This window comes from Lissotriton vulgaris, unplaced genomic scaffold (genome assembly GCF_964263255.1).
Source record: "Lissotriton vulgaris unplaced genomic scaffold, aLisVul1.2 SCAFFOLD_462, whole genome shotgun sequence".
In the NCBI taxonomy this organism is placed as follows: Eukaryota; Metazoa; Chordata; class Amphibia; order Caudata; family Salamandridae; genus Lissotriton; species Lissotriton vulgaris.
Window position 1 is genome coordinate 1,083,152 of NW_028255543.1, and position 72,089 is coordinate 1,155,240.

The following is a 72,089-nucleotide window of genomic DNA, read 5'->3' on the forward strand; positions in this document are numbered from 1 at the left end:
AAATACTGTATTAATGTTCATAGAATATTCCTCGCACACACAATACATTTAGAATAATGTATGCACCAGTCTTAGTGTCAAGTAGCCTTCGCCCTGATAACTTTTGGATTCTATCAACATGTTCTCCAAACACCAGATACTAGATATGCTTTAGGTACATGTCGCCCTGACTCCGCAGACTTTAGTCTCCTCTTCTAGTGCAGAAGTCATAGCCCCCAGTTCTCCCTGGTAACACGTCATTGCCCGTTTGCGCGCACCACTAGGTCAGAGGTCCCAGCTCCTTAGGTAGCCCCCTCCATGTTTCCGCCCCATTCATGACACTTCTGTGACGTTCATACCACATGTCTATGTACACGCCTCTTGTTACACCCACTTTATGCCTTATCTTTCGCGACTGCTACAAGACACGCCCACTGTTACGCCTCCTGTATTGAATGAAATGTAATTGTTTTAGTATATATACTAATGCACTGTTAATTTGATGTTAGCACTATTCTCCTGCCCCCGGCAGCTGCCATCCTATTCCCATGCAGGCTGTCCTGTTCCTGTCCTTTATGCCTGATTAAAGCCTGTTAACTCTAGCTACCTCGAATCTTGACTCTTATTTATTGAGCTATCTGTTTATATTGTATCCAGTCAAAAATAGAACCGGTATTTAATTATTTATTTACCACATAATGGCGCCCGAACAGGGACTTGCCCTTTCCCCACGCGCCGGAGAAGCCACGCGAGCCCTCTGACCCTCTGCAGCCGTGACGGAACCATACCGTGCACGTGCAGATATTTCTGCTTCAAGTATCCCTCAGGCCCACGGAGGAGACGGAGGTTGCGGTCCAGCATCCAGACGAGGCGGTGGAGGAACGCGGCGAGTCCCGACCAGAGCCCAAGCCGAGAGTACAAGGTCCGAGGTATCCGGAGGCCCACCCGTAACTGAAGTCCGAAGTTCGTAGTCCGTCGTCGTAGCAGTCCAGTCCAGTCCGAGGCCTTCCATTCTTGCTGCCCGGTGAGTACCGTTGCTGGGGTAGTATCCAGACAGGGTCAATTAATTTGTCTCTGGTCCGTGGGTTTGGGTACACAGATCCAACACGAAGTGTCCACCTAGGTGGATGCGGGTCCTGACGTGTCTCTTTATGGGACCGGTATGTTTCGTACTGTTTCAGCAGTGCATCTAGTAACTCTAGTAAGTTCCGTTCTCGAGAAATTCATGTGTTCTGTTCTCAGTATTCCAGGTAATATTCTGTCCGAACTGTTATTTTAAATGTTTATTAATGTGTTTTCAATGTCGTGGTATGAATGATTTGTTTTCTCCAGTTATTATTGTGTTTATCGTGTATTGTATTGTGTTCAGATTCTAGCATAAAAGAATGCCTCTGTTCTCTAAATTACGTCAGTTAAAAACCAGAAAAGGGCTGCTCGAGGAAGCAGTCCCTGTCCCTCCTACGGACAGTCCAGGACATTTTATGTATCACAAGCATGGCTTAAGTGCCATAATATATCTAGACTTATGGTCTGATTATACCAGACATCTCGAAGAGAAATATAGATGGCCTGTATCAGGCACATGGGATGCCGAGTGCATCATGCGAGTAGAAGAAGCATTATGGAAAAAGAAATCCAGACAGTCCCAGAAAGATGCTATCGAGTTATGGCGCAAAGAATCTCATAAAAGAACCGAAAAAGAATTCAGAAAAACAGAATTAAGTAGAGAATGCTCAGAGAAAGCCCAAGAAAGGGAATTAATCGAAATAGGTGAACGAGTCAAAGCAGAACAGTCAGACAGACAGAGAAATGCCCTTGTTAAGGGTATGTACCCTCTTCTTGCCGAGGGCTTGCCAAAAGCAACCCCGGAAGCATCCAGTAATTTTCCGCCATCACTAGTTCCGACTAAGCTACGTCATAAACCGACCGCAGCTGATATTTTTCTCTCGTCCTATTTGGACGACACAGTCCCAGAATATGCAAATCCTGTCCCGCCAGCTCTTGTAAATAATGTAATTCCTGTTCCTCCAGCCACTGGTCCTGTGGGTCCAGTTAATGTTACAGCACCCCCGGTCCAGCCTACAGTACATGTACCCGTTCTACCAGTCACTCTGCCAGCACTTACAGTGCACACCGACGATTCCAGTTTAGGAGCCGCGGGGGGAGGTTCTCCTCATACCCCGCCTCAACACAGACGTATGACGCTACATGAACTAGCGTTACAGCGTACGCCAAAAGTTCATACCGTCACAGATATCAAGCGAGCACTTACTGAATGTCGTTATGATCCAGTTTCAGGCGATGGCCACATGGTCATATATTCATTACGTTTAAGAAGGGTGACCGACTATTTGGACACCCTGCCCAATATGAAAGAATATCTAGACAGAATATATCGTTTTATCCGTACAGGAAGAGATCCAGAAAGTATTCGCGAAGCCATGGTTCAGAGAAAAGTCGAGACTCAGCTCATGCTTTTAAAGTTCTTAATTAACTGTTTAATAAGAGAACAAGATTATCCAGGAAAAGATCCAGAAGAAATGAAAGTCCTGACTAGGTGGAGTGACCATATAGCCGAGGGAAGACACAAGACACAGAACTTTATAGAGAGTATGTACAAGAAAATCCGTAAAGAAATAATAAAGTTACACGAGAAACGAGAAGCAATACAAGCAACCGAGAAAGAAAATGACTCTTCTACGGAAGAGGTAGACAACGAGAATCCTTCCAGAATAGCGTATGTAGGTAGAACTAGACTTTCCGACAGACATTCACGTCCAGACTACAAGAAAACTGTTCCCACTCCAGTACCAGAACAATGTTCCCTAGAACAAGTATTCCAAGCTACCGATCACATTCTGAAATCACGAATAGGTTATGGTGAACTTAGTACTATGCGTGAACAAGAACTAGCCCGATCAGCAGTCCGGTGGACTACTGATTCTACCACTTTTGCAGACGAAATAGTGGCACAAATGTTTCTGAAACTGCCCCCAGCCGAGCAGCGACTGGTGGGTATGTATATGACCCAGCACCTCATCACACTGTATGAGGATCAGCATTCCGATCCAGGTCCGCTACATGATGTATTAAACGAGTTACTACAGTACAGATGGAAAGGTCTAGGTACCGATTTAATTAGTGTCATTCTAGAACAGCGCCACAAATACCGAACGTTCCTGAACCCGCATTTTGTTCATGTCTCACCCCCAGAAAGTAAATCATTCTACATAGACAGACAGAATCCGTTACGAGAAGTACATCCAGTCAAGAAAGAGGGTGGTGGTCTAGAACGAGTGTTTGTTTACACCCCCATCACAAAGATGGAACTCTTAGAAATGAAAAAGTTAATTCCCTGTCATGATAAAGATCCAGCAGGGTTCCATCGAGAATTAAAGGACATGCTCCGTATGGGAGAATACACGTATCCTGATATCATTAAAATGTTAAAGGTCCTGTTGCCTGCGGGCATATATGAGAAACTCAAAGAAAAAGAATGGGAGGTGGGAGAGAAAAAGATAGATTGGACAGCCCTAGAAGCTGAAGATAATACACGAGTACCAGGTACCGGTCTTGGGGATAAATGTAAAGAATTGCCCGAACTGTTAATACAAGTTTTGCCAAGATTACTAGCCACGAAAAAGGAAGACTGGGATGCTATCTCAGCCTGCAAACAGAAACAAGACGAAGAAACTAGTGATTTTTATTCTAGATTCGAGAAATGTTTTATTATTAATAGTGGTTTGAAGACAAGTAGCGAGTCATACCCTCATCTTTTTGTCACTAAACTAGTCGAGAATTCAAGCCCACAAGTTAAAAATCGAGTTTTAAAAGTCGAAAGTACATGGCAAGCTAATACTCCGTCACAGATGCTACAGATGCTCCAGTATCACCAGAACAGAATCAGGGAGGAACAAGAACACGAAAGGAGACGTATGAAAGACACGAAAATGAAAGTATTAGTTGCACAATCTGTTCCCCAAGACAGTCAGAAGAGGGGTACGAATCAAGCCAGTCATCCTGCAGCTCCCGTTAAAGGGACCTGCAATTGTTGTAAACAGCCAGGTCATTTTATAAACGAGTGTGCAGTTCTGAAACACAATATAGCTACTGGTAAGACTAAAGAGAGACCACGTCCGCCTAGACAAGAACAAGTTTCACAGACTTCCCAGTTACCACAGAATGCACAACAGACAGTTACAATACCGCAGCCTATCGCTGCAACACAGCATGTTACACAGCAGATGTACCAGTATGCACAGTCCGAGTATCCAGAATACCAGCAGTATTCATGAAACAGCCTAGAGAGGGAGGTAGGCTTGCCTCTCATCGAGATACCTGTAGATCAAGAGGGTCCCTATGTACACAGTCAAGTATTAGGGAAAGACAGAAAGTTTCTGATTGATACAGGGGCAAGTAGGACTACCATCAGTCATGACGAGGTTCCAGGGGCTCCACTCTCAGGCTCTAGAAATGTTTCCCTTGGATTTTCAGGAAAGCCCATTGTAAATGAAATTTCAAAACCAGTTACTCTAGAAGTAGGTCCATTGTCCCGAACTACTGATTTGTTACTTACAAAGTCATGTCCAGAAAATGTATTAGGCATCAAGACATTAAAAGAATTAGGTGCAATTATATGCTGCTCCCCAGAGGGAGTCCGCCTGTTCCTCCGCGACTTTAAAGGTCACTATGTACTACGTGATTTTGATCCAAGAATATTGAATGTTCCACAGCATCTATGGGCACAAGGTCCAACTGATGTTGGTTGTATGCACATCACACCCCATCGTGTGACTCTGAAACAAGGTATAGTTTTGCCACGAATCAGACAGTACAGATTGCCACCTGAGGCTGTAGCAGCCTTATCCAAAATTATTGACGAGCTTATTGTTCAAGGAGTGGTTGTAGAAACTGACTCCAATGTATGTAATTCTCCTATCATTCCAGTCATGAAACGTACTGATCCAAATGCACCTCCAGTATATCGATTAGTGATTGACCTTCGAGAACTTAATAAATGTATCATTCCTCAGTACCCAGTAGTCCCAGATATTTCTTCCCTATTGACAGCCATTGATTCTGAAGCTACGTTCTTCACAGTTATCGACCTCAAGAATGCATTTTTCAGTGTTCCCATTCATCCAGACAGTCAGTTCCTTTTCGGTTTCTGTTTAAATGGAAGGAGCTATAAATTCACACGAGCTCCTCAAGGTTTCACAGAAAGCCCTAGTATTTACAGTCAAGCACTCAAGAGACAACTATACAATATTCACATGCCAACTGACACTGCCCTGCTCCAGTATGTCGATGATCTACTGATCACAGCCCGTTCTGAACGTGATTGCGAGCGTGCGTCACTTACAGTTCTGTATTTCTTAGCCGAGATGGGGCACAAGGTGTCCCCTTCGAAGCTTCAATTCTGTGTCCAGCAAGTGGTCTACTTAGGACACTTACTGTCCAAGAGGGGTAGGCAGTTGACACCTGACCGTATCCAGTTAATAGCATGTCTTCCGCAGCCCAAGACCCAGAAGGAGGTACGAGCTTTTATCGGCCTCACTTCTTACTGTTGACAATGGATTCCTCAGTACGCATATCTAGCCAAACCACTGATACAGTTAACGACACAGGAGACAGCTGTATCGACTGTTCTCCCTTGGACATCCGAACATACACTTGCTTTTAATGAGTTAAAGAAAGCTTTATGCCAAGCTCCTGTTCTAGCTACACCGAACTACAGTAAGCCTTTTACACTTTTTGTCACAGAACGTGAAGGTACTGCATTATCTGTTCTCACACAAGATCAAGCAGGACAGTACAAGCCCTGTGCTTATTTTTCTAGCACATTAGATCCAGTAGCCCAGGCTCTGCCTGCGTGCCTCAAATCAGTTGCAGCCACGGCACTAGCTATCAGACAAAGTGATTCCATAGTGTTAGGACACTCCCTGACAGTACAAGTTCCACACTCTGTGGAAGTTCTTTTAAACCGAACACAGACCCAGCACTTGACAATTGCACGTTTAACAGGTTATGAACTGACACTGTTCCAGCCACACATAGAAATCAGACGCTGCAACGTTTTAAATCCAGCTACACTATTACCGTCAGTTAATTCAAATCCTGCCACACATGATTGTGTGGAAGTTGTTAACACTATGACAAAGCCAAGACAAGACCTGACAGATATTGCATTACCCGATCCCGACCTGACACTTTATGTGGATGGTTCATGTATGAGAACAAGTACAGGAGAACTAGTAGCCGCGTATGCAGTGACTACTGAAACTGAAGTTATAGAGACACACCGTATTGACACCCTGTCTGCTCAAGCAGCAGAGCTAGTCGCTCTGACCCAAGCCTGCATACGTGCCAAGAACCTGAAAGTAAACATATATACAGATTCACGTTATGCATTCGGAGTCGTACACGACTTCGGAGTACTCTGGCAGGAGAGAGGTTTCATGACTTCTCATGGAACCAAGATTCAGCATGGTCTCCTCATTCAAGCTCTGTTAGATGCAATACATTTACCGACAGCTATCGCTATCATGAAGTGCAAAGCACATACGAAAGTTACTGACATTATTTCTCAAGGTAATGATCTAGCAGATCGAACAGCCAAGCTTACAGCTCAGACTCCAGACATTCCAGTTAACACAACACAGACACCCATTCCAGAACAGACTACTTGTATGACAGTTAAGGACCCTACACAAGATGTTATAGACATACAGTTACATGCTACTCCCGATGAAATCAAGAAATGGTCCGAACAAGGAGGGGTCCAGACAGATCAAGGATGGTTGACGAAGGGAAAAGCCACATGGTTTCTCCCCGACTCAATGGTTCAAGTCATTATTAATACCGCACATAGTCCTGCACATTTAGGAGAAAAAGCCATGTTAGACAGAATCCAGAACATTTGGTTTAACAAACATTTACGAGCTGCAGCCAAGCAGAAAGTCCGTACCTGTATGAAATGTTGTCAGTTCAATCCAGGTAAAAGTGTCCCGGTGGAACAAGGTGGATTTCAACCTCCTGACCACCCTTTTGAAGTCCTCCAGATGGATTATATTCAGATGGAGCGATGTCGAGGTTTCAAGTATGTCCTCGTAGTTGTATGCGTTTTGTCCAGGTGGACAGAAGCATATCCAGTTCCAGATTACACAGCTGCGACCACTGCCAAGCAGTTGGTTCGTGAGTTCTTTCCCCGCTATGGACTCCCTAGGGTCGTGTATTCAGATAACGGCCAGCCATTCTCATCTGAGTTAATGAAGCATGTTTCCCTTCTGTTAGGGTACCAGTGGAAGTTCCATTGTGTGCGCCATCCTGAAGCAGCCGGTCTCGTAGAGAGACATAATCAGACTCTGAAAATCCGCATTGCCAAAGTTTGTAAAGAGAAAGGTGTAGATTGGCTAGTTGCCCTGCCAGTTGCTTTATTCTACATGAGGATGGTTGCACATTCCAGATCAGGTCTGTCCCCGTATGAGGTCGTATTCGGCCGCCCCCCAAATATGTGGGGTACACCTAGACCCGCAGTATTACAGACGTTTCCAGTAATATGCTGACAGATTACCTAGCTTCCTTGATGTCTGCCCTACACTCTTGTCGTTCACAGGTTGCCGCCGCATTTCCAGACAACACCGAGGTGAAACCGCATGAAATCGTTCCAGGAAACCTCGTATTGGTCCGGAATTTTGATCGTTCAAGTCCACTGGAGCCCCGTTGGAAGGAGCCTCGTATGGTCTTGCTCACAACCAGGACTGCGGCCAAACTGGAGGGAAGAAAAGGATGGGTCCATCTGTCCCACATCAAGAAGTTTCATGGACTCCGACAAAAGACATTTGCTAAGGACTGTCCAATTTCTAAAGACTGCCTAAAAACAGACTCTGAACTCAAAGTTCCCCAGTCAGAGGAAACTCCGCAACAGGAGTATAAAAAGAAACTCCGGTCTAGTAAAATAAGTCAGCCAGTTTAATTGTCTAAGTCCCTCTCGGGTGAAACGGTTAGACAGGTTTCTGACATGTATGAGATAGACCCCCATAGTGAAGGAGTTAGTCAACACTCTAAGAGAATCCGTTATCGGAAAAATGTATGCAGTAGATGCATCGTTACTTTGTTATTTCTTATGTTTTTGAGTCTTATGGTTTCCTGCACAAGTTATGCTTTTCATTTATGTTTTCCAATGTCACATGTACATATGTTTTCTAATACTACAGTAGAGCACACATTTAGTGATCTGCCTCCTCATGAGCTATCCTATCGTCTTGCTATGCGAAATAATACCTTTATCAGAATGTTACATTATTCACACCAGACCAGCAATGCCACTAATTGTTGGGTGTGTGGTCGACTCCCCCCTTTCCAGACACCGAAGGGAGTTCTGCCACTCTTTCCTTATCCGTTTTCACATAATGGTTCGTGTGGAGCATGGTCCACGTTAACGTCATCCTCAACTGATATGTCCCTTCTGAATAGAACATGTTTCCCAGATAACCAAGGTCTTCCCCATAGAACAGGGTTGGATCTAGAAAATGAAGTATATGATTTAGGTAATTATTCCTCGAATTTCATGGTCCTGAATGTTCAATCCGATACCACTCCAGATTTGCCTGCTATTTCAGTATTACCAGTCAAAGGCGAATTATGTGTCAGAAAGAATGGTTCCGCACATGTAGGACATAGTGATTGTATTATTATTGTCAAGTATAGTGACAGTGGGAAATCTATTTTCAAGGCCTCACGTCATTCTTATTTTGTTTGTGGTCAGACCGCATATGTTCGTCTGCCCCTCGATTGGGATGGAACATGTTACATTGCCTTCCTACTGCCACCAGTTTTTCTAGCCCCATCTGATTATCATAGAAACACACATCTAGTACACCTTAGACATAGAAGGGAGATTGAGTCCCCGATTGTCGATCAAACTGAAACTACTCTAGAACAGTATCAAGACTTCAATAAAGGTTTCTTCTTCTTTATAGGCCCTGTCCAGAATAGTAAGCTAATACGTAGGTTAACCAGAACCCTTGAAGCAGTAGTGAATGAGACTACTTCTGCTCTAGGTAACTTAACCGAAGAGCAATCTGCTATGAGATTTGTCGTGCTCCAAAATCGTCTCGTTCTTGACGTCATACTGGCCGATAGAGGAGGAGCATGTAGAGTCATCGGATCTAGTTGCTGCATTTTCATTCCTAATAACGCGCAGTCTGTTTATTCAGCTATAACCAGACTTCATAAAATTGCCCATCAGTTACACCAGAATCCAGGCACCTGGACATGGTCCGGTTGGCTCTGGAGTATAATTTCTGTCTGGGGATGGAAAGTATTGTCATTCCTAGGTATAGCAGTAATGATCATATTCAGTTGCTGCCTCTGTTTACAATGTGGCCCTGCGATTTGCGGCATTTGTGCTACATCCTGTATTCCTACTCCTAAGTCCCCTTCCAAGACAATTCGAGACGAGCAAATGATGCTATATGAAATGATAGATGGTATCATGAATATTGATGTTTCCTGATGGAAACGTAGGGCACAAGGAGGGAATGTGGAAAAGTAAATTTTGCCATGTTCTGTGTCCCTACGTGTTCCACATCCTAAGTTATATGTGCATGATTAATATGCATATGTACTCCTTATGATCGATTAAAGACGCAATCCTAGTTGTGTCCAACTCTAGTATGCCAGTTTCTAGTTCCCGTGAAAGCAACGAATATTAGGCCTATGTAAACCTACGTTGCCACATTTTACAGTGTGCACGATAATTCAGTAAAAGGCCCCGTTTCTAGGCCTCAAAAGGGCCCGGACATCAGATTCAGCTCCTGTCTCCTGAACCCTCTCCGAGGAGCGATACAGCCCCCACCTGCATCCCTGACCCTTCACTTACATCCTGCCTCACAGTGCCCGGCCCGGCCTGGCTCTGCCTCCCAGTCTGCCAAGAGTATGTTATGCTTCTAGTTATCAGTCCAGCCCTCCTTCTCTGCATTCCTAAGCTACTGAATCGCATCAATAATTTCCGTCATGGTCTAGCCTTTCTGTCTCCATGTAAGAGAAATACTGTATTAATGTTCATAGAATATTCCTCGCACACACAATACATTTAGAATAATGTATGCACCAGTCTTAGTGTCAAGTAGCCTTCGCCCTGATAACTTTTGGATTCTATCAACATGTTCTCCAAACACCAGATACTAGATATGCTTTAGGTACATGTCGCCCTGACTCCGCAGACTTTAGTCTCCTCTTCTAGTGCAGAAGTCATAGCCCCCAGTTCTCCCTGGTAACACGTCATTGCCCGTTTGCGCGCACCACTAGGTCAGAGGTCCCAGCTCCTTAGGTAGCCCCCTCCATGTTTCCGCCCCATTCATGACACTTCTGTGACGTTCATACCACATGTCTATGTACACGCCTCTTGTTACACCCACTTTATGCCTTATCTTTCGCGACTGCTACAAGACACGCCCACTGTTACGCCTCCTGTATTGAATGAAATGTAATTGTTTTAGTATATATACTAATGCACTGTTAATTTGATGTTAGCACTATTCTCCTGCCCCCGGCAGCTGCCATCCTATTCCCATGCAGGCTGTCCTGTTCCTGTCCTTTATGCCTGATTAAAGCCTGTTAACTCTAGCTACCTCGAATCTTGACTCTTATTTATTGAGCTATCTGTTTATATTGTATCCAGTCAAAAATAGAACCGGTATTTAATTATTTATTTACCACACCTAACATAAGTAGAAGACAGTTGCGAAGTCAACTACCTGATTATCAAGAGAGAGATTCACTGAATAGTTTAGCTCGGAAATGGGTCATGGACACTGCAAAGTATGATTTACAGTCTGTCATGGAAGTCTTTCATCAATGGGAAGCAGCGACACAGAGATATGTGTTCGAACAGATGTGTGTTTTTCTTTGCGAGGATTTAGAAGACAATGATCAGGATTGCCTCCCACAAGAGATGTGTCGTATAAGGTTTAAGTTTGGACAGGGTATGATTGTAGGTCCCGATGTGGAAAAAGCAGTTGAAATGCTATTATCATATCGAAGTAAGGGAAGCAGTTCTGGGTCACCATCGGAATCTAGTACATCTAGTAGGAAAAAGGCACGACAATACCCTATGAGAGAAGTTCCCCCACAGTGGAGAGAGGGTGACGCGACAGCTGTCCCACCTATTCTGCCACACTTTCACCGCGTATGGGTACACGTCCCATGGAAGGGAGCTGAAGTTTTAGCACTCAAACAAACGCTACCAGATCCGCGTAAAAATCCTGCAGGGTACTATAAAGAATTGTCGCAAACTGCTGGGTCATGTATAATGAATTTGGCTGATATCGATATGTTATTCGGGAACGTTGTTCCACAGCCGTTATGGGGAAAAATTCGTCATGTAGATCATGACCAAGAATTAGGTGACACGTGGGCTAATATTACTGCTACGGATGCTCGACAAGTCGGTGGTGCCAAGCCTGAGCCTCTGATAGCGGAACTACCTGGTAGAATAATAGATTACATGAAAACGATAATGCCTGCAATACGCGTAAATTGGGATAAGTTATCTGCATGCAAGCAGAAGAAAGAAGAAACTGTTTCAGATTTCTTCACCAGATTTGAAGAAACATTCATTGACCACAGCGGTCAGGATATGACCACAGAAGGTGGTCAGAGATTGTTTGTCGATAAATTTGTGCACATCTGCTTCCAGATTTGTGTAGGAAATTAAAGGATTCGGAAAGTTCTTGGGCAGTCTCATCTTCAGCCCAGATACTAGCTACCGCACAGTACTACGAGAATAGAGACAAAGATGAGAAAGATAAAGTAGAGAAGAAAACTAGAGAACTCAAAACGAAGGTTTTGCTACAGCAAGCCTATCCGCCACGTGGTGGTGGTAATAAAAATAATAATGGTCCGAATCACTATCAGAACACTTTTCAGCAGCCTCCGAGGAACTTGCAGAGATTCGATTACAATCAAAACCGCGTAGGTCCTAATCAGTGTTTATACTGCAAACAAGAGGGTCATTACAAATATGACTGTCCTGCCCTACCACAACGCGCAAATGGATTTTCTGGCGTAAGAGGTCATGGTAGTCAGCAAGCGCCTAGAGGTAGAGGGCGTGGAAACGCCCCTCAGGACGCACGTCCCCTTCCACCGCAAAACTCTATGAACAGGTTTGATCAGCAAAATAACGTATCTGACAGGACAGCTCAATACTACGTTGATGAGTATTACACAGAAAATGAGCAGTGGGAGAATAACGATTGCTAGGACAGCCTTAGACAAGGAGAGGGAGTTGTTTCAGTTCCAGTAGATCAGAGTGGACCTTACGTTGAGGTGATTACATCGGGTGTGTCAGAACCTTTTCTGCTGGATACTGGTGCTACAAAGAGTTCTATTATGCACTCCAAACTCCCTGGCGCACCTTTGTCTGGCGAAATGAATGTTTCCGTAGGTTTTTCTGGCGCCCCGGTTAGAAATCCGATTTCTGACCCGTTATCTCTTTCTGTTGGTCCTTGTGAATTCGAAGCACCCCTTATTTTGACAACAGGTTGTGGTGAAAATTTGCTAGGATTAGATTTACTGAAAAGATTGTATGCGACTTTGTACTGTTCCCCCTCAGGAGTACAACTTACTTTAGGTAAGAAAGTGGTTTCTCCCATGTATTTGTCAAGAGATGCACTTCCAGCAGAATTGGCACTTCTCCCAGATATTCTTTGGGCTACTGGTCCGAATGATGTAGGTCTCTTAGAAATTCCACCATATGTTGTAACATTGAAGTCGAATGTCAAAATGCCACGAATTCCCCAATACCGAATATCCAATGAGGGCGAAAAAGCTTTGCTAGCGATTGTTTACGAGTTGATTGAAAAAGACGTAATTGAAGAAACACGAGGAAATGTTTGCAATAGTCCTGTTCTGCCTGTTTTAAAACTAACTGACCCTTCTCAGCCACCTGTGTATAGATTCGTGATTGATCTTAGAGAAGTAAATAAGATAGTAGTGCCACAATTCCCAGTTGTCCCCGACATTACAACTTTATTGACGATGATTCCAGCATCTGCCTCCTGGTTTTCGGTGATTGACCTGAAGAATGCCTTCTTCAGTATCCCGATTGCTGAGGAAAGCAGGGATATTTTTTCCTTTAGTTTAGGTGGTCGCAGCTTCCGCTTTAAGCGCGCCCCTCAAGGCTACTGTGAAAGCCCCTCAATATACAGTCAAGCACTGAAAAGTCAGCTTGACACAATGGCTTTGCCCAAAGGTTCCACCCTCGTACAGTACGTGGACGATTTACTCATCGCTGCAGATACTGAGGAAATTTGTAAAATGGCCACGTTGACGTTACTGCGTCATCTATGTGACCTGCATCACAAGGTGTCACTTTCCAAACTTCAATATTGCCGACAAGAAGTGACCTACTTAGGTCATCTCTTATCGAAGGAGGGGAGGAAATTGACCCCAGAAAGAATTCAGGCAATAGCAAATTTGCATGTGCCAAGAACGCAGAGAGAAGTACGCGCTTTCTTGGGCATAACATCGTACTGTAGACAGTGGATTCCACATTTTTCACTATTAGCCAAACCCTTATTGACACTAACGTGCAAAAATACACCCAATCCCATTCCTTGGTCTGACGAGTGTCAGAAAAGTTTTCTCGAATTACGCACAGCATTATGTTCGGCTCCTGTGTTAGGTAACCCCAACTACAGTAAGCCTTTCACATTATATGTCCACGAGAAGGAGGGCTGTGCATTGTCCGTACTGACTCAGTTATACGGAGATAGACAGCGGCCATGCGCCTATTTTTCGTCAACTTTGGATCCGGTAGCAAGAGCGTTGCCAATTTGTTTAAGGGCCACAGCAGCAGCAGCTGTTTCTATTCGACAGTCTGCAGGACTAGTAATGAATAATACACTAATCGTGATGGTCCCGCATTCGGTAGAGACATTGTTAAATAGGACAAAGACACAGCACTTAACTAGCGCTCGACTGACCAGTTATGAATTGACGCTACTAGCGAGCCACGTGCACATAAAAAGGTGCAGTACCTTGAACATAGCCACATTGTTACCAATTGCTGAGGAATCAGATGCTTCAGAACAGCACGATTGTTTCCTCAGAACAGAGGAAGAGACGAAAGGGAGAGTTGATTTATTCGAAACTCCTCTTGCTGAATGTGATGGTACATTGTGGGTAGATGGTTCATGCTTTAAACTCCCAAATGGTAATGTGACTACTGCATATGCTGTCACAACTTTGCACACAATCGTTGAAACTGCGCGAATACCACATGGTTCAGCTCAAGCCGCTGAACTCGTGGCACTGACGAGAGCATGTGTGTTATCCAAAGGAATGAAAGTGACTGTCTATACCGACAGCCAGTATGCCTTTGGAGTGGCTCACAGTTTTGGACGATTGTGGAGAGAACGTGGGTTCCTGACTTCGCATGGAGCTAAGATTCAGCATGGTCAGTTGGTGAATGAGCTTCTTGAATCACTGACGTTGCCCCTGAAAGTAGCGGTCGTGAAATGTAGTGCACACAAGAAAGTGACTGATGATGTTGGTCGTGGAAATGCATTTGCTGATGAAACTGCTAAGGAAACTGCAAAGAATATGATGAGCCGAATGTATGTTGTGAGCCCAGAAAGATGGACTGGTGATGTTGGAATATGTGAAGACACGATAGAAAGTGTAAAGTCCATCCAAGCTGAGGCCACGGAGAAAGAGTTAAGCATGTGGAAAGAAAGTACAGGGAGAATGGATGCAAATGGTTGTTGGACTGAATCGACAGAGCGACAGAGATGGTTGTTACCCGATGCATATGTGCCTGCAGTGGTTACAATGGCTCATGGGATGGCCCATATCAGCGCGAAAGGGATTTGCGAGTTGTTGGCCCCAGTGTGGAAGAATTCAGGGATTCCCAAGTGTGCAGAGAATGTCGTCAAGAATTGCATGGTATGCCTGAAGCACAATCCTGGTAGGGGAACCCCAACTCCAGCTGGTCATTTTGCACCTCCTACGTATCCGTTCGAGGTTTTGCAGCTAGATTTCATACACATGGAGAGGTGCAACAGCTTAAAATATGTGCTCGTGGTTGTTTGTGCCTTCTCAAGATGGGTAGAAGCCTATCCCCTAAGGGACAATACTGCCTTGTCCACAGCGAAAGCCCTTGTGAAAGAGTTCTTCCCCAGGTTCGGAATGCCTAGAATGGTCTGGTCGGACAACGGAAGTGAATTTGTGGGTTGTGTGATGAAGAGTGTGTGAAGGGCTAGGCATTAGGCAGAAGTTTCACGCTGCAAATCACCCCCAATCAGCTGGATTAGAGGAATGTTACAATGCCACGCTTAAACTTAAATTGGCCAAAATCCAAGCAAGCACAGGTCTTAAATGGCCTGACGCTCTACCCTTAGCACTCCTATCCACCAGAATGACTGTGCATTCGCGAATGAAACTCAGCCCCTACGAAATAATCTTTGGTCGGCCAGCCAACATATGGGGAGTGCCTAGGCCCACGAAGTTTAGCGAGCTGCAACACCCAATTTTGCTTGACTATTTGTATGACTTGACGGCTAAATTGCGTGTTTTGTATCAACAGGTCCACAACACCTTGCCTCCGGTCTCTGAGACACCGGATCACTCCATTGACCCCGGTTCCTGGGTGTTGGTCCGGAATTTCCGGAGAACAAGAAACGACCAGCCCAGGTGGACCGGGCCTCACCTCGTCCTCCTGTCTACAAGGTCGACTGTTAGAGTGGAGGGGAAGGCCAATCGGGTCCACGGGATCTATTGTAAGAAGATACCCTTCCCTCTGCCACATGACCAATGGGTCCGGAAAGGAGGCACTGACTCAGAGCGCACAAAACGTGTAAAAGAAGCTAATCCTGATTACGAAAGTGGGAACATTCTTCAAGACACTACGCCACCACCAGAACAATTGAACTCTGTGGAACCTGAGCTACTGTTTCTGGACCAGACAGTACCCGGGAAAAGACGCTACAATTTACGACCAAGAAAAACAGACTAAAGTAAAAGTGATTTATTTTATGATCCGAGAAAAAACCTGTGGACTAATAAAAAATTGTGTGTTTTTCCCAAATCCTATTTTTTTAAGTGCAGATTCTCCCATCTAGGTAACTTGCTTATTTTTGTTTTTTCGAACCGCCATCCGGGTTCCGCTGCTAGGGTCGCAGTTGATTAAAGACTTTTGGGTGCAGCTGACGACGATAGGTCGCTGGTTCCAGTTGGTCCAAGGGAGCTGCCCTAGACTGACAGAAGCATCCTTTAGCAGAAACAACCTACCACCGCGGGCAGCACCTTAGAGAGGATGGAGTTTCCTGATGTGGAGAGGCCTGCCAAATAAATGAACTTTAAGCAGAGACTTTTGAAAACAGTAACGAAGAGAAATTTTATAATAATGTGTATTTTTATGCTATTTAGCGTAATGGTCTTTTTGATAAGCTATGTTTTGTTCTCTTTTCATGTGACATTTGCGCCCACTACATCACCCATACCTCCTCCTACTGTTCCCTCTCATTCTTTCCACCCTTTTCCTGACCACGAATCAAATAGGAGATTAGAGTTCATTAATAACTCTTTTGTTCAGTTATTGCACCAACACCAACTTGTAATGAACACAAACAACTGTTGGGTGTGTGGTCTCATGCCCCACACCACGGATAGAGGTATCCCCTATCTGGTCCTGCCATTTAGTCACAATGGTCAGTATGGGCATATAGGACAATGTTCATATATGCACGAGAAATCCAACCCCTACGTTCTGTAAAAGATAACCTCAAGACTAGCGCCCTAGTCAAGGGTATAGTTGACATGATCAAGGAAGTAACTTCTTACGAAGATACCCCGGATGATGAGATACTTGCATATGTAGGTTGGAACGTGACCGGATATGGCACTACCTTAAGTGAAAAGCAGCAAGCCAAAAGATCGTCCCCTATCTGGATCATACCCCATCAAGGTCACCTGTGTCTGCAAGGCATTGGTAGGAATCCCAGAGCTCAGCTTGGGAAGAGTGTCTGTACAGAAACCTACGTTTTTGGATCCCAGACTTCCCCTGCCGTTTTTAGCAGCTAAGGGCACTTATTTCATCTGCCACGATAGAGCCTATACATGGTTGCCCCCTGACTTCTCGGGCTCATGTTTTGTTTCATTCCTGTTACCTCCCACCTACACAGCAGCGGCGGATTACCATCGGACAAGGGTAGTTAGAGGTGTCTTGAGTAAAGAAGACACTACAGGTCAAGAATTTGGTGATTTTGCACTTGGGTTTCTGCCGTTCTGGGGACCCATGGTTCACAGCAGAAACATTAGGCAATTGACAAGGGTAGTTGAATACACCGTGATTGAAACTGCTGGTGCCCTTAGTAACCTGACTGCTGAGCTCCAGTCGGATCGACTTATGACCCTTCAGAACCGGGTTGCTTTGGATGTAATACTTGCGGACCGAGGTGGAGTATGCAAATTGATCCAGTCCAGTTGTTGCATTTTTATTCCAGATAATGCTCCAACAGTATACGGGGCCATCTCCAAACTACATAAAATTTCCGAATCTATTCATGTGGATAAAGGAGATTGGTCATTAATGGGATGGTTCTGGGGACTGATATCTGCCTGGGGATGGAAAATTTTGATGGTCATTGGGATGGTCTTAGCCATTCTTTTCCTGTTCTGTCTATGCATACAGTGTGCTCCTGCAATATGTGGCCTCTGCGCTACATTATGTGTAAGGAAACCTGTGTCAGGACATGAGCTCAGCACTAGAATGATGTTGCAGCAACATCTCAATGACTTTAAAAATATAGATCTGGACTCAGATTAACATGAGGATAGATTAATTCCCTATGTTAGGGCAAAAGGAGGGTCTGTGGTACTGAAAAATCTGGATTCATATAATAGTACTAGACTCGAGAATAAAAACTTCGTCGAAATAGAACGAATTTGGTATCAAAAGACCGAGAATGACGAGTACATCAAGTACATGTATTTTCGGCGTATTCGAGTGACGATGTCACCTCGAAATCGTCATTTACCTTCTAAAACCCTTAGCTGCATGTTGCCCTTTACATAGGCCTTAATCCAGTTGATTTGATTCCACAAGGACACATACTCCTTAATCGACTTCTTCCTGACCCCAGTACAAGTTAGAACCATTGCCCCAGGCCGAACTCGTTAGGTCAGTCCCCTCCCAGTGGCCGAGCAAGATAGCATCTGGGCTCAACCAGCCATAAAACCATTTCAGCGCGCACACCTGCCATATCTCGCTCACATCTTTCTCCACTCCTTTTCTTCACTTGCTTTATGATGGGGAGGTGACCATTTTTATTAGGGGTCCAGCGATATCTGATGAAATGTTGGGCCTTGCCTGATGATTTGTTATGGGCAGCACGACGTGAAATATGTACATGTCATTATGACTCTGCTTTTCTTTTGTAATCAGTAACCGTAAATGAAATACCACGAATCCAAGGAATGTCTTGCCCAAGGCTGAATACTATGTATAAGAAGAGAAGCCTGACTTTGTAAAAGTGTGCAGTCTCCTGAATATACTTGCTTTGTACTTCTAGGACCCTGTCACCTTGGTTGCAGCCAATAAACGAATCTTTGACTCCACCTGGAAGACTCTGAAGTTTCTGTAGGTCTGACTCAGGAGAACCCGAGGTCTCTGGTGTGTTGATCCCCTGGCACCGCTGGGTTGCCGGTTCTTTACCGGTTCTTAAAAACCCAGTACCTCATGGTCATCTTGACTATGTTTGATCTCCCAATCAGACTTAATGGTAAGGATGTCCATGTCTTGAGCAGTTTCCTTACTTCTCCGGCTACCTTGGTCAAGTTGCGTTGCGAGATCTTTTCTATGTCTTGATTCACTAGGATTCCTAGGTATCTGATTTCATTTTTTATGTTGTGACTTTTAAATCGGGTGTTCCAAGTCATAATCTCTGTTTTTGTTTGGTTTACCAGGTATCCTGAAACTTTCCCAAATGCTCCTATTGTTTCTTCTATTGTCTTTTTCGCTCTTAGGTAATCGTCTGTAAAAATCATTAAGTCATCCGCATATAAGGCGATTTTCTTCTCCCATGTGTGATGCTTAAATGGAGTGATTTCTTTACTATTTCTTAGTTTGTTCGCTAGTGGTTCAATATACAAATTGAAGAGTAAAGGTGAGAGTGGGCAACCCTGCCTCGTTCCTCTGCTTATCCTTATATTTTCCGTGAGATTACCATTTATTAAAACCTTGGATCTTGGAGCTTTGTATATTTGCTTTACCATATTTATAAAAGTTAGTCCAATGTTATTTTTGACCATAACTTTCTCTAGGAAGGCCCAATTGACCCTGTCAAAAGCCTTTGCGGCATCAACAGTGAGTATAGTGAGAGGAGTTTTTTTCGTTAATTGCGATATCTATTGCAGTTAAAAGTTGTTGTGTGATTTCGTGCAAATTCCTCCCTTTGACGAACCCTTTTTGATCTTGATGCAGCAGTTTCGGCAGTACTTTCCCCAATCGCGATGCCATGATTTTAGTAAAGATTTTATAATCTGCGTTCAGCAGTGAAATCGGGCGGTAAGATTCGCATCTGGCTGGGTCTTTTCCTGGTTTTAGAATAATTGTAATTATAGCATCATTCCAGGAATCTGGTATGGCTTTGTGCTGTTTAAGAATTATATTGATTAATTCTGTAATATGTGGAAGTAGAATATCTCTTAATGCCAGATATAGTTCGTACGGTAAAGCGTCCGGTCCCGCTGCTTTTCCTTTTTTTAGACTTTTGATGGCATCGGCCACTTCGCCTTCTTGGACTTCTTTGTTCAGATCTTCCTTTTCTTCCTCCGTAAGTTTTAGGAGTGGAACATCTTCCAAGTAGGAATTAATCAACGGATCTTGCGGGTTCCGTATAAAGCTCTTTAAAGAATTTACAGAATTCTTGCCTAATGATGTTTTCATCGGAGTTTTGCCCTGTTTGATCATCTTGGGTTATACTTCTCACTTTGTTTCTGACTAAGTCAGTTTTAAGTTTCCATGCCAACCACTTTCCGCAGCCCTCACCATATTCATGCTTTGCTAGTTTGCTAGAGTCCCATTTCTTTCTTAATTTTTCTTCCAAGACCTCTTTAATTTTATCCTCCTGATGCTGTTTTTGTAGGAGAAGTTCTTGTTTCCTGCCTTCTTCTCGTTCGTTGGAAATGGCGATGTCTAAAGAGTGAATGTTGTTTTCCAGATCTGAGATCTCTTGCTTTAATTGCTTATTTTTGCGAGCCCCTAGACTCAGCAGTTTACCTCTTAGAATAGCTTTGAAAGCATCCCATGTTATTTGTTTTGTGGTACCTATGGCATTTAATTCAAAGAAATGTTTTGTTTCAGTTTCCAGTTCACTTATTATATGTTCATCTTGTAGCAAGGTCCTCTCTACTGTGAATCTTCTTTCCATTTCTTTTGCTGTGACCTGTAGTTGTATTTGCACAGCCGAATGGTCGGACAAAAGAGCTGGTAGGTGCGATACTTTTTTGACGTTCTCTGTGAGTTCGCTGCTGATCCAAAAGTAGTCAATCCTTGACTTATGCCCTAGCTTTTTATTATGCAGGGTGAAAGGATGCATTTTTTCTCCTTTTTTTCTCCAAATGACGACTAGGTTGAGATCTTTTTTATAGATCCCAATCCACTCTCTCATTTTTTTCAAGTTGGCCTGTCTCCGAGGTGGTGATCTGTCTAGACTTATATCCATCACTAGGTTAAAGTCACCGCCCAGTATTATGGGAGAAGTGGCTAAAAGTAGCTGCGAATACAGTTTTTTCAGGGGGTCAGCGTCATCGAGGTTTGGTCCATAGTAGCCTGCAATCGTAAGGGGAGTATTGCCAATTTTTATGCTGGCTGTAGCCCATCTGCCTTTACTGTCTACTTCTGTGGAGGTTACAACTGCTTTTAGTGATTTTTTGAAAATTATCGCAATTCCCTTGATATTGCAGTGTTGTGTGGTGCATACATAGGAATCTATCCACCATACGTTCTTAATTATTTGATCCCATTCTTCTTTCAAAAGGTGGGTCTCTTGTAGTATTATGATTTCACTTTCTGCTGTTCTGATGTATTCCAGAATTTTGTTCCTCCTACTCTTTGTCCTCAGGCCATTTACATTCCACGATAATATTTTAACGACTCTACTTGCACTTCCCATTGTTTCTATTCATGTTGTTAACGCACTTCAGCACCAGCGTTACCTTTTTGTTTCTGAAATGTAACTCCATTTTATCCTTGCCTGTACTCTCGCAAATGAGGATTTTTTTGTTTTTATCCCTATTTTGCTCCCCACCCTTTATCGTGTGATTTTTTTGTTTTCTTGATTGTGATTTTACGTTACCCTCCCCGGGGAAGCCTCCATCTTCTTTTCCTTCGGTTATCTTCGTAACCCTTTTGGCTTCCCGTCCCCGTGATTCTTTCCTTTATACGAAAAAAAGGTTTTTTTTGATTGCAAAGCACCTTCTAGTTTTAAACTTTAAACTTAATTATATTTTGCTTATGTGTCTTTTTCCATTGGGGGTTTTTTATGTAGACTAGGTCTTTTAAGTGAGTTCATTTATTTCTGTGGTTCCTCCGACCGCATTTGATCTCTCATTAGTTCTAGGAGGGCTTTCACCTCTTCTGGCTCTTTTATGTTTCGCATTTTATTCCGCCACATTATACGAAGGGAAGGTGGAAATTTCATCTGCACCGTGGCGCCTAGTCCTTGGAGTTCTGACATTAGATTTCCCAGTTCCCACTGCCTGGTCTGGGAAGCCTTTGACATGTCGGACCTTATTCTAAAAGTCCAACTGTCTTTGTTGTAGGTTCCCTTTTTCAGTGCCTCTCCCAAGATCTTGTCCTTCAGCACATACGTTTTAAAATTGACTAAAATCTTCCTTGGGGTTTTCCTTTCCTTGTTCTTTCCAAAGGGATCCCTATGTACTCTTTGTATGTCTTCTTCCAGAGTTGTTTTATCCGCCCATGGGAAGTTTTCTGCCAATAATGCTACTACAAACATCTTAATGTCTTGACCCTCCTGGTTCTCGGGCACATTCAAGATCCTGATATTGTTTTTTCTCGCCTGGTTTTCTAAGGACTCCATCTTTTCGTTCATACTTTTGTTTTCTAACCTTAGGGAGTTTATTTCTTGCCTGTTCTTTTCTACCCTTTTGTCCAGGGCAACAACTTCACTCTCTACTGCCGTAACTCTATCTCCCAGGGCGTTCAACTTATTGTCCAGTTTTTCGCACACTTCCTGGATTTTATCTTGTTTCGCTTCTGATATAGAGAATTTCTCTTTCATTTCTGCCCATATCTTCTCTAGGAGCTCGTCTGTATGATTTTTCGAAGTTTCTTTGGGACTCCCTAGTGATCTTGCATCATTCTCTCCCTCATTCTCGTTCTCTGTGGGCTTGTATGCTGCTTCAACAGAAGGCTCCACACCCCCCTCCGCCATGTGTGCTTTCTGGACCTCGGCTCCTTCTGCTGTTTCACTTCCCTTGTTAGATTTCCACATGTCTTCCAAACACTTTGTTTTTAATTTGATCTTCTTCTTATTATTATTTTTTTTCCCTTTCTTCGCGCCGCCCGAAGCTATTTCGCCAGTTAGGATGGGCATCTGAGAATTTGTTTTTTGCAAAGAAGAAGTATTCGTGTGTTTGATGGTATCCTCTCTATCCCCCCTCAGAATTTCCGAAGGGGACTGTTCCTGCACGAGAGCCTGAGTCTCTGTTAGTAGCCCCTGCTCTTGTACTTTAAAGTAGCTTCTTAGTGAGGGAGTCACTTTTATTTTAGACCTCAGTGAGGTGACCTGTTTGCCGTTCTCTAAAGTACTCTTGGTGTATTCTTTTACTTGAGTTTTCTGCCTTTTCTTGCTCTCCCTTGGTGAAATACCTTTGGGGTATTGCTCTTGCCTTAGGAAGTTTCTGTTGCGCAAGCTGTAAGAAGATACTACTTGTCTGTCTTGTCTTTTCACTTGCTGAGACTCTAATGTTTCCTTAGTCCTCACAAGATCTGGATCTGAAACTTTAAGACTCCCCCCTAAGTTTTGCTGCGCCTCCTCTTTGCCCTCCTTTGCTATTTTTACACATTTACTCATAAGCAGGTGGATAGTTAGCATTTTAGATTTCGAATTCTGAATTTGGCAGTTATGTGCAATGTTTAGATTATTTTGGATGTTTATAATGCTCTCTGACGTTCTCTCTGGCGTTATATTGGTAGCTTTATCTGTTATCTGAATCCTCCTTGTTAGAGCAATTTTATTAATGCCCATGTGGTTTCCATTTTGGTTGCAAAATGAACCAGCTCTGAGTTCTTCAAAGCCCCAACACCCTCGAGCCTTGGTGTTTGACTCCCTGTTCTGAGTGCTCCAGTTTGAAATCCCTCGGCTCGAACTTAAAACCGAAACTGATCCGACTCCGCTACTACCACTGTGTGCCTCAGTGTATTGCCGGAGATTGACTCTGACTCTCCCGCTCGTGCCCCGGAACTGAAAATTCAGTCTTCCGGAGGCGCGACAACAGCGCGTCTTTGCCTCTGCTGCGGTGCTCCAGAGATTAGATTGCTCCCCCGCCTTGACACCACGTTCTGATCGCCGCCAAGATCTTCCGCTTTCACCAGTATTTCCGAGTGCCTCCGTGAGCCCCAGACGGTGCTCGCCGCCCGCGGGAGTCGTTTCCGCTCTCTGCAACCCACCATGCGTCCAGCATCGGCTCAGAACTTCCCTTGGTTTTCCGCATTCAAGTGGGGGTAAAAACGGACCAGAGCCACATACCATTTCAAAAAGGCCGTATTGCAGGTAAGCGGGTCCCCAATCTTTGTCTCCCACTCTTATGGTACTCTCATAACGCTTATCAGCATATACTTTCGTGGTTCTGTTCACCCATAAGCTTCTCCGTTTTGTGGGTGCTTTTCAATCGCTACATATCCTTTTAGAATCACGGGTGAACCGGGAGCTCTCCGACTGAGCTCCTTACCCAGCCGCCATCTTCCCCCACAAGACCCTTCTGAAATCATGGTCAGAGTTTCAAGAGTTGACAAACAATACACTATCCAAATTTAAATTTTACCAAATCCTAAGCTGGTCTAAGACACTACCAAATAACAACAATGGAAATGAAAAAATGGAAAAAGAAATGGTTAAAACAACAAAAGTACCAAAAGAAGTAGCTAAATGGTACTGGGCTCTGATAAATGCTAATGATACAAACCCCAATATAGAAGTACAAATTTGGGGGAAAGATCTACCAATAGCGGACCTAGACTTAATCTGGGAAAAATCTGTGGAAAAATGCTGGTCCACTCTGAAATCTGCGGCTCTGAAAAGGAACCATTTCTTTACAATTCATCGGGCTTACTGGACACCAAGAAAGCTTTCCAGGTTTAAGAACGCAGGAATAAAAAAATGCCCAAAATGTGGAGAAGAAAAGGCAGATGGTATCCACATGTTTAAAAACTGCCCCCAATTGAAAGAATACTGGGACGAAGTTGGTAAGACCTTGAGCACTATCCTGACCAAGCAACTAACTGTAAGTACCACCCTTACCCTGTTTGGGATTGAAGACACAGTAAACGGAGGGGGGCTCACAAAAAGGCAAGAAAATCTTCTTTTTGTTTTGATAGTACTTGCAAGGAGGGAAATTTGCATTAAATGGATAGGGTCTACCAGTCCAATGCATGCAGATTGGTTGAACTCGGCCATAAGAATTAATAAACTCGATAGGAAGGGAAACACATGTAAGAGATTTAAGTTCTGGGAACGTTTTGAAAATTTCTTAAACCCTAAGTAAGATCAAATCACCAGTCCTATGATTAAAGCGATACACGCTTTGGTAGACAAGTATGATACTTGTTGAGTAGTCAAAGCGACTATCTCCCCCAGCTCCAAAATCAGAGGTAATGGTATGTAACGGGCAAAGGAAACTCCTCTAAAGATCATCAAGAGGATGATGAAACTCCCCAAACAAGAGAGACCGAGGGGCAGTACCAGATAGAAACTAGAGGCAGACACCTGATACTCCGAAATCACACCGATATCGCAATATGAGGATTAAAAAAAATAAATAAAAAAACACCCCCAAATTGCCCACCAAAAATACGCAATACTGCTACCTTGCAGGCCGCCAATGTAAGCCAATGGCAAAAATGCACCTCAGAAACAAGGCCTAATTCCCCTTTCCCCTCAACCTACGCCCAAACAGCTATTTTGACACAAAATTAGACCTTCCCAGCAGTGCTACCAGACCCCTAAACCCACTCCCAAAAATCAAGAACTCCCCTAAATAGCTTCCCAAAAACACGCAATACTGCTACCTTGTAGGGCGCCAATGTAAGCTAATGGCAAAAATGCACCTCAGAAACAGGGCCTAATTCCCCTTTCCCCTCAATTTACGCCCAAATTGCTATTTTGACACAAAATTAGACCTTCCCAGCAGTGCTCCCAGACCCCTAAACCCACTCCCAGAAATCTAGAACACCCCTAAATAGCTTCCCAAAAACACGCAATACAGCTACTTTGCAGGCCGACAATGCAAGCCAATGGTCAAAATGCACCTCAGAAACAGGGACTAATTCCCTTTTCCCCTCAACCTTCAACCAAACTGCTATTTTGATACAAGATTAGACCTTCCCAGCAGTGCTCCCAGGCCCCTTAACCCACTCCCAACAATCTAGAACACCCCCAAATTGCCCACCAAAAATACGCAATACTGCTACCTTGCAGGCCGCCAATGTAAGCCAATGGCAAAAATGCACCTCAGAAACAGGGGCTAATTCCCCTTTCCCCTCAACCTACGACCAAACTGATATTTAGGCACAAGATTAGACCTTCCCAGCAGCTCTCCCAGAACCCTAATCCAACTCCCAAAAATCTAGAACACCCCCAAATAGCTTCTCAAAAACACGCAATACAGCTACCTTGCAGGCCGCCAATGTAAGCCAATGGCAAAAAGCACCTCATAAACAGGCCCTAATTCCCCTTTCCCCTCAACCTACGACCAAACTGCTATTTTGACACAAAATTAGACCTTCCCAGCAGTGCTCCTAGGCCCCTAAACCCACTCCCAACAATCTAGAACACCCAAAAATAGCTACTCAAAAACACGCAATACAGCTACCTTGCAGGCCGCCAATGTAAGCCAATGGCAAAAATGCACCTCAGAAACAGGGCCTAATTCCCCTTTCCTCTCAACCTACACCCAAACTGCTATTTTGAGACAAAATTAGACCTTCCCAGCAGTGGTCCCAGGCCCCTAAACCCACTCCCAACAATCTAGAACACCCCCAAATTTCCCACCAAAAATACGCAATACTGCTACCTTGCAAGCCGCCAATGTAAGCCAATGGCAACAATGCACCTCAGAAACAAGGCCTAATTCCCCTTTCCCCTCAACCTACGCCCGAACAGCTATTTTGACACAAAATTAGACCTTCTCAGCAGTGCTACCAGACCCCTAAACCCACTCCCAAAAATCAAGAACACCCCTAAATAGCTTCCCAAAAACACGCAATACTGCTACCTTGTAGGGCGCCAATGTAAGCCAATGGCAAAAATGCACCTCAGAAACAGGGCCTAATTCCCCTTTCCCCTCAATGTACGCCAAAATTACTATTTTGACACAAAATTAGACCTTCCCAGCAGTGCTCCCAAACCTCTAAACCCACTCCCAGAAATGTAGAACACCCACAAATAGCTTCCCAAAAACATGCAATACAGCTACCTTGCACGCCACCAATGTAAGCCAATGGCAAAAAAGCACCTCAGAAACAGGCCCTAATTCCCCTTTCCCCTCAACCTACGACCAAAGTGCTATTTTGACACAAAATTAGACCTTCCCAGCAGTGCTCCCAGACCCCTAAACCCACTCCCAAAAATCTAGAACACCCCCAAATAGCTTCCCAAAAACACGCAATACAGCTACCTTGCAGGCCGCCAATGTAAGCCAATGGCAAAAAGCACCTCATAAACAGGCCCTAATTCCCCTTTCCCCTCAACCTACGACCAAACTGCTATTTTGACACAAAATTAGAACTTCCCAGCAGTGCTCCTAGGCCCCTAAACCCACTCCCAACAATCTAGAACACCCAAAAATAGCTACTCAAAAACACGCAATACAGCTACCTTGCAGGCCGCCAATGTAAGCCACTGGCAAAAATGCACCTCAGAAACAGGGCCTAATTCCCCTTTCCTCTCAACCTACACCCAAACTGCTATTTTGAGACAAAATTTTGACCTTCCCAGCAGTGCTCCCAGGCCCCTAAACCCACTCCCAACAATCTAGAACACCCCCAAATTGCCCACCAAAAATACGAAATACTGCTACCTTGCAGGCCGCCAATGTAAGCCAATGGCAAAAATGCACCTCAGAAACAGGGCTTAATTCCCCTTTCCCGTCAACCTACGCCCAAACTGCTATTTTGTCACAAAATTAGACCTTCCCAGCAGTGCTTTCAGACCCCTAAACCCACTCCCAACAATCTAGAACACCCCCAAATAGCTTCTCAAAAACATGCAATACAGGTACCTTGCAGGCCGCCAATGTAAGCCAATGACAAAAATGCACCTCAGAAACAGGGCCTAATTCCCCTTTCTCCTCAACTTACGCCCAAACTGCTATTTTGACACAAAATTAGACCTTCCCAGCAGTGCCCCCAGACCCCTAAACCCACTCCCAGAAATCTCGAACACCCCTAAATAGCTTCCCAAAAACACGCAATACAGCTACTTTGCAGGCCGCCAATGTAAGCCAATGGTCAAAATGCACCTCAGAAACAGGGACTAATTCCCTTTTCCCCTCAACCTTCAATCAAACTGCTATTTTGAGACAAGATTAGACCTTCCCAGCAGTACTCCCAGACCCCTAAACCCACTCCAAAAATCTAGAACACCCCCAAACAGCTTCCCAAAACACGCAATACAGCTGCCTTGCAGGCCGCCTATGTAAGCCAATGGCAAAAATGCACCTCAGAAACAGGGCCTAATTCCCCTTTCCCCTTAACCTACGCCCAAACTGCTATTTTGACACAAAATTAGACCTTCCCAGCAGTGCTCCCAGACCCCTAAACCCACTCCCAAAAATCTAGAACACCCCCAAATAGCTTCCCAAAAACACGCAATACAGCTACCTTGTAGGCCGCCAATGTATCCAATGGCAAAGAAACAGGGCCTAATTCCCCTTTCCTCTCAACCTACGACCAAACTTCTATTTTGACACGAAATTAGACCTTCCCAGCAGTGCTCCCAGACCCCTAAACCCACTCCCAACAATCTAGAACACCCCCAAATTGCTCACCAAAAACATGCAATACTGATACCTTGCAGGCCGCCAATGTAAGCCAATGGAAAAAATGCACCTCAGAAACAAGGCCTACTTCCCCTTTCCCCTCAACTTACGCCCAAATTGCTATTTTGACACAAAATTAGACCTTCCCAGCAGTGCCCCCAGACCCCTAAACCCACTCTCAGAAATCTAGAACACCCCTAAATAGCTTCACAAAAACACGCAATACAGCTACTTTGCAGGCTGCCAATGTAAGCCAATGGTCAGAATGCACCTCAGAAACAGGGACTAATTCCCTTTTCCCCTCAACCTTCAATCAAACTGCTATTTTGAGACAAGATTAGACCTTCCCAGCAGTACTCCCAGACCCCTAAACCCACTCCAAAAATCTAGAACACCCCCAAACAGCTTCCCAAAACACGCAATACAGCTGCCTTGCAGGCCGCCTATGTAAGCCAATGGCAAAAATGCACCTCAGAAACAGGGCTTAATTCCCCTTTCCCCTCAACCTACGCCCAAACTGCTATTTTGTCACAAAATTAGACCTTCCCAGCAGTGCTCTCAGACCCCTAAACCCACTCCCAACAATCTAGAACACCCCCAAATAGCTTCTCAAAAACACGCAATACAGGTACCTTGCAGGCCGCCAATGTAAGCCAATGGCAAAAATGCACCTCAGAAACAGGGCCTAATTCCCCTTTCCCCTCAACTTACGCCCAAATTGCTATTTTGACACAAAATTAGACCTTCCCAGCAGTGCCCCCAGACCCCTAAACCCACTCCCAGAAATCTATAACACCCCTAAATAGCTTCCCAAAAACACGCAATACAGCTACTTTGCAGGCCGCCAATGTAAGCCAATGGTCAAAATGCACCTCAGAAACAGGGACTAATTCCCTTTTCCCCTCAACCTTCAATCAAACTGCTATTTTGAGACAAGATTAGACATTCCCAGCAGTACTCCCAGACCCCTAAACCCACTCCAAAAATCTAGAACACCCCCAAATAGCTTCCCAAAACACGCAATACAGCTGCCTTGCAGGCCGCCTATGTAAGCCAAAGGCAAAAATGCACCTCAGAAACATGGCTTAATTCCCCTTTCCCCTCAACCTACGCCCAAACTGCTATTTTGTCACAAAATTAGACCTTCCCAGCAGTGCTCTCAGACCCCTAAACCCACTCCCAACAATCTAGAACACCCCCAAATAGCTTCTCAAAAACACGCAATACAGGTACCTTGCAGGCCGCCAATGTAAGCCAATGGCAAAAATGCACCTCAGAAACAGGGCCTAATTCCCCTTTCCCCTCAACTTACGCCCAAATTGCTATTTTGACACACAATTAGACCTTCCCAGCAGTGCCCCCAGACCCCTAAACCCACTCCCAGAAATCTATAACACCCCTAAATAGCTTCCCAAAAACACGCAATACAGCTACTTTGCAGGCCGCCAATGTAAGCCAATGGTCAAAATGCACCTCAGAAACAGGGACTAATTCCCTTTTCCCCTCAACCTTCAATCAAACTGCTATTTTGAGACAAGATTAGACCTTCCCAGCAGTACTCCCAGACCCCTAAACCCACTCCAAAAATCTAGAACACCCCGAAACAGCTTCCCAAAACACACAATACAGCTGCCTTGCAGGCCGCCTATGTAAGCCAATGGCAAAAATGCACCTCAGACACAGGGCCTAATTCCCCTTTCCCCTTAACCTACGCCCAAACTGCTATTTTGACACAAAATTAGACGTTCCCAGCAGTGCTCCCAGACCCCTAAACCCACTCCCAAAAATCTAGAACACCCCCAAATAGCTTCCCAAAAACACACAATACAGCTACCTTGTAGGCCGCCAATGTATCCAATGGCAAAGAAACAGGGCCTAATTCCCCTTTCCTCTCAACCTACGACCAAACTGCTATTTTGACACGAAATTAGACCTTCCCAGCAGTGCTCCCAGACCCCTAAACCCACTCCCAAAAATCTAGAACACCCCCAAATTGCCCACCAAAAACACGCAATACTGCTACCTTGCAAGCCGTCAATGTAAGCCAATGGCAAAAATGCACCTCAGAAACAAGGCCTAATTCCCCTTTCCCCTCAACCTACGCCCAAACTGCTATTTTGACACAAAATTAGACCTTCCCAGCAGTGCTCCCAGACCCCTAAACCCTCTCCCAGAAATCTAGAACACCCACAAATAGCTTCCCAAAAACATGCAATGCAGCTACCTTGCAGGCCGCCAATGTAAGCCAATGGCAAAAATGCACCTCAGAAACAGGGCCTAATTCCACTTTCCCCTCAACCTTGAATCAAACTGCTATTTTGAGACAAGATTAGACCTTCCCAGCAGTACTCCCAGACCCCTAAACCCACTCAAAAAATCTAGAACACTCCCAAACAGCTTGCCAAAACACGCAATACAGCTGCCTTGCAGGCCGACAATGTAAGCCAATGGTCAAAATGCACCTCAGAAACAGGGTCTAATTCCCCTTTCCCCTCAACCTACGCCCAAACTGCTATTTAGGCACAACATTAGACCTTCCCAGCAGTGCTCCCAGACTCCTAAACCCACTCCCAACAATCTAGAACACCCCCAAATAGCTTCTCAAAAACACGCAATACAGGTACCTTGCAGGCCGCCAATGTAAGCCAATGGCAAAAATGCACCTCAGAAACAGGGCCTAATTCCCCTTTCCCCTCAACTTATGCCCAAATTGCTATTTTGACACAAAATTAGACCTTCCCAGCAGTGCCCCCAGACCCCTAAACCCACTCCCAGAAATCTATAACACCCCTAAATAGCTTCCCAAAAACACGCAATACAGCTACTTTGCAGGCCGCCAATGTAAGCCAATGGTCAAAATGCACCTCAGAAACAGGGACTAATTCCCTTTTCCCCTCAACCTTCAATCAAACTGCTATTTTGAGACAAGATTAGACATTCCCAGCAGTACTCCCAGACCCCTAAACCCACTCCAAAAATCTAGAACACCCCCAAATAGCTTCCCAAAACACGCAATACAGCTGCCTTGCAGGCCGCCTATGTAAGCCAAAGGCAAAAATGCACCTCAGAAACAGGCCCTAATTCCCCTTTCCCATCAACCTATGACCAAAGTGCTATTTTGACACAAAATTAGACCTTCCCAGCAGTGCTCCCAGACCCCTAAACCCACTCCCAGAAATCTAGAACACACCCAAATAGCTTCCCAAAAACTCGCAATACAGCTACTTTGCAGGCCAACAATGTAAGCCAATGGCAAAAATGCACCTCAGAAACACGGCCTTATTCCCCTTTCCCCTTAACCTACGCCCAAACTGCTATTTTGACACAAAATTAGACCTTCCCAGCAGGGCTCCCAGACCCCTAAACCCACTCCCAAAAATCTAGAACACCCCCAAATAGCTTCCCAAAAACACGCAATACAGCTACCTTGCAGGGTGCCAATGTAAGCCAACGGCAAAAATGCACCTCAGAAACAAGGCCTAATTACCCTTTCCCCTCAACCTTCAGCAAAACTGCTATTTTGACACAAAATTAGAGCTTCCCAGCAGTGCTTCCAGACCCCTAAACCCACTCCCAAAATCTAGAACACCCCTAAATAGCTTCCCAAAAACACGCAATACAGCTGCCTTGCAGGCCGCCTATGTAAGCCAATGGCAAAAATGCACCTCAGACACGGCCTAATTCCACTTTCCCCTCAACCTACGCCCAAACTGCTATTTTGACACAAAATTAGACCTTCCCAGCAGTTCTCCCAGACCCCTAAACCCACTCCCAACAATCTAGAACACCCCTAAATAGCTTCCCAAAAACACGCAATGCAGGTACCTTGCAGGCCGCCTATGTAAGCCAATGGCAAAAATGCACCTCAGAAACAGGGCTTAATTCCCCTTTCCCCTCAACCTACGCCCAAACTGCTATTTTGTCACAAAATTAGACCTTCCCAGCAGTGCTCTCAGACCCCTAAACCCACTCCCAACAATCTAGAACACCCCCAAATAGCTTCTCAAAAACACGCAATACAGGTACCTTGCAGGCCGCCAATGTAAGCCAATGGCAAAAATGCACCTCAGAAACAGGGCCTAATTCCCCTTTCCCCTCAACTTACGCCCAAATTGCTATTTTGACACAAAATTAGACCTTCCCAGCAGTGCCCCCAGACCCCTAAACCCACTCTCAGAAATCTAGAACACCCCTAAATAGCTTCACAAAAACACGCAATACAGCTACTTTGCAGGCTGCCAATGTAAGCCAATGGTCAGAATGCACCTCAGAAACAGGGACTAATTCCCTTTTCCCCTCAACCTTCAATCAAACTGCTATTTTGAGACAAGATTAGACCTTCCCAGCAGTTCTCCCAGACCCCTAAACCCACTCCCAAAAATCTAGAACACCCCCAAATTGCCCACCAAAAACACGCAATACTGCTACCTTGCAAGCCGTCAATGTAAGCCAATGGCAAAAATGCACCTCAGAAACAAGGCCTAATTCCCCTTTCCCCTCAACCTACGCCCAAACTGCTATTTTGACACAAAATTAGACCTTCCCAGCAGTGCTCCCAGACCCCTAAACCCTCTCCCAGAAATCTAGAACACCCACAAATAGCTTCCCAAAAACATGCAATGCAGCTACCTTGCAGGCCGCCAATGTAAGCCAATGGCAAAAATGCACCTCAGAAACAGGGCCTAATTCCACTTTCCCCTCAACCTTGAATCAAACTGCTATTTTGAGACAAGATTAGACCTTCCCAGCAGTACTCCCAGACCCCTAAACCCACTCAAAAAATCTAGAACACTCCCAAACAGCTTGCCAAAACACGCAATACAGCTGCCTTGCAGGCCGACAATGTAAGCCAATGGTCAAAATGCACCTCAGAAACAGGGTCTAATTCCCCTTTCCCCTCAACCTACGCCCAAACTGCTATTTAGGCACAACATTAGACCTTCCCAGCAGTGCTCCCAGACTCCTAAACCCACTCCCAACAATCTAGAACACCCCCAAATAGCTTCTCAAAAACACGCAATACAGGTACCTTGCAGGCCGCCAATGTAAGCCAATGGCAAAAATGCACCTCAGAAACAGGGCCTAATTCCCCTTTCCCCTCAACTTATGCCCAAATTGCTATTTTGACACAAAATTAGACCTTCCCAGCAGTGCCCCCAGACCCCTAAACCCACTCCCAGAAATCTATAACACCCCTAAATAGCTTCCCAAAAACACGCAATACAGCTACTTTGCAGGCCGCCAATGTAAGCCAATGGTCAAAATGCACCTCAGAAACAGGGACTAATTCCCTTTTCCCCTCAACCTTCAATCAAACTGCTATTTTGAGACAAGATTAGACATTCCCAGCAGTACTCCCAGACCCCTAAACCCACTCCAAAAATCTAGAACACCCCCAAATAGCTTCCCAAAACACGCAATACAGCTGCCTTGCAGGCCGCCTATGTAAGCCAAAGGCAAAAATGCACCTCAGAAACAGGCCCTAATTCCCCTTTCCCCTCAACCTATGACCAAAGTGCTGCTTTGACACAAAATTAGACCTTCCCAGCAGTGCTCCCAGACCCCTAAACCCACTCCCAGAAATCTAGAACACACCCAAATAGCTTCCCAAAAACTCGCAATACAGCTACTTTGCAGGCCAACAATGTAAGCCAATGGCAAAAATGCACCTCAGAAACACGGCCTTATTCCCCTTTCCCCTTAACCTACGCCCAAACTGCTATTTTGACACAAAATTAGACCTTCCCAGCAGGGCTCCCAGACCCCTAAACCCACTCCCAAAAATCTAGAACACCCCCAAATAGCTTCCCAAAAACACGCAATACAGCTACCTTGCAGGGTGCCAATGTAAGCCAACGGCAAAAATGCACCTCAGAAACAAAGCCTAATTACCCTTTCCCCTCAACCTTCAGCAAAACTGCTATTTTGACACAAAATTAGAGCTTCCCAGCAGTGCTTCCAGACCCCTAAACCCACTCCCAAAATCTAGAACACCCCTAAATAGCTTCCCAAAAACACGCAATACAGCTGCCTTGCAGGCCGCCTATGTAAGCCAATGGCAAAAATGCACCTCAGACACGGCCTAATTCCACTTTCCCCTCAACCTACGCCCAAACTGCTATTTTGACACAAAATTAGACCTTCCCAGCAGTTCTCCCAGACCCCTAAACCCACTCCCAACAATCTAGAACACCCCTAAATAGCTTCCCAAAAACACGCAATGCAGGTACCTTGCAGGCCGCCAATGTAAGCCAATGGCAAAAATGCACCTCAGAAACAGGGGCTAATTCTCCTTTTCCCTCAACCTACGCCCAAACTGCTATTTTGACACAAAATTAGACCTTCCCAGCAGTGCTCCCAGGCCCCTAAACCCACTCCCAACAATCTAGAACACCCCCAAATTGCCCACCAAAAATACGCAATACTGCTACCTTGCAGGCCGCCAATGTAAGCCAATGGCAAAAATGCACCTCAGAAACAAGGCCTAATTCCCCTTTCCCCTCAACCTACGCCCAAACAGCTATTTTGACACAAAATTAGACCTTCCCAGCAGTGCTACCAGACCCCTAAACCCACTCCCAAAAATCAAGAACACCCCTAAACAGCTTCCCAAAAACACGCAATACTGCTACCTTGTAGGGCGCCAATGTAAGCCAATGGCAAAAATGCACCTCAGAAACAGGGCCTAATTCCCCTTTCCCCTCAATTTACGCCCAAATTGCTATTTTGACACAAAAGTAGACCTTCCCAGCAGTGCTCCCAGGCCCCTAAACCCACTCCCAACAATCTAGAACACCCCCAAATTGCCCACCAAAAATACGCAATACTGCTACCTTGCAGGCCGCCAATGTAAGCCAATGGCAAAAATGCACCTCAGAAACAAGGCCTAATTCCCCTTTCCCCTCAATTTACGCCCAAATTGCTATTTTGACACAAAATTAGACCTTCCCAGCAGTGCTCCCAGACAACTAAACCCACTCCCAGAAATCTAGAACACCCCTAAATAGCTTCCCAAAAACACGCAATACAGCTACTTTGCAGGCCGATAATGTAAGCCAATGGTCAAAATGCACCTCAAAAACAGGGACTAATTCCCTTTTCCCCTCAACCTTCAACCAAACTGCTATTTTCAGACAAGATTAGACCTTCCCAGCAGTACTCCCAGACCCCTAAACCCACTCCCAAAAATCTAGAACACCCCCAAACAGCTTCCCAAAACACGCAATACAGCTGCCTTGCAGGCCGCCTATGTAAGCCAATGGCAAAAATGCACCTCAGAAACAGGGCCTAATTCCCCTTTCCCCTTAACCTACGCCCAAACTGCTATTTTGACACAAAATTAGACCTTCCCAGCAGGGCTCCCAGACCCCTAACCCCACTCCCAAAAATCTAGAACACCCCCAAATAGCTTCCCAAAAACATGCAATACAGCTACCTTGCAGGGAGCCAATGTAAGCCAATGGCAAAAATGCACCTCAGAAACAGGACCTATTTCCCCTTTCCCCTAAACCTACGACCAAACTGCTTTTTTGACACAAAATTAGACCTTCTCAGCAGTGCTCCCAGACCCCTAAACCCACTCCCAATAATCTAGAACACACCCAAATAGCTTCCCAAAAACACGCAATACAGCTACCTTGCAGGCCGCCAATGTATCCAATGTCAAAAATGCGCCTCAGAAACAGGGCCTAATTCCCCTTTCCTCTCAACTTACGACCAAACTGCTATTTTGACACAAAATTAGACCTTCCCAGCAGTGCTCCCAGACCCCTAAACCCACTCCCAGAAATCTAGAACACCCATAATAGCTTCCCAAAAACACGCAATACAGCTACTTTGCAGGCCGACAATGTAAGCCAATGGTCAAAATGCACCTCAGAAACAGGGACTAATTCCCTTTTCCCCTCAACCTTCAACCAAACTGCTATTTTGAGACAAGATTAGACCTTCCCAGCAGTACTCCCAGACCCCTAAACCCACTCCCAAAAATCTAGAACACCCCCAAACAGCTTGCCAAAACACGCAATACAGCTGCCTTGCAGGCCGCCTATGTAAGCCAATGGCAAAAATGCACCTCAGAAACAAGGCCTAATTCCCCTTTCCCCTCAACCTTAGCCAAAACTGCTATTTTGACACAAAATTAGTGCTTCCCAGCAGTGCTTCCAGACCCCTAAACCACTCCCAAAATCTAGAACACCCCCAGATAGCTTATCAAAAACACGCAATACAGCTACCTTGCAGGGCGCCAATGTAAGCCAATGGCAAAAATGCACCTCAAAAACAAGGCATAATTCCCCTTTCCCCTCAACCTTCGCCAAAACTGCTATTTTGACACAAACTTAGTGCTTCCCAGCAGTCCTTCCAGACCCCTAAACCCACTCCCAAAATCTAGAACACCCCCAGATAGCTTATCAAAAACACGCAATACAGCTACCTTGCAGGCCGCCAATGTAAGCCAAAAGCAAAAATGCACCTCAGAAACAGGGCCTAATTCCCCTTTCCCCTCAGCCTACGCCCAAACTGCTATTTTGAGACAAAATTAGACCTTCCCAGCAGTGCTTTCAGCCCCCTAAACCCACTCCCAAAATCTAGAACACCTCTAGATAGCTTATCAAAACACGCAATACAGGTAACTTGCAGGCCGCCAATGTAAGCCAATGGCAAAAATGCACCTCAGAAACAGGGCCTTATTCCCCTTTCTCCTCAACTTATGCCCAAACTGCTATTTTGACACAAAATTAGAACTTCCCAGCAGTGCTCCCAGACCCCTACACCCACTCCCAGAAATCTAGAACACCCCTAAACAGCTTCCCAAAAACACGCAATACAGCTGCCTTGCAGGCCGCCTATGTAAGCCAATGGCAAAAATGCACCTCAGAAACAGGGCCTAATTCCACTTTTCCCTCAACCTACGCCCAAACTGCTATTTTGACACAAAATTAGACCTTCCCAGCAGTTCTCCCAGACCCCTAAACCCACTCCCAACAATCTAGAACACCCCCAAATAGCTTCTCAAAAACAAGCAATACAGCTACTTTGCAGGCCGCCAATGTAAGCTAATGGTCAAAATGCACCTCAGAAACAGGGACTAATTCCCTTTTCCCCTCAACCTTCAATCAAACTGCTATTTTGAGACAAGATTAGACCTTCCCAGCAGTACTCCCAGACCCCTAAACCCACTCAAAAAATCTAGAACACTCCCAAACAGCTTCCCAAAACACGCAATACAGCTGCCTTGCAGGCCGCCTATGTAAGCCAATGGCAAAAATGCACCTCAGAAACAGGGCCTAATTCCCCTTTCCCCTCAACCTACGCCCAAACTGCTATTTAGGCACAACATTAGACCTTCCCAGCAGTGCTCCCAGACCCCTAAACCCACTCCCAACAATCTAGAACGCCCCCAAATAGCTTCTCAAAAACACGCAATACAGCTACCTTGCAGGCCGCCAATGTAAGCCAATGGCAAAAATGCACCTCAGAAACAGGGCCTAATTCCCCTTTCCCCTCAACTTACGCCCAAATTGCTATTTTGACACACAATTAGACCTTCCCAGCAGTGCCCCCAGACCCCTAAACCCACTCCCAGAAATCTAGAACACCCCTAAATAGCTTCCCAAAAACACGCAATACAGCTACCTTGCACGCCACCAATGTAAGCCAATGACAAAAATGCACCTCAGAAACAGGGGCTAATTCCCCTCTCCCCTCAACCTACGACCAAACTGCTATTTTGACACAAAATTAGACCTTCCCAGCAGTGCTCCCAGACCCCTAAACCAACTCCCAACAATCTAGAACACCCCCAAATAGCTTCCCAAAAACACGCAATACAGCTACCTTGCAGGCCGCCAATGTAAGCTAAAGGCAAAAAAGCACCTCAGAAACAGGCCCTAATTCCCCTTTTCCCTCAACCTACGACCAAACTGCTATTTTGACACACAATTAGACCTTCCCAGCAGTGCTCCCAGGCCCCTAAACCCACTCCCAACAATCTAGAACACCCCCAAATAGCTTCTTAAAAACACGCAATACAGCTACCTTGCAGGCCGCCAATGTAAGCCAAAAGCAAAAATGCACCTCAGAAACAGGGCCTAATTCCCCTTTCCCCTCAGCCTACGCCCAAACTGCTATTTTGAGACAAAATTAGACCTTCCCAGCCGTGCTTTCAGCCCCCTAAACCCACTCCCAAAATCTAGAACACCCCTAGATAGCTTATCAAAACACGCAATACAGGTAACTTGCAGGCCACCAATGTAAGCCAATGGCAAAAATGCACCTCAGAAACAGGGCCTTATTCCCCTTTCTCCTCAACTTACGCCCAAACTGCTATTTTGACACAAAATTAGAACTTCCCAGCAGTGCTCCCAGACCCCTACACCCACTCCCAGAAATCTAGAACACCCCTAAACAGCTTCCCAAAAACACGCAATACAGCTGCCTTGCAGGCCGCCTATGTAAGCCAATGGCAAAAATGCACCTCAGAAACAGGGCCTAATTCCACTTTCCCCTCAACCTATGCCCAAACTGCTATTGTGACACAAAATTAGACCTTCCCAGCAGTTCTCCCAGACCCCTAAACCCACTCCCAACAATCTAGAACACCCCCAAATAGCTTCTCAAAAACAAGCAATACAGCTACTTTGCAGGCCGCCAATGTAAGCCAATGGTCAAAATGCACCTCAGAAACAGGGACTAATTCCCTTTTCCCCTCAACCTTCAATCAAACTGCTATTTTGAGACAAGATTAGACCTTCCCAGCTGTACTCCCAGACCCCTAAACCCACTCAAAAAATCTAGAACACTGCCAAACAGCTTCCCAAAACACGCAATACAGCTGCCTTGCAGGCCGCCTATGTAAGCCAATGGCAAAAATGCACCTCAGAAACAGGGCCTAATTCCCCTTTCCCCTTAACCTACGCCCAAACTGCTATTTTGACACAAAATTAGACCTTCCCAGCAGTGCTCTCAGACCCCTAAACCCACTCCCAACAATCTAGAACACCCCCAAATAGCTTCCCAAAAACACGCAATACAGCTACCTTGCAGGGCGCCAATGTAAGCCAATGGCAAAAATGCACCTCAGAAACAAGGCCTAATTCCCCTTTCCCCTCAACTTTCACCAAAACTGCTATTTTGACACAAAATTAGAGCTTCCCAGCAGTGCTTCCAGACCCCTAAACCCACTCCCAAAATCTAGAACACCTCCAGATAGCTTATCAACAACACGCAATACAGGTAACTTGCAGGCCGCCAATGTAAGCCAATGGCAAAATGCACCACAGAAACAGGGCCTAATTCCCCTTTCTCCTCAACTTATGCCCAAATTGCTATTTTGACACAAAATTAGACCTTCCCAGCAGTGCTCCCAGACCCCTAAACCCACTCCCAGAAATCTAGAACACCCCTAAATAGCTTCCCAAAAACACGCAATACAGATACTTTGCAGGCCACCAATGTAAGCCAATGGCAAAAAAAAACCTCAGAAACAGGCCCTAATTCCCCTTTCCCCTCAACCTATGACCAAAGTGCTATTTTGACACAAAATTAGACCTTCCCAGCAGTGCTCCCAGACCCCTAAACCCACTCCCAGAAATCTAGAACACACCCAAATAGCTTCCCAAAAACTCGCAATACAGCTACTTTGCAGGCCAACAATGTAAGCCAATGGCAAAAATGCACCTCAGAAACACGGCCTTATTCCCCTTTCCCCTTAACCTACGCCCAAACTGCTATTTTGACACAAAATTAGACCGTCCCAGCAGGGCTCCCAGACCCCTAAACCCACTCCCAAAAATCTAGAACACCCCCAAATAGCTTCCCAAAAACACGCAATACAGCTACCTTGCAGGGAGCCAATGTAAGCCAATGGCAAAAATGCTCCTCAGAAACAAGGCCTTATTCCCCTTTCCCCTCAGCCTACGCCCAAACTGCTATTTTGAGACAAAATTAGACCTTCCCAGCAGTGCTTTCAGACCACTAAACCCACTCCCAAAATCTAGAACACCCCCAGATAGCTTATCAAAACACGCAATACAGGTAACTTGCAGGCCACTAATGTAAGCCAATGGCAAAAAAGCACCTCAGAAACAGGCCCTAATTCCCCTTTCCCCTCAACCTATGACCAAAGTGCTATTTTGACACAAAATTAGACCTTCCCAGCAGTGCTCCCAGACCCCTAAACCCACTCCCAGAAATCTAGAACACACCCAAATAGCTTCCCAAAAACTCGCAATACAGCTACTTTGCAGGCCAACAATGTAAGCCAATGGCAAAAATGCACCTCAGAAACACGGCCTTATTCCCCTTTCCCCTTAACCTACGCCCAAACTGCTATTTTGACACAAAATTAGACCTTCCCAGCAGGGCTCCCAGACCCCTAAACCCACTCCCAAAAATCTAGAACACCCCCAAATAGCTTCCCAAAAACACGCAATACAGCTACCTTGCAGGGTGCCAATGTAAGCCAACGGCAAAAATGCACCTCAGAAACAAGGCCTAATTACCCTTTCCCCTCAACCTTCAGCAAAACTGCTATTTTGACACAAAATTAGAGCTTCCCAGCAGTGCTTCCAGACCCCTAAACCCACTCCCAAAATCTAGAACACCCCTAAATAGCTTCCCAAAAACACGGAATACAGCTGCCTTGCAGGCCGCCTATGTAAGCCAATGGCAAAAATGCACCTCAGACACAGGGCCTAATTCCACTTTCCCCTCAACCTACGCCCAAACTGCTATTTTGACACAAAATTAGACCTTCCCAGCAGTTCTCCCAGACCCCTAAACCCACTCCCAACAATCTAGAACACCACTAAATAGCTTCCCAAAAACACGCAATGCAGGTACCTTGCAGGCCGCCAATGTAAGCCAATGGCAAAAATGCACCTCAGAAACAGGGGCTAATTCTCCTTTTCCCTCAACCTACGCCCAAACTGCTATTTTGACACAAAATTAGACCTTCCCAGCAGTGCTCCCAGGCCCCTAAACCCACTCCCAACAATCTAGAACACCCCCAAATTGCCCACCAAAAATACGCAATACTGCTACCTTGCAGGCCGCCAATGTAAGCCAATGGCAAAAATGCACCTCAGAAACAAGGCCTAATTCCCCTTTCCCCTCAACCTACGCCCAAACAGCTATTTTGACACAAAATTAGACCTTCCCAGCAGTGCTACCAGACCCCTAAACCCACTCCCAAAAATCAAGAACACCCCTAAACAGCTTCCCAAAAACACGCAATACTGCTACCTTGTAGGGCGCCAATGTAAGCCAATGGCAAAAATGCACCTCAGAAACAGGGCCTAATTCCCCTTTCCCCTCAATTTACGCCCAAATTGCTATTTTGACACAAAAGTAGACCTTCCCAGCAGTGCTCCCAGGCCCCTAAACCCACTCCCAACAATCTAGAACACCCCCAAATTGCCCACCAAAAATACGCAATACTGCTACCTTGCAGGCCGCCAATGTAAGCCAATGGCAAAAATGCACCTCAGAAACAAGGCCTAATTCCCCTTTCCCCTCAATTTACGCCCAAATTGCTATTTTGACACAAAATTAGACCTTCCCAGCAGTGCTCCCAGACAACTAAACCCACTCCCAGAAATCTAGAACACCCCTAAATAGCTTCCCAAAAACACGCAATACAGCTACTTTGCAGGCCGATAATGTAAGCCAATGGCAAAAATGCACCTCAGAAACAGGGCCTAATTCCCCTTTCCCCTTAACCTACATCCAAACTGCTATTTTGACACAAAATTAGACCTTCCCAGCAGGGCTCCCAGACCCCTAACCCCACTCCCAAAAATCTAGAACACCCCCAAATAGCTTCCCAAAAACACGCAATACAGCTACCTTGCAGGGAGCCAATGTAAGCCAATGGCAAAAATGCACCTCAGAAACAAGGCCTAATTCCCCTTTGCCCTCAACCTTAGCCAAAACTGCTATTTTGACACAAAATTAGTGCTTCCCAGCAGTGCTTCCAGACCCCTAAACCACTCCCAAAATCTAGAACACCCCCAGATAGCTTATCAAAAACACGCAATACAGCTACCTTGCAGGGCGCCAATGTAAGCCAATGGCAAAAATGCACCTCAGAAACAAGGCATAATTCCCCTTTCCCCTCAACCTTCGCCAAAACTGCTATTTAGGCACAACATTAGACCTTCCCAGCAGTGCTCCCAGACCCCTAAACACACTCCCTAAAATCTAGAACAACCCCAAATAACTTCCAAATACACACAATACAGCTACCTTGCACGCCACCAATGTAAGCCAATGGCAAAAAAGCACCTCAGAAACAGACCCTAATTCCCCTTTCCCCTCAACCTACGACCAAACTGCTATTTTGACACAAAATTAGACCTTCCCAGCAGTGCTCCCAGACCCCTAAACCCACTCCCAAAAATTTAGAACACCCCCAAATAGCTTCCCAAAAACACGCAATACAGCTACCTTGCAGGCAGCCAATGTAAGCCAATGGCAAAAATGCACCTCAGAAACAGGACCTATTTCCCCTTTCCCCTAAACCTACGACCAAACTGCTTTTTTGACACAAAATTAGACCTTCTCAGCAGTGCTCCCAGACCCCTAAACCCACTCCCAATAATCTAGAACACACCCAAATAGCTTCCCAAAAACACGCAATACAGCTACCTTGCAGGCCGCCAATGTATCCAATGTCAAAAATGCGCCTCAGAAACAGGGCCTAATTCCCCTTTCCTCTCAACTTACGACCAAACTGCTATTTTGACACAAAATTAGACCTTCCCAGCAGTGCTCCCAGACCCCTAAACCCACTCCCAGAAATCTAGAACACCCCTAAATAGCTTCCCAAAAACACGCAATACAGCTACTTTGCAGGCCGACAATGTAAGCCAATGGTCAAAATGCACCTCAGAAACAGGGACTAATTCCCCTTTCCCCTCAACCTTCAACCAAACTGCTATTTTGAGACAAGATTAGACCTTCCCAGCAGTACTCCCAGACCCCTAAACCCACTCCCAAAAATCTAGAACACCCCCAAACAGCTTGCCAAAACACGCAATACAGCTGCCTTGCAGGCCGCCTATGTAAGCCAATGGCAAAAATGCACCTCAGAAACAAGGCCTAATTCCCCTTTCCCCTCAACCTTAGCCAAAACTGCTATTTTGACACAAAATTAGTGCTTCCCAGCAGTGCTTCCAGACCCCTAAACCACTCCCAAAATCTAGAACACCCCCAGATAGCTTATCAAAAACACGCAATACAGCTACCTTGCAGGGCGCCAATGTAAGCCAATGGCAAAAATGCACCTCAAAAACAAGGCATAATTCCCCTTTCCCCTCAACCTTCGCCAAAACTGCTATTTTGACACAAACTTAGTGCTTCCCAGCAGTCCTTCCAGACCCCTAAACCCACTCCCAAAATCTAGAACACCCCCAGATAGCTTATCAAAAACACGCAATACAGCTACCTTGCAGGCCGCCAATGTAAGCCAAAAGCAAAAATGCACCTCAGAAACAGGGCCTAATTCCCCTTTCCCCTCAGCCTACGCCCAAACTGCTATTTTGAGACAAAATTAGACCTTCCCAGCAGTGCTTTCAGCCCCCTAAACCCACTCCCAAAATCTAGAACACCCCTAGATAGCTTATCAAAACACGCAATACAGGTAACTTGCAGGCCGCCAATGTAAGCCAATGGCAAAAATGCACCTCAGAAACAGGGCCTTATTCCCCTTTCTCCTCAACTTATGCCCAAACTGCTATTTTGACACAAAATTAGAACTTCCCAGCAGTGCTCCCAGACCCCTACACCCACTCCCAGAAATCTAGAACACCCCTAAACAGCTTCCCAAAAACACGCAATACAGCTGCCTTGCAGGCCGCCTATGTAAGCCAATGGCAAAAATGCACCTCAGAAACAGGGCCTAATTCCACTTTTCCCTCAACCTACGCCCAAACTGCTATTTTGACACAAAATTAGACCTTCCCAGCAGTTCTCCCAGACCCCTAAACCCACTCCCAACAATCTAGAACACCCCCAAATAGCTTCTCAAAAACAAGCAATACAGCTACTTTGCAGGCCGCCAATGTAAGCTAATGGTCAAAATGCACCTCAGAAACAGGGACTAATTCCCTTTTCCCCTCAACCTTCAATCAAACTGCTATTTTGAGACAAGATTAGACCTTCCCAGCAGTACTCCCAGACCCCTAAACCCACTCAAAAAATCTAGAACACTCCCAAACAGCTTCCCAAAACACGCAATACAGCTGCCTTGCAGGCCGCCTATGTAAGCCAATGGCAAAAATGCACCTCAGAAACAGGGCCTAATTCCCCTTTCCCCTCAACCTACGCCCAAACTGCTATTTAGGCACAACATTAGACCTTCCCAGCAGTGCTCCCAGACCCCTAAACCCACTCCCAACAATCTAGAACGCCCCCAAATAGCTTCTCAAAAACACGCAATACAGCTACCTTGCAGGCCGCCAATGTAAGCCAATGGCAAAAATGCACCTCAGAAACAGGGCCTAATTCCCCTTTCCCCTCAACTTACGCCCAAATTGCTATTTTGACACACAATTAGACCTTCCCAGCAGTGCTCCCAGACCCCTAAACCAACTCCCAACAATCTAGAACACCCCCAAATAGCTTCCCAAAAACACGCAATACAGCTACCTTGCAGGCCGCCAATGTAAGCTAAAGGCAAAAAAGCACCTCAGAAACAGGCCCTAATTCCCCTTTTCCCTCAACCTACGACCAAACTGCTATTTTGACACACAATTAGACCTTCCCAGCAGTGCTCCCAGGCCCCTAAACCCACTCCCAACAATCTAGAACACCCCCAAATAGCTTATTAAAAACACGCAATACAGCTACCTTGCAGGCCGCCAATGTAAGCCAAAAGCAAAAATGCACCTCAGAAACAGGGCCTAATTCCCCTTTCCCCTCAGCCTACGCCCAAACTGCTATTTTGAGACAAAATTAGACCTTCCCAGCAGTGCTTTCAGCCCCCTAAACCCACTCCCAAAATCTAGAACACCCCTAGATAGCTTATCAAAACACGCAATACAGGTAACTTGCAGGCCACCAATGTAAGCCAATGGCAAAAATGCACCTCAGAAACAGGGCCTTATTCCCCTTTCTCCTCAACTTACGCCCAAACTGCTATTTTGACACAAAATTAGAACTTCCCAGCAGTTCTCCCAGACCCCTAAACCCACTCCCAACAATCTAGAACACCCCCAAATAGCTTCTCAAAAACAAGCAATACAGCTACTTTGCAGGCCGCCAATGTAAGCCAATGGTCAAAATGCACCTCAGAAACAGGGACTAATTCCCTTTTCCCCTCAACCTTCAATCAAACTGCTATTTTGAGACAAGATTAGACCTTCCCAGCTGTACTCCCAGACCCCTAAACCCACTCAAAAAATCTAGAACACTGCCAAACAGCTTCCCAAAACACGCAATACAGCTGCCTTGCAGGCCGCCTATGTAAGCCAATGGCAAAAATGCACCTCAGAAACAGGGCCTAATTCCCCTTTCCCCTTAACCTACGCCCAAACTGCTATTTTGACACAAAATTAGACCTTCCCAGCAGTGCTCTCAGACCCCTAAACCCACTCCCAACAATCTAGAACACCCCCAAATAGCTTCCCAAAAACACGCAATACAGCTACCTTGCAGGGCGCCAATGTAAGCCAATGGCAAAAATGCACCTCAGAAACAAGGCCTAATTCCCCTTTCCCCTCAACTTTCACCAAAACTGCTATTTTGACACAAAATTAGAGCTTCCCAGCAGTGCTTCCAGACCCCTAAACCCACTCCCAAAATCTAGAACACCTCCAGATAGCTTATCAACAACACGCAATACAGGTAACTTGCAGGCCGCCAATGTAAGCCAATGGCAAAATGCACCACAGAAACAGGGCCTAATTCCCCTTTCTCCTCAACTTATGCCCAAATTGCTATTTTGACACAAAATTAGACCTTCCCAGCAGTGCTCCCAGACCCCTAAACCCACTCCCAGAAATCTAGAACACCCCTAAATAGCTTCCCAAAAACACGCAATACAGATACTTTGCAGGCCACCAATGTAAGCCAATGGCAAAAAAAAACCTCAGAAACAGGCCCTAATTCCCCTTTCCCCTCAACCTATGACCAAAGTGCTATTTTGACACAAAATTAGACCTTCCCAGCAGTGCTCCCAGACCCCTAAACCCACTCCCAGAAATCTAGAACACACCCAAATAGCTTCCCAAAAACTCGCAATACAGCTACTTTGCAGGCCAACAATGTAAGCCAATGGCAAAAATGCACCTCAGAAACACGGCCTTATTCCCCTTTCCCCTTAACCTACGCCCAAACTGCTATTTTGACACAAAATTAGACCGTCCCAGCAGGGCTCCCAGACCCCTAAACCCACTCCCAAAAATCTAGAACACCCCCAAATAGCTTCCCAAAAACACGCAATACAGCTACCTTGCAGGGAGCCAATGTAAGCCAATGGCAAAAATGCTCCTCAGAAACAAGGCCTTATTCCCCTTTCCCCTCAGCCTACGCCCAAACTGCTATTTTGAGACAAAATTAGACCTTCCCAGCAGTGCTTTCAGACCACTAAACCCACTCCCAAAATCTAGAACACCCCCAGATAGCTTATCAAAACACGCAATACAGGTAACTTGCAGGCCACTAATGTAAGCCAATGGCAAAAAAGCACCTCAGAAACAGGCCCTAATTCCCCTTTCCCCTCAACCTATGACCAAAGTGCTATTTTGACACAAAATTAGACCTTCCCAGCAGTGCTCCCAGACCCCTAAACCCACTCCCAGAAATCTAGAACACACCCAAATAGCTTCCCAAAAACTCGCAATACAGCTACTTTGCAGGCCAACAATGTAAGCCAATGGCAAAAATGCACCTCAGAAACACGGCCTTATTCCCCTTTCCCCTTAACCTACGCCCAAACTGCTATTTTGACACAAAATTAGACCTTCCCAGCAGGGCTCCCAGACCCCTAAACCCACTCCCAAAAATCTAGAACACCCCCAAATAGCTTCCCAAAAACACGCAATACAGCTACCTTGCAGGGTGCCAATGTAAGCCAACGGCAAAAATGCACCTCAGAAACAAGGCCTAATTACCCTTTCCCCTCAACCTTCAGCAAAACTGCTATTTTGACACAAAATTAGAGCTTCCCAGCAGTGCTTCCAGACCCCTAATCCCACTCCCAAAATCTAGAACACCCCTAAATAGCTTCCCAAAAACACGGAATACAGCTGCCTTGCAGGCCGCCTATGTAAGCCAATGGCAAAAATGCACCTCAGACACAGGGCCTAATTCCACTTTCCCCTCAACCTACGCCCAAACTGCTATTTTGACACAAAATTAGACCTTCCCAGCAGTTCTCCCAGACCCCTAAACCCACTCCCAACAATCTAGAACACCACTAAATAGCTTCCCAAAAACACGCAATGCAGGTACCTTGCAGGCCGCCAATGTAAGCCAATGGCAAAAATGCACCTCAGAAACAGGGGCTAATTCTCCTTTTCCCTCAACCTACGCCCAAACTGCTATTTTGACACAAAATTAGACCTTCCCAGCAGTGCTCCCAGGCCCCTAAACCCACTCCCAACAATCTAGAACACCCCCAAATTGCCCACCAAAAATACGCAATACTGCTACCTTGCAGGCCGCCAATGTAAGCCAATGGCAAAAATGCACCTCAGAAACAAGGCCTAATTCCCCTTTCCCCTCAACCTACGCCCAAACAGCTATTTTGACACAAAATTAGACCTTCCCAGCAGTGCTACCAGACCCCTAAACCCACTCCCAAAAATCAAGAACACCCCTAAACAGCTTCCCAAAAACACGCAATACTGCTACCTTGTAGGGCGCCAATGTAAGCCAATGGCAAAAATGCACCTCAGAAACAGGGCCTAATTCCCCTTTCCCCTCAATTTACGCCCAAATTGCTATTTTGACACAAAAGTAGACCTTCCCAGCAGTGCTCCCAGGCCCCTAAACCCACTCCCAACAATCTAGAACACCCCCAAATTGCCCACCAAAAATACGCAATACTGCTACCTTGCAGGCCGCCAATGTAAGCCAATGGCATAAATGCACCTCAGAAACAAGGCCTAATTCCCCTTTCCCCTCAATTTACGCCCAAATTGCTATTTTGACACAAAATTAGACCTTCCCAGCAGTGCTCCCAGACAACTAAACCCACTCCCAGAAATCTAGAACACCCCTAAATAGCTTCCCAAAAACACGCAACACAGCTACTTTGCAGGCCGATAATGTAAGCCAATGGCAAAAATGCACCTCAGAAACAGGGCCTAATTCCCCTTTCCCCTTAACCTACGCCCAAACTGCTATTTTGACACAAAATTAGACCTTCCCAGCAGGGCTCCCAGACCCCTAACCCCACTCCCAAAAATCTAGAACACCCCCAAATAGCTTCCCAAAAACACGCAATACAGCTACCTTGCAGGGAGCCAATGTAAGCCAATGGCAAAAATGCACCTCAGAAACAAGGCCTAATTCCCCTTTGCCCTCAACCTTAGCCAAAACTGCTATTTTGACACAAAATTAGTGCTTCCCAGCAGTGCTTCCAGACCCCTAAACCACTCCCAAAATCTAGAACACCCCCAGATAGCTTATCAAAAACACGCAATACAGCTACCTTGCAGGGCGCCAATGTAAGCCAATGGCAAAAATGCACCTCAGAAACAAGGCATAATTCCCCTTTCCCCTCAACCTTCGCCAAAACTGCTATTTAGGCACAACATTAGACCTTCCCAGCAGTGCTCCCAGACCCCTAAACACACTCCCTAAAATCTAGAACAACCCCAAATAACTTCCAAATACACACAATACAGCTACCTTGCACGCCACCAATGTAAGCCAATGGCAAAAAAGCACCTCAGAAACAGACCCTAATTCCCCTTTCCCCTCAACCTACGACCAAACTGCTATTTTGACACAAAATTAGACCTTCCCAGCAGTGCTCCCAGACCCCTAAACCCACTCCCAAAAATTTAGAACACCCCCAAATAGCTTCCCAAAAACACGCAATACAGCTACCTTGCAGGCAGCCAATGTAAGCCAATGGCAAAAATGCACCTCAGAAACAGGACCTATTTCCCCTTTCCCCTAAACCTACGACCAAACTGCTTTTTTGACACAAAATTAGACCTTCTCAGCAGTGCTCCCAGACCCCTAAACCCACTCCCAATAATCTAGAACACACCCAAATAGCTTCCCAAAAACACGCAATACAGCTACCTTGCAGGCCGCCAATGTATCCAATGTCAAAAATGCGCCTCAGAAACAGGGCCTAATTCCCCTTTCCTCTCAACTTACGACCAAACTGCTATTTTGACACAAAATTAGACCTTCCCAGCAGTGCTCCCAGACCCCTAAACCCACTCCCAGAAATCTAGAACACCCCTAAATAGCTTCCCAAAAACACGCAATACAGCTACTTTGCAGGCCGACAATGTAAGCCAATGGTCAAAATGCACCTCAGAAACAGGGACTAATTCCCCTTTCCCCTCAACCTTCAACCAAACTGCTATTTTGAGACAAGATTAGACCTTCCCAGCAGTACTCCCAGACCCCTAAACCCACTCCCAAAAATCTAGAACACCCCCAAACAGCTTGCCAAAACACGCAATACAGCTGCCTTGCAGGCCGCCTATGTAAGCCAATGGCAAAAATGCACCTCAGAAACAAGGCCTAATTCCCCTTTCCCCTCAACCTTAGCCAAAACTGCTATTTTGACACAAAATTAGTGCTTCCCAGCAGTGCTTCCAGACCCCTAAACCACTCCCAAAATCTAGAACACCCCCAGATAGCTTATCAAAAACACGCAATACAGCTACCTTGCAGGGCGCCAATGTAAGCCAATGGCAAAAATGCACCTCAAAAACAAGGCATAATTCCCCTTCCCCCTCAACCTTCGCCAAAACTGCTATTTTGACACAAACTTAGTGCTTCCCAGCAGTCCTTCCAGACCCCTAAACCCACTCCCAAAATCTAGAACACCCCCAGATAGCTTATCAAAAACACGCAATACAGCTACCTTGCAGGGCGCCAATGTAAGCCAATGGCAAAAATGCACCTCAGAAACAGGGTTTAATTCCCCTTTCCCCTCAAACTATGACCAAACTGCTATTTAGGCACAACATTAGACCTTCCCAGCAGTGCTCCCAGACCCCTAAACACACTCCCAAAAATCTAGAACAACCCCAAATAGCTTCCAAAAACACACAATACAGCTACCTTGCACGCCACCAATGTAAGCCAATGGCAAAAAGCACCTCAGAAACAGACCCTAATTCCCCTTTCCCCTCAACCTATGACCAAACTGCTATTTTGACACAAAATTGACCTTCCCAGCAGTGCTCCCAGACCCCTAAACTTACTCCCAAAAATCTAGAGCACCCCCAAATAGCTTCCCAAAAACACGCAATACAGCTACCTTGCAGGCCACCAATGTAAGCCAATGGCAAAAATGCGCCTCAGAAACCGGGGCTAATTCCCCTCTCCCCTCAACCTACGACCAAACTGCTATTTTGACACAAAATTAGACCTTCCCAGCAGTGCTCCCAGACCCCTAAACCCACTCCCAAAAATCTAGAACACCCCCAAATAGCTTCCCAAAAACACGCACTACAGCTACCTTGCAGGCAGCCAATGTAAGCCAATGGCAAAAATGCACCTCAGAAACAGGACCTATTTCCCCTTTCCCCTGAACCTACGACCAAACTGCTTTTTTGACACAAAATTAGACCTTCCCAGCAGTGCTCCCAGGCCCCTAAACCCTCTCCCAATAATCTAGAACACACCCAAATAGCTTCCCAAAAACACGCAATACAGCTACCTTGCAGGCCGCCAATGTATCCAATGTCAAAAATGCGCCTCAGAAACAGGGCCTAATTCCCCTTTCCTCTCAACTTACGACCAAACTGCTATTTTGACACAAAATTAGACCTTCCCGGCAGTGCTCGCAGACCCCTAAACCCTCTCCCAGAAATCTTGAACACCCACAAATAGCTTCCCAAAAACACGCAATACAGCTACCTTGCGGGCCACAAAAGTAAGCCAATGGCAAAAATGCACCTCAGAAACAGGGCCTAATTCCCCTTTCCCCTCAATCTACGGCCAAACTGCTATTTTGACACAAAATGAGACCTTCCCAGCAGTGCTCTCACACCCCTAAACCCACTCCCAAAAATCTAGAACACCCCCAAACAGCTTCCCAAAACACGCAATACAGCTGTCTTGCAGGCCGCCAATATAGGCCAATGGTAAAAATGCACCTCAGAAACAGGGACTAATTCCCCTTTCCCCTCAACCTACGCCCAAACTGCTATTTTGACACAAAATTAGACCTTCCCAGCAGTGCTCCCAGACCCCTAAACCCACTCCCAAAAATCTAGATCACCCCCAAATAGCCACCCGAAAACACGCAATACAGTTACCTTGCAGGCCACCAAAGTAAGCCAATGGCAAAAATGCACCTCAGAAACAGGGCCTTATTCCCCTTTCCCCTCAACCTACGGCCAAACTGCTATTTTGACACAAAATGAGACCTTCCCAGCAGTGCTCCCACACCCCTAAACCCACTCCCAAAAATCTAGAACACCCCCAAATAGCTTCCCAAAAACACGCAATACAGCTACCTTGCAGGCTGCCAATGTATCCAATGGCAAAAAAACACCTCAGAAACAGGGCCTAATTCCCCTTTCCTCTCAACCTACGACCAAACTGCTATTTTGACACAAAATTAGACCTTCCCAGCAGTGCTCCCAGACCCCTAAACCCACTCCCAACAATCTATAACACCCCCAAATTGCTCACCAAAAACACGCAATACTGCTACCTTGCAGACTGCCAATGTAAGCCAATGGCAACAATGCACCTCAGAAACAAGGCCTAATTCCCCTTTCTCCTCAACCTACGCCCAAACTGCTATTTTGACACAAAATTAGACCTTCAAAGCAGTGCTCCCAGGCCCCTAAACCCACTCCCAACAATCTAGAACACCCCCAAATTGCCCACCAAATACACGCAATACTGCTACCTTGCAGGCCGCCAATGTAAGCCAATGGCAACAATGCACCTCAGAAACAAGGCCTAATTCACCTTTCCCCTCAACCTACGCCCAAACTGCTATTTTGACACAAAATTAGACCTTCCCAGCAGTGCTCCCAGACCCCTAAACCCACTCCCAAAAATCTAGAACACCCCCAAATAGCTTCCCAAAAACACACAATACATTTACCTAGCGGGCCACCAAAGTAAGCCAATGGCAAAAATGCACCTCAGAAACAGGGCCTAATTCACCTTTCCCCTCATTCTACGGCCAAACTGCTATTTTGACACAAAATGAGACCTTCCCAGCAGTGCTCTCACACCCCTAAACCCACTCCCAAAAATCTAGAACACCCCCAAATAGCTTCCCAAAAACACGCAATACAGCTACTTTGCAGGCCGCCAATGTAAGCCAATGGCCAAAATGCACCTCAGAAACAGGGACTAATTCCCTTTTCCCCTGAACCTACAACCAAACTGATATTTTGAGACAAAATTAGACCTTCCCAGCAGTGCTCCCAGACCCCTAAACCCACTCCCAAAAATCTAGAACACCCCCAAACAGCTTCCCAAAACACGCAATACAGCTGTCTTGCAGGCTGCCAATGTGAGCTAATGGCAAAAATGCACCTCAGAAACAGGGACGAATTCCCCTTTCCCCTCAACCTATGACCAAACTGATGTTTAGGCACAACATTAGACTTTCCCAGCAGTTCTTCCAGACCCCTAAACCCACTCCCAAAAATCTAGAACAACCCCAAATAGCTTCCAAACACACGCAATACAGCTACCTTGCAGGCCGCCAATATAAGCCAATGGCAAAAATGCACCTCAGAAACAGGGCCTAATTCCCCTTTCCCCTCAACCTACGCCCGAACTGCTATTTTGAGACAAAATTAGACCTTCCCAGCAGTGCTCCCAGGCCCCTAAACCCACTCCCAACAATCTAGAACACCCCCAAATTGCCCACCAAAAACACGCAATACTGCTACCTTGCAAGCCGCCAATGTAAGCCAATGGCAAAAATGCACCTCAGAAACAGGACCTATTTCCCCTTTCCCCTGAACCTACGACCAAACTGCTTTTTTGACACAAAATTAGACCTTCCCAGCAGTGCTCCCAGGCCCCTAAACCCTCTCCCAATAATCTAGAACACACCCAAATAGCTTCCCAAAAACACGCAATACAGCTACCTTGCAGGCCGCCAATGTATCCAATGTCAAAAATGCGCCTCAGAAACAGGGCCTAATTCCCCTTTCCTCTCAACTTACGACCAAACTGCTATTTTGACACAAAATTAGACCTTCCCGGCAGTGCTCGCAGACCCCTAAACCCTCTCCCAGAAATCTTGAACACCCACAAATAGCTTCCCAAAAACACGCAATACAGCTACCTTGCGGGCCACAAAAGTAAGCCAATGGCAAAAATGCACCTCAGAAACAGGGCCTAATTCCCCTTTCCCCTCAATCTACGGCCAAACTGCTATTTTGACACAAAATGAGACCTTCCCAGCAGTGCTCTCACACCCCTAAACCCACTCCCAAAAATCTAGAACACCCCCAAACAGCTTCCCAAAACACGCAATACAGCTGTCTTGCAGGCCGCCAATATAGGCCAATGGTAAAAATGCACCTCAGAAACAGGGACTAATTCCCCTTTCCCCTCAACCTACGCCCAAACTGCTATTTTGACACAAAATTAGACCTTCCCAGCAGTGCTCCCAGACCCCTAAACCCACTCCCAAAAATCTAGATCACCCCCAAATAGCCACCCGAAAACACGCAATACAGTTACCTTGCAGGCCACCAAAGTAAGCCAATGGCAAAAATGCACCTCAGAAACAGGGCCTTATTCCCCTTTCCCCTCAACCTACGGCCAAACTGCTATTTTGACACAAAATGAGACCTTCCCAGCAGTGCTCCCACACCCCTAAACCCACTCCCAAAAATCTAGAACACCCCCAAATAGCTTCCCAAAAACACGCAATACAGCTACCTTGCAGGCTGCCAATGTATCCAATGGCAAAAAAACACCTCAGAAACAGGGCCTAATTCCCCTTTCCTCTCAACCTACGACCAAACTGCTATTTTGACACAAAATTAGACCTTCCCAGCAGTGCTCCCAGACCCCTAAACCCACTCCCAACAATCTATAACACCCCCAAATTGCTCACCAAAAACACGCAATACTGCTACCTTGCAGACTGCCAATGTAAGCCAATGGCAACAATGCACCTCAGAAACAAGGCCTAATTCCCCTTTCTCCTCAACCTACGCCCAAACTGCTATTTTGACACAAAATTAGACCTTCAAAGCAGTGCTCCCAGGCCCCTAAACCCACTCCCAACAATCTAGAACACCCCCAAATTGCCCACCAAATACACGCAATACTGCTACCTTGCAGGCCGCCAATGTAAGCCAATGGCAACAATGCACCTCAGAAACAAGGCCTAATTCACCTTTCCCCTCAACCTACGCCCAAACTGCTATTTTGACACAAAATTAGACCTTCCCAGCAGTGCTCCCAGACCCCTAAACCCACTCCCAAAAATCTAGAACACCCCCAAATAGCTTCCCAAAAACACACAATACATTTACCTAGCGGGCCACCAAAGTAAGCCAATGGCAAAAATGCACCTCAGAAACAGGGCCTAATTCACCTTTCCCCTCATTCTACGGCCAAACTGCTATTTTGACACAAAATGAGACCTTCCCAGCAGTGCTCTCACACCCCTAAACCCACTCCCAAAAATCTAGAACACCGCCAAATAGCTTCCAAAAAACACGCAATACAGCTACTTTGCAGGCCGCCAATGTAAGCCAATGGCCAAAATGCACCTCAGAAACAGGGACTAATTCCCTTTTCCCCTGAACCTACAACCAAACTGATATTTTGAGACAAAATTAGACCTTCCCAGCAGTGCTCCCAGACCCCTAAACCCACTCCCAAAAATCTAGAACACCCCCAAACAGCTTCCCAAAACACGCAATACAGCTGTCTTGCAGGCTGCCAATGTGAGCTAATGGCAAAAATGCACCTCAGAAACAGGGACGAATTCCCCTTTCCCCTCAACCTATGACCAAACTGATGTTTAGGCACAACATTAGACTTTCCCAGCAGTTCTTCCAGACCCCTAAACCCACTCCCAAAAATCTAGAACAACCCCAAATAGCTTCCAAACACACGCAATACAGCTACCTTGCAGGCCGCCAATATAAGCCAATGGCAAAAATGCACCTCAGAAACAGGGCCTAATTCCCCTTTCCCCTCAACCTACGCCCGAACTGCTATTTTGAGACAAAATTAGACCTTCCCAGCAGTGCTCCCAGGCCCCTAAACCCACTCCCAACAATCTAGAACACCCCCAAATTGCCCACCAAAAACACGCAATACTGCTACCTTGCAAGCCGCCAATGTAAGCCAATGGCAAAAATGCACCTCAGAAACAGGACCTATTTCCCCTTTCCCCTGAACCTACGACCAAACTGCTTTTTTGACACAAAATTAGACCTTCCCAGCAGTGCTCCCAGGCCCCTAAACCCTCTCCCAATAATCTAGAACACACCCAAATAGCTTCCCAAAAACACGCAATACAGCTACCTTGCAGGCCGCCAATGTATCCAATGTCAAAAATGCGCCTCAGAAACAGGGCCTAATTCCCCTTTCCTCTCAACTTACGACCAAACTGCTATTTTGACACAAAATTAGACCTTCCCGGCAGTGCTCGCAGACCCCTAAACCCTCTCCCAGAAATCTTGAACACCCACAAATAGCTTCCCAAAAACACGCAATACAGCTACCTTGCGGGCCACAAAAGTAAGCCAATGGCAAAAATGCACCTCAGAAACAGGGCCTAATTCCCCTTTCCCCTCAATCTACGGCCAAACTGCTATTTTGACACAAAATGAGACCTTCCCAGCAGTGCTCTCACACCCCTAAACCCACTCCCAAAAATCTAGAACACCCCCAAACAGCTTCCCAAAACACGCAATACAGCTGTCTTGCAGGCCGCCAATATAGGCCAATGGTAAAAATGCACCTCAGAAACAGGGACTAATTCCCCTTTCCCCTCAACCTACGCCCAAACTGCTATTTTGACACAAAATTAGACCTTCCCAGCAGTGCTCCCAGACCCCTAAACCCACTCCCAAAAATCTAGATCACCCCCAAATAGCCACCCGAAAACACGCAATACAGTTACCTTGCAGGCCACCAAAGTAAGCCAATGGCAAAAATGCACCTCAGAAACAGGGCCTTATTCCCCTTTCCCCTCAACCTACGGCCAAACTGCTATTTTGACACAAAATGAGACCTTCCCAGCAGTGCTCCCACACCCCTAAACCCACTCCCAAAAATCTAGAACACCCCCAAATAGCTTCCCAAAAACACGCAATACAGCTACCTTGCAGGCTGCCAATGTATCCAATGGCAAAAAAACACCTCAGAAACAGGGCCTAATTCCCCTTTCCTCTCAACCTACGACCAAACTGCTATTTTGACACAAAATTAGACCTTCCCAGCAGTGCTCCCAGACCCCTAAACCCACTCCCAACAATCTATAACACCCCCAAATTGCTCACCAAAAACACGCAATACTGCTACCTTGCAGACTGCCAATGTAAGCCAATGGCAACAATGCACCTCAGAAACAAGGCCTAATTCCCCTTTCTCCTCAACCTACGCCCAAACTGCTATTTTGACACAAAATTAGACCTTCAAAGCAGTGCTCCCAGGCCCCTAAACCCACTCCCAACAATCTAGAACACCCCCAAATTGCCCACCAAATACACGCAATACTGCTACCTTGCAGGCCGCCAATGTAAGCCAATGGCAACAATGCACCTCAGAAACAAGGCCTAATTCACCTTTCCCCTCAACCTACGCCCAAACTGCTATTTTGACACAAAATTAGACCTTCCCAGCAGTGCTCCCAGACCCCTAAACCCACTCCCAAAAATCTAGAACACCCCCAAATAGCTTCCCAAAAACACACAATACATTTACCTAGCGGGCCACCAAAGTAAGCCAATGGCAAAAATGCACCTCAGAAACAGGGCCTAATTCACCTTTCCCCTCATTCTACGGCCAAACTGCTATTTTGACACAAAATGAGACCTTCCCAGCAGTGCTCTCACACCCCTAAACCCACTCCCAAAAATCTAGAACACCCCCAAATAGCTTCCCAAAAACACGCAATACAGCTACTTTGCAGGCCGCCAATGTAAGCCAATGGCCAAAATGCACCTCAGAAACAGGGACTAATTCCCTTTTCCCCTGAACCTACAACCAAACTGATATTTTGAGACAAAATTAGACCTTCCCAGCAGTGCTCCCAGACCCCTAAACCCACTCCCAAAAATCTAGAACACCCCCAAACAGCTTCCCAAAACACGCAATACAGCTGTCTTGCAGGCTGCCAATGTGAGCTAATGGCAAAAATGCACCTCAGAAACAGGGACGAATTCCCCTTTCCCCTCAACCTATGACCAAACTGATGTTTAGGCACAACATTAGACTTTCCCAGCAGTTCTTCCAGACCCCTAAACCCACTCCCAAAAATCTAGAACAACCCCAAATAGCTTCCAAACACACGCAATACAGCTACCTTGCAGGCCGCCAATATAAGCCAATGGCAAAAATGCACCTCAGAAACAGGGCCTAATTCCCCTTTCCCCTCAACCTACGCCCGAACTGCTATTTTGAGACAAAATTAGACCTTCCCAGCAGTGCTCCCAGGCCCCTAAACCCACTCCCAACAATCTAGAACACCCCCAAATTGCCCACCAAAAACACGCAATACTGCTACCTTGCAAGCCGCCAATGTAAGCCAATGGCAAAAATGCACCTCAGAAACAAGGCCTAATTCCCCTTTCCCCTCAAGCTATGCCCAAACTGCTATTTTGACACAAAATTAGACCTTCCCAGCAGTTTACCAGACCCCTAAACCCTCTCCCAGAAATCTAGAACACCCACAAATAGCTTCCCAACAACATGCAATGCAGCTACCTTGCAGGCCGCCAATGTAAGAATGGCAAAAATGCACATCAGAAACAGGGCCTAATTCACCTTTCCCCTCAACCTACGGCCAAAGTGCTATTTTGACACAAAATTAGACCTTCCCAGCAGTGCCCCAGGCCCCTAAACTCACTCCCAGAAATATAGAACACCCCTAAATAGCTTCCCAAAACACGCAATACAGCTACTTTGGTGGCCGCCAATGTAAGCCAATGGTCAAAATGCACCTCAGAAACAGGGACTAATTCCCTTTTCCCCTCAACCTTCAATCAAACTGCTATTTTGAGACAAGATTAGACATTCCCAGCAGTACTCCCAGACCCCTAAACCCACTCCAAAAATCTAGAACACCCCCAAACATCTTCCCAAAACACGCAATACAGCTGCCTTGCAGGCCGCCTATGTAAGCCAATGGCAAAAATGCACCTCAGAAACAGGGCCTAATTCCCCTTTCCCCTCAACCTACGCCCAAACTGCTATTTTGACACAAAATTAGACCTTCCCAGCAGTGCTCCCAGACCCCTAAACCCACTCCCAAAAATCTAGAACACCCCCAAATAGCTTCCCAAATACACACAATACATTTACCTTGCAGGCTGCCAATGTAAGCCAATGGCAAAAATGCACCTCAGAAACAGGGTATAATTCCCCTTTCCCGGCAACCTACGCCCAAACTGATATTTTGACACAAAATTAGACCTTCCCAGCAGTGCTCCCAGACCCCTAAACCCACTCCCAAAAAACTAGAACACCCCCAAATACCTTCCCAAAAACACGCAATACAGCTACTTTGAAGGCCGCCAATGTAAGCCAAAGGCAAAAATGCACCTCAGAAACAGGGCCTAATTCCCCTTTCCCCTCAACCTACGCCCAAACTGCTATTTTGACACAAAATTAGAACTTCCCAGCAGTGCTCCCAGACCCCTAAACCCACTCCCAACAATCTAGAACACCCCCAAATTGCTCACCAAAAACACGCAATACTGCTACCTTGCAGGCCGCCAATGTAAGCCAATGGCAACAATGCACCTCAGAAACAAGGCCTAATTCCTCTTTCCCCTCAACCTACGCCCAAACTGCTATTTTGACACAAAATTAGACCTTCCCAGCAGTGCTCCCAGACCCCTAAACCCACTCCCAAAAATCTAGATCACCCCCAAATAGCCACCCGAAAACACGCAATACAGTTACCTTGCAGGCCACCAAAGTAAGCCAATGGCAAAAATGCACCTCAGAAACAGGGCCTTATTCCCCTTTCCCCTCAACCTACGGCCAAACTGCTATTTTGACACAAAATGAGACCTTCCCAGCAGTGCTCCCACACCCCTAAACCCACTCCCAAAAATCTAGAACACCCCCAAATAGCTTCCCAAAAACACGCAATACAGCTACCTTGCAGGCCGCCAATGTATCCAATGGCAAAAAAACACCTCAGAAACAGGGCCTAATTCCCCTTTCCTCTCAACCTACGACCAAACTGCTATTTTGACACAAAATTAGACCTTCCCAGCAGTGCTCCCAGACCCCTAAACCCACTCCCAACAATCTATAACACCCCCAAATTGCTCACCAAAAACACGCAATACTGCTACCTTGCAGACTGCCAATGTAAGCCAATGGCAACAATGCACCTCAGAAACAAGGCCTAATTCCCCTTTCTCCTCAACCTACGCCCAAACTGCTATTTTGACACAAAATTAGACCTTCAAAGCAGTGCTCCCAGGCCCCTAAACCCACTCCCAACAATCTAGAACACCCCCAAATTGCCCACCAAATACACGCAATACTGCTACCTTGCAGGCCGCCAATGTAAGCCAATGGCAACAATGCACCTCAGAAACAAGGCCTAATTCACCTTTCCCCTCAACCTACGCCCAAACTGCTATTTTGACACAAAATTAGACCTTCCCAGCAGTGCTCCCAGACCCCTAACCCACTCCCAAAAATCTAGAACACCCCCAAATAGCTTCCCAAAAACACACAATACATTTACCTAGCGGGCCACCAAAGTAAGCCAATGGCAAAAATGCACCTCAGAAACAGGGCCTAATTCACCTTTCCCCTCATTCTACGGCCAAACTGCTATTTTGACACAAAATGAGACCTTCCCAGCAGTGCTCTCACACCCCTAAACCCACTCCCAAAAATCTAGAACACCCCCAAATAGCTTCCCAAAAACACGCAATACAGCTACTTTGCAGGCCGCCAATGTAAGCCAATGGCCAAAATGCACCTCAGAAACAGGGACTAATTCCCTTTTCCCCTGAACCTACAACCAAACTGATATTTTGAGACAAAATTAGACCTTCCCAGCAGTGCTCCCAGACCCCTAAACCCACTCCCAAAAATCTAGAACACCCCCAAACAGCTTCCCAAAACACGCAATACAGCTGTCTTGCAGGCTGCCAATGTGAGCTAATGGCAAAAATGCACCTCAGAAACAGGGACTAATTCCCCTTTCCCCTCAACCTATGACCAAACTGATGTTTAGGCACAACATTAGACTTTCCCAAAAGTTCTTCCAGACCCCTAAACCCACTCCCAAAAATCTAGAACAACCCCAAATAGCTTCCAAACACACGCAATACAGCTACCTTGCAGGCCGCCAATATAAGCCAATGGCAAAAATGCACCTCAGAAACAGGGCCTAATTCCCCTTTCCCCTCAACCTACGCCCAAACTGCTATTTTGAGACAAAATTAGACCTTCCCAGCAGTGCTCCCAGGCCCCTAAACCCACTCCCAACAATCTAGAACACCCCCAAATTGCCCACCAAAAACACGCAATACTGCTACCTTGCAAGCCGCCAATGTAAGCCAATGGCAAAAATGCACCTCAGAAACAAGGCCTAATTCCCCTTTCCCCTCAAGCTATGCCCAAACTGCTATTTTGACACAAAATTAGACCTTCCCAGCAGTTTACCAGACCCCTAAACCCTCTCCCAGAAATCTAGAACACCCACAAATAGCTTCCCAACAACATGCAATGCAGCTACCTTGCAGGCCGCCAATGTAAGAATGGCAAAAATGCACATCAGAAACAGGGCCTAATTCACCTTTCCCCTCAACCTACGGCCAAAGTGCTATTTTGACACAAAATTAGACCTTCCCAGCAGTGCCCCAGGCCCCTAAACTCACTCCCAGAAATATAGAACACCCCTAAATAGCTTCCCAAAACACGCAATACAGCTACTTTGGTGGCCGCCAATGTAAGCCAATGGTCAAAATGCACCTCAGAAACAGGGACTAATTCCCTTTTCCCCTCAACCTTCAATCAAACTGCTATTTTGAGACAAGATTAGACATTCCCAGCAGTACTCCCAGACCCCTAAACCCACTCCAAAAATCTAGAACACCCCCAAACATCTTCCCAAAACACGCAATACAGCTGCCTTGCAGGCCGCCTATGTAAGCCAATGGCAAAAATGCACCTCAGAAACAGGGCCTAATTCCCCTTTCCCCTCAACCTACGCCCAAACTGCTATTTTGACACAAAATTAGACCTTCCCAGCAGTGCTCCCAGACCCCTAAACCCACTCCCAAAAATCTAGAACACCCCCAAATAGCTTCCCAAATACACACAATACATTTACCTTGCAGGCTGCCAATGTAAGCCAATGGCAAAAATGCACCTCAGAAACAGGGTATAATTCCCCTTTCCCGGCAACCTACGCCCAAACTGATATTTTGACACAAAATTAGACCTTCCCAGCAGTGCTCCCAGACCCCTAAACCCACTCCCAAAAACTAGAACACCCCCAAATACCTTCCCAAAAACACGCAATACAGCTACTTTGAAGGCCGCCAATGTAATCCAAAGGCAAAAATGCACCTCAGAAACAGGGCCTAATTCCCCTTTCCCCTCAACCTACGCCCAAACTGCTATTTTGACACAAAATTAGAACTTCCCAGCAGTGCTCCCAGACCCCTAAACCCACTCCCAACAATCTAGAACACCCCCAAATTGCTCACCAAAAACACGCAATACTGCTACCTTGCAGGCCGCCAATGTAAGCCAATGGCAACAATGCACCTCAGAAACAAGGCCTAATTCCTCTTTCCCCTCAACCTACGCCCAAACTGCTATTTTGACACAAAATTAGACCTTCCCAGCAGTGCTCCCAGACCCCTAAACCCACTCCCAAAAATCTAGAACACCCCCAAATAGCTTCCCAAAAACACACAATACATTTACCTTGCGGGCCACCAAAGTAAGCCAATGGCAAAAATGCACCTCAGAAACAGGGCCTAATTCCCCTTTCCCCTCAATCTACGGCCAAACTGCTATTTTGACACAAAATGAGACCTTCCCAGCAGTGCTCTCACACCCCTAAACCCACTCCCAAAAATCTAGAACACCCCCAAATAGCTTCCCAAAAACACGCAATACAGCTACTTTGCAGGCCGCCAATGTAAGCCAATGGCCAAAATGCACCTCAGAAACAGGGAGTAATTCCCTTTTCCTCTCAACCTACGACCAAATTGCTATTTTGATACAAAATTAGACCTTCCCAGCAGTGCTCCCACACCCCTAAACCCACTCCCAAAAATCTAGAACACCCCCAAATTGCTCACCAAAAACAAGCAATACTGCTACCTTGCAGGCCGCCAATGTAAGCCAATGGCAACAATGCACCTCAGAAACAAGGCCTAATTCACCTTTCCCCTCAACCTACGCCCAAACTGCTATTTTGACACATAATTAGACCTTCCCAGCAGTGCTCCCAGACCCCTAAACCCACTCCCAAAAATCTAGAACACCCCCAAATAGCTTCCCAAAAACACACAATACATTTACCTTGCAGGCTGCCAATGTAAGCCAATGGGAAAAATGCTCCTCAGAAACAAGGCCTAATTCCCCTTTCCCGGCAACCTACGCCCAAACTGCTATTTTGACACAAAATTAGACCTTCCCAGCAGTGCTCCCAGACCCCTAAACCCACTCCCAAATATCTAGATCATCCCCAAATAGCCCCCCAAAAACACGCAATACAGCTACCTTGCGGGCCACCAAAGTAAGCCAATGGCAAAAATGCACCTCAGAAACAGGGAGTAATTCCCTTTTCCTCTCAACCTACGACCAAACTGCTATTTTGACACAAAATTAGACTTTCCCAGCAGTGCTCCCACACCCCTAAACCCACTCCCAAAAATCTAGAACACCCCCAAATTGCTCACCAAAAACACGCAATACTGCTACCTTGCAGGCCGCCAATGTAAGCCAATGGCAACAATGCACCTCAGAAACAAGGCCTAATTCACCTTTCCCCTCAACCTACGCCCAAACTGCTATTTTGACACAAAATTAGACCTTCCCAGCAGTGCTCCCAGACCCCTAAACCCACTCCCAAAAATCTAGAACACCCCCAAATAGCTTCCCAAAAACACACAATACATTTACCTTGCAGGCTGCCAATGTAAGCCAATGGGAAAAATGCTCCTCAGAAACAAGGCCTAATTCCCCTTTCCCGGCAACCTACGCCCAAACTGCTATTTTGACACAAAATTAGACCTTCCCAGCAGTGCTCCCAAACCCCTAAACCCACTCCCAAATATCTATATCATCCCCAAATAGCCCCCCAAAAACACGCAATACAGCTACCTTGCGGGCCACCAAAGTAAGCCAATGGCAAAAATGCACCTCAGAAACAGGGCCTAATTCCCCTTTCCCCTCAATCTACGGCCAAACTGCTATTTTGACACAAAATGAGACCTTCCCAGCAGTGCTCTCACACCCCTAAACCCACTCCCAAAAATCTAGAACACCCCCAAACAGCTTCCCAAAACACGCAATACAGCTGTCTTGCAGGCCGCCAATATAGGCCAATGGTAAAAATGCACCTCAGAAACAGGGACTAATTCCCCTTTCCCCTCAACCTACGCCCAAACTGCTATTTTGACACAAAATTAGACCTTCCCAGCAGTGCTCCCAGACCCCTAAACCCACTCCCAAAAATCTAGAACACCCCCAAATAGCTTCCCAAATACACACAATACATTTACCTTGCAGGCTGCCAATGTAAGCCAATGGCAAAAATGCACCTCAGAAACAGGGTATAATTCCCCTTTCCCGGCAACCTACGCCCAAACTGATATTTTGACACAAAATTAGACCTTCCCAGCAGTGCTCCCAGACCCCTAAACCCACTCCCAAAAAACTAGAACACCCCCAAATACCTTCCCAAAAACACGCAATACAGCTACTTTGAAGGCCGCCAATGTAAGCCAAAGGCAAAAATGCACCTCAGAAACAGGGCCTAATTCCCCTTTCCCCTCAACCTACGCCCAAACTGCTCTTTTGACACAAAATTAGAACTTCCCAGCAGTGCTCCCAGACCCCTAAACCCACTCCCAACAATCTAGAACACCCCCAAATTGCTCACCAAAAACACGCAATACTGCTACCTTGCAGGCCGCCAATGTAAGCCAATGGCAACAATGCACCTCAGAAACAAGGCCTAATTCCTCTTTCCCCTCAACCTACGCCCAAACTGCTATTTTGACACAAAATTAGACCTTCCCAGCAGTGCTCCCAGACCCCTAAACCCACTCCCAAAAATCTAGATCACCCCCAAATAGCCACCCGAAAACACGCAATACAGTTACCTTGCAGGCCACCAAAGTAAGCCAATGGCAAAAATGCACCTCAGAAACAGGGCCTTATTCCCCTTTCCCCTCAACCTACGGCCAAACTGCTATTTTGACACAAAATGAGACCTTCCCAGCAGTGCTCCCAGACCCCTAAACCCACTCCCAAAAATCTAGAACACCCCCAAATAGCTTCCCAAAAACACACAATACATTTACCTAGCGGGCCACCAAAGTAAGCCAATGGCAAAAATGCACCTCAGAAACAGGGCCTAATTCACCTTTCCCCTCATTCTACGGCCAAACTGCTATTTTGACACAAAATGAGACCTTCCCAGCAGTGCTCTCACACCCCTAAACCCACTCCCAAAAATCTAGAACACCCCCAAATAGCTTCCCAAAAACACGCAATACAGCTACTTTGCAGGCCGCCAATGTAAGCCAATGGCCAAAATGCACCTCAGAAACAGGGACTAATTCCCTTTTCCCCTGAACCTACAACCAAACTGATATTTTGAGACAAAATTAGACATTCCCAGCAGTGCTCCCAGACCCCTAAACCCACTCCCAAAAATCTAGAACACCCCCAAACAGCTTCCCAAAACACGCAATACAGCTGTCTTGCAGGCTGCCAATGTGAGCTAATGGCAAAAATGCACCTCAGAAACAGGGACTAATTCCCCTTTCCCCTCAACCTATGACCAAACTGATGTTTAGGCACAACATTAGACTTTCCCAGCAGTTCTTCCAGACCCCTAAACCCACTCCCAAAAATCTAGAACAACCCCAAATAGCTTCCAAACACACGCAATACAGCTACCTTGCAGGCCGCCAATATAAGCCAATGGCAAAAATGCACCTCAGAAACAGGGCCTAATTCCCCTTTCCCCTCAACCTACGCCCGAACTGCTATTTTGAGACAAAATTAGACCTTCCCAGCAGTGCTCCCAGGCCCCTAAACCCACTCCCAACAATCTAGAACACCCCCAAATTGCCCACCAAAAACACGCAATACTGCTACCTTGCAAGCCGCCAATGTAAGCCAATGGCAAAAATGCACCTCAGAAACAAGGCCTAATTCCCCTTTCCCCTCAAGCTATGCCCAAACTGCTATTTTGACACAAAATTAGACCTTCCCAGCAGTTTACCAGACCCCTAAACCCTCTCCCAGAAATCTAGAACACCCACAAATAGCTTCCCAACAACATGCAATGCAGCTACCTTGCAGGCCGCCAATGTAAGAATGGCAAAAATGCACATCAGAAACAGGGCCTAATTCACCTTTCCCCTCAACCTACGGCCAAAGTGCTATTTTGACACAAAATTAGACCTTCCCAGCAGTGCCCCAGGCCCCTAAACTCACTCCCAGAAATATAGAACACCCCTAAATAGCTTCCCAAAACACGCAATACAGCTACTTTGGTGGCCGCCAATGTAAGCCAATGGTCAAAATGCACCTCAGAAACAGGGACTAATTCCCTTTTCCCCTCAACCTTCAATCAAACTGCTATTTTGAGACAAGATTAGACATTCCCAGCAGTACTCCCAGACCCCTAAACTCACTCCAAAAATCTAGAACACCCCCAAACATCTTCCCAAAACACGCAATACAGCTGCCTTGCAGGCCGCCTATGTAAGCCAATGGCAAAAATGCACCTCAGAAACAGGGCCTAATTCCCCTTTCCCCTCAACCTACGCCCAAACTGCTATTTTGACACAAAATTAGACCTTCCCAGCAGTGCTCCCAGACCCCTAAACCCACTCCCAAAAATCTAGAACACCCCCAAATAGCTTCCCAAATACACACAATACATTTACCTTGCAGGCTGCCAATGTAAGCCAATGGCAAAAATGCACCTCAGAAACAGGGTATAATTCCCCTTTCCCGGCAACCTACGCCCAAACTGATATTTTGACACAAAATTAGACCTTCCCAGCAGTGCTCCCAGACCCCTAAACCCACTCCCAAAAAACTAGAACACCCCCAAATACCTTCCCAAAAACACGCAATACAGCTACTTTGAAGGCCGCCAATGTAAGCCAAAGGCAAAAATGCACCTCAGAAACAGGGCCTAATTCCCCTTTCCCCTCAACCTACGCCCAAACTGCTATTTTGACACAAAATTAGAACTTCCCAGCAGTGCTCCCAGACCCCTAAACCCACTCCCAACAATCAAGAACACCCCCAAATTGCTCACCAAAAACACGCAATACTGCTACCTTGCAGGCCGCCAATGTAAGCCAATGGCAACAATGCACCTCAGAAACAAGGCCTAATTCCTCTTTCCCCTCAACCTACGCCCAAACTGCTATTTTGACACAAAATTAGACCTTCCCAGCAGTGCTCTCACACCCCTAAACCCACTCCCAAAAATCTAGAACACCCCCAAACAGCTTCCCAAAACACGCAATACAGCTGTCTTGCAGGCCGCCAATATAGGCCAATGGTAAAAATGCACCTCAGAAACAGGGACTAATTCCCCTTTCCCCTCAACCTACGCCCAAACTGCTATTTTGACACAAAATTAGACCTTCCCAGCAGTGCTCCCAGACCCCTAAACCCACTCCCAAAAATCTAGATCACCCCCAAATAGCCACCCGAAAACACGCAATACAGTTACCTTGCAGGCCACCAAAGTAAGCCAATGGCAAAAATGCACCTCAGAAACAGGGCCTTATTCCCCTTTCCCCTCAACCTACGGCCAAACTGCTATTTTGACACAAAATGAGACCTTCCCAGCAGTGCTCCCACACCCCTAAACCCACTCCCAAAAATCTAGAACACCCCCAAATAGCTTCCCAAAAACACGCAATACAGCTACCTTGCAGGCTGCCAATGTATCCAATGGCAAAAAAACACCTCAGAAACAGGGCCTAATTCCCCTTTCCTCTCAACCTACGACCAAACTGCTATTTTGACACAAAATTAGACCTTCCCAGCAGTGCTCCCAGACCCCTAAACCCACTCCCAACAATCTATAACACCCCCAAATTGCTCACCAAAAACACGCAATACTGCTACCTTGCAGACTGCCAATGTAAGCCAATGGCAACAATGCACCTCAGAAACAAGGCCTAATTCCCCTTTCTCCTCAACCTACGCCCAAACTGCTATTTTGACACAAAATTAGACCTTCAAAGCAGTGCTCCCAGGCCCCTAAACCCACTCCCAACAATCTAGAACACCCCCAAATTGCCCACCAAATACACGCAATACTGCTACCTTGCAGGCCGCCAATGTAAGCCAATGGCAACAATGCACCTCAGAAACAAGGCCTAATTCACCTTTCCCCTCAACCTACGCCCAAACTGCTATTTTGACACAAAATTAGACCTTCCCAGCAGTGCTCCCAGACCCCTAAACCCACTCCCAAAAATCTAGAACACCCCCAAATAGCTTCCCAAAAACACACAATACATTTACCTAGCGGGCCACCAAAGTAAGCCAATGGCAAAAATGCACCTCAGAAACAGGGCCTAATTCACCTTTCCCCTCATTCTACGGCCAAACTGCTATTTTGACACAAAATGAGACCTTCCCAGCAGTGCTCTCACACCCCTAAACCCACTCCCAAAAATCTAGAACACCGCCAAATAGCTTCCAAAAAACACGCAATACAGCTACTTTGCAGGCCGCCAATGTAAGCCAATGGCCAAAATGCACCTCAGAAACAGGGACTAATTCCCTTTTCCCCTGAACCTACAACCAAACTGATATTTTGAGACAAAATTAGACCTTCCCAGCAGTGCTCCCAGACCCCTAAACCCACTCCCAAAAATCTAGAACACCCCCAAACAGCTTCCCAAAACACGCAATACAGCTGTCTTGCAGGCTGCCAATGTGAGCTAATGGCAAAAATGCACCTCAGAAACAGGGACGAATTCCCCTTTCCCCTCAACCTATGACCAAACTGATGTTTAGGCACAACATTAGACTTTCCCAGCAGTTCTTCCAGACCCCTAAACCCACTCCCAAAAATCTAGAACAACCCCAAATAGCTTCCAAACACACGCAATACAGCTACCTTGCAGGCCGCCAATATAAGCCAATGGCAAAAATGCACCTCAGAAACAGGGCCTAATTCCCCTTTCCCCTCAACCTACGCCCGAACTGCTATTTTGAGACAAAATTAGACCTTCCCAGCAGTGCTCCCAGGCCCCTAAACCCACTCCCAACAATCTAGAACACCCCCAAATTGCCCACCAAAAACACGCAATACTGCTACCTTGCAAGCCGCCAATGTAAGCCAATGGCAAAAATGCACCTCAGAAACAGGACCTATTTCCCCTTTCCCCTGAACCTACGACCAAACTGCTTTTTTGACACAAAATTAGACCTTCCCAGCAGTGCTCCCAGGCCCCTAAACCCTCTCCCAATAATCTAGAACACACCCAAATAGCTTCCCAAAAACACGCAATACAGCTACCTTGCAGGCCGCCAATGTATCCAATGTCAAAAATGCGCCTCAGAAACAGGGCCTAATTCCCCTTTCCTCTCAACTTACGACCAAACTGCTATTTTGACACAAAATTAGACCTTCCCGGCAGTGCTCGCAGACCCCTAAACCCTCTCCCAGAAATCTTGAACACCCACAAATAGCTTCCCAAAAACACGCAATACAGCTACCTTGCGGGCCACAAAAGTAAGCCAATGGCAAAAATGCACCTCAGAAACAGGGCCTAATTCCCCTTTCCCCTCAATCTACGGCCAAACTGCTATTTTGACACAAAATGAGACCTTCCCAGCAGTGCTCTCACACCCCTAAACCCACTCCCAAAAATCTAGAACACCCCCAAACAGCTTCCCAAAACACGCAATACAGCTGTCTTGCAGGCCGCCAATATAGGCCAATGGTAAAAATGCACCTCAGAAACAGGGACTAATTCCCCTTTCCCCTCAACCTACGCCCAAACTGCTATTTTGACACAAAATTAGACCTTCCCAGCAGTGCTCCCAGACCCCTAAACCCACTCCCAAAAATCTAGATCACCCCCAAATAGCCACCCGAAAACACGCAATACAGTTACCTTGCAGGCCACCAAAGTAAGCCAATGGCAAAAATGCACCTCAGAAACAGGGCCTTATTCCCCTTTCCCCTCAACCTACGGCCAAACTGCTATTTTGACACAAAATGAGACCTTCCCAGCAGTGCTCCCACACCCCTAAACCCACTCCCAAAAATCTAGAACACCCCCAAATAGCTTCCCAAAAACACGCAATACAGCTACCTTGCAGGCTGCCAATGTATCCAATGGCAAAAAAACACCTCAGAAACAGGGCCTAATTCCCCTTTCCTCTCAACCTACGACCAAACTGCTATTTTGACACAAAATTAGACCTTCCCAGCAGTGCTCCCAGACCCCTAAACCCACTCCCAACAATCTATAACACCCCCAAATTGCTCACCAAAAACACGCAATACTGCTACCTTGCAGACTGCCAATGTAAGCCAATGGCAACAATGCACCTCAGAAACAAGGCCTAATTCCCCTTTCTCCTCAACCTACGCCCAAACTGCTATTTTGACACAAAATTAGACCTTCAAAGCAGTGCTCCCAGGCCCCTAAACCCACTCCCAACAATCTAGAACACCCCCAAATTGCCCACCAAATACACGCAATACTGCTACCTTGCAGGCCGCCAATGTAAGCCAATGGCAACAATGCACCTCAGAAACAAGGCCTAATTCACCTTTCCCCTCAACCTACGCCCAAACTGCTATTTTGACACAAAATTAGACCTTCCCAGCAGTGCTCCCAGACCCCTAAACCCACTCCCAAAAATCTAGAACACCCCCAAATAGCTTCCCAAAAACACACAATACATTTACCTAGCGGGCCACCAAAGTAAGCCAATGGCAAAAATGCACCTCAGAAACAGGGCCTAATTCACCTTTCCCCTCATTCTACGGCCAAACTGCTATTTTGACACAAAATGAGACCTTCCCAGCAGTGCTCTCACACCCCTAAACCCACTCCCAAAAATCTAGAACACCCCCAAATAGCTTCCCAAAAACACGCAATACAGCTACTTTGCAGGCCGCCAATGTAAGCCAATGGCCAAAATGCACCTCAGAAACAGGGACTAATTCCCTTTTCCCCTGAACCTACAACCAAACTGATATTTTGAGACAAAATTAGACCTTCCCAGCAGTGCTCCCAGACCCCTAAACCCACTCCCAAAAATCTAGAACACCCCCAAACAGCTTCCCAAAACACGCAATACAGCTGTCTTGCAGGCTGCCAATGTGAGCTAATGGCAAAAATGCACCTCAGAAACAGGGACGAATTCCCCTTTCCCCTCAACCTATGACCAAACTGATGTTTAGGCACAACATTAGACTTTCCCAGCAGTTCTTCCAGACCCCTAAACCCACTCCCAAAAATCTAGAACAACCCCAAATAGCTTCCAAACACACGCAATACAGCTACCTTGCAGGCCGCCAATATAAGCCAATGGCAAAAATGCACCTCAGAAACAGGGCCTAATTCCCCTTTCCCCTCAACCTACGCCCGAACTGCTATTTTGAGACAAAATTAGACCTTCCCAGCAGTGCTCCCAGGCCCCTAAACCCACTCCCAACAATCTAGAACACCCCCAAATTGCCCACCAAAAACACGCAATACTGCTACCTTGCAAGCCGCCAATGTAAGCCAATGGCAAAAATGCACCTCAGAAACAAGGCCTAATTCCCCTTTCCCCTCAAGCTATGCCCAAACTGCTATTTTGACACAAAATTAGACCTTCCCAGCAGTTTACCAGACCCCTAAACCCTCTCCCAGAAATCTAGAACACCCACAAATAGCTTCCCAACAACATGCAATGCAGCTACCTTGCAGGCCGCCAATGTAAGAATGGCAAAAATGCACATCAGAAACAGGGCCTAATTCACCTTTCCCCTCAACCTACGGCCAAAGTGCTATTTTGACACAAAATTAGACCTTCCCAGCAGTGCCCCAGGCCCCTAAACTCACTCCCAGAAATATAGAACACCCCTAAATAGCTTCCCAAAACACGCAATACAGCTACTTTGGTGGCCGCCAATGTAAGCCAATGGTCAAAATGCACCTCAGAAACAGGGACTAATTCCCTTTTCCCCTCAACCTTCAATCAAACTGCTATTTTGAGACAAGATTAGACATTCCCAG

The 72,089-nt window shown here is 46.1% G+C and overlaps 2 protein-coding genes and 1 pseudogene across 2 annotated transcripts; all 3 read left to right on the plus strand.

The window, feature by feature from the left end:
- Window positions 1–1,364: 1,364 nt before the first annotated feature.
- Window positions 1,365–4,274, plus strand: LOC147659097 (uncharacterized). Its single transcript, XM_086951973.1, has 2 exons — window positions 1,365–2,607; window positions 3,349–4,274. Exons 1-2 carry the CDS (start codon window positions 1,365–1,367, stop codon window positions 4,272–4,274), a joined length of 2,169 nt encoding a protein of 722 aa, XP_086808099.1.
- Window positions 4,275–6,131: 1,857 nt separating this feature from the next.
- On the plus strand, window positions 6,132–10,593 carry LOC147659098 (uncharacterized). The gene is made up of 2 exons (XM_086951978.1): window positions 6,132–7,078; window positions 10,539–10,593. The coding sequence occupies exons 1-2, from the start codon at window positions 6,132–6,134 to the stop codon at window positions 10,591–10,593; spliced, it is 1,002 nt and encodes a 333-aa protein (XP_086808104.1).
- A 5,704-nt stretch (window positions 10,594–16,297) lies between these two features.
- LOC147659099 (endogenous retrovirus group 3 member 1 Env polyprotein-like) lies at window positions 16,298–17,809 on the plus strand (annotated as a pseudogene).
- Window positions 17,810–72,089: the final 54,280 nt, after the last annotated feature.

Coding starts and splice junctions, on each gene's coding strand:
- LOC147659097 (XM_086951973.1), top strand. CDS start 1,365: ATGCCTCTGTTCTCTAAATTACGTCAGTTAAAAACCAGAAAAGGGCTG. Junction 2,608..3,348: donor GAGTATGTACAAGAAAATCC/GTAAAGAAATAA, acceptor GTCATGATAAAG/ATCCAGCAGGGTTCCATCGA.
- LOC147659098 (XM_086951978.1), top strand. CDS start 6,132: ATGACAAAGCCAAGACAAGACCTGACAGATATTGCATTACCCGATCCC. Junction 7,079..10,538: donor GAGCGATGTCGAGGTTTCAA/GTATGTCCTCGT, acceptor TGCCCCCGGCAG/CTGCCATCCTATTCCCATGC.